Source organism: Myotis nattereri (genome assembly GCF_964212035.1).
Source record: "Myotis nattereri genome assembly, chromosome: 6".
Classification (NCBI taxonomy): domain Eukaryota; kingdom Metazoa; phylum Chordata; class Mammalia; order Chiroptera; family Vespertilionidae; genus Myotis; species Myotis nattereri.
Window position 1 is genome coordinate 9,196,518 of NC_138081.1, and position 70,195 is coordinate 9,266,712.

Here is a 70,195-nt window from a genome sequence, read left to right on the forward strand (position 1 = left end):
CGCCCCCCTCCCCCCGACCCCCTCGCATCTCCTATTCTGGGAAAAGCACGCTGTCATCTTGCAGCCCGCAGGGGGAGGCACTGAAGCTTGCGTCCGCAGCCAGCTGAGCACTGATGCCCACCCACAGTGACGACAGTGTGTCTGGAAGTGGCTTCTTCCACCCCAGTGACCTTGACATGTCTGCAACCCTTGCTGCCAGCTTGCCTACTGAGTCAGACACCCCGAGCCGGACTACCGGCTAAGCCACTTCCGGGTCCCAATCCACAGAAGCTGTGTGCGATGCGAAATGTTTGCTGTTTTAAGGCCTGAGCATTTAGGTAATTTGTGGCACAGCATAGTAACCAATGCCTCGGGGTCTGCCGTGTTCCCCTCAAGATGACAGCCCTAGCTCCCAGCACCGGCTTCTCACCCAACAGCCTCTCAGTCAGGAAGAAAGTGTGGCGGGGAAAAGGGGCTCCCCTCATGTTCCTTCCTCCTTTTACCTCGGAGGAAGCCTTTCTTAGAAGCCTCGAGCTGCTTACCCTTCTCTGCAGCCCCAGTGGGTCAGGGGCCTCTGCCCCTCTCTGGAGCCCCCCTCCCCCCACCTCCCAGCTCCAATGTCTATTTTTTGGTCTTTGTATCTTAATAGCAAACATTCAGTAACAGCAGGGAAGACAGACAACATGAAGGCCCCGTGCCTTCCTGCAGGACAGCTCAGCTGGAGAGCACAGTGAGTGGGGGACTCTACCCTGTGCTGAGAATGCTACAGACACCATGCGGCTGCCATCAGTAAGAAATTTATTTTTAAAACAATCCAAATGCTGGCACCGTCCAGAAAAAATGAACAGGTTTATTTATATTGTGATAAAGTGGAACCACTGCAACTTGTTCCTGAAACAGTTTGACTTGCATTAATGCTTCATGTCCCCACATTTATGTTAAAAAGTTCACACACAAATGAAAATGGAAAAACTGCCAATATCTGATTTCTGTCCCCTATTTTCCACTTGCAATCATATACTCAGGTACCTCTTGACCCCATGGAAAAAAATTTTAATGATCAGAGCTACCAATAACAAGAGAAATATTTTTTTAAAAATTTTAAAATTGATTTCAGAGAGGGAGAGAGAGCAATAGAAACATCAATGATGAAAGAGAACCATTGATTGGCCGTCTCCCATGCTGGGGATCCAGCCTGCAACCTGGGCATATGCCCTGACTGGGAACGGAACCGTGACCTCTTGGTTCCTAGGTTGACGCTCAACCACTGAGCCACACCAGCCCGGTGAGAAAGATACACTTTTTAAAGAATGAAATGTCCCCATCACAGCGGATTCTGGAGCACTGCTCTGCGGACCTGGCGTGCTAGCTGGGTGTCTTTGGCGTAGTTGTCACCCGTTGGGGTGGATAGCACACAGGTTGGGTCGTACCAAAGGCCAACCAGACGGGCCCTGCCTCCTGCAGAGCCCCAACGGCTGCAGACCTGGAAGGCAGACCTGGTTTGAAGTCCTGAGCAGTTTCTCGCACCAGACGCTGGGAGGGAAGCTTGCGGAAAAGTGCAGTGTAATTTCACCCAGCGCCCAGGACCAGGCCCGTGAGGATGAGGTTTCCTCACCCCTCCAGTAGAGGGCGCACTCGCTCGCTCGAGCTACTGCCGGGGCTTGACGCCTGGTTGGTCTGGGCCTGTAGGGAGCCCTGGTAGAGACCCCTGTACTCACCCTTCTCCTTTGGCGGGAGCCCCGAGCCGGAGGCGGCTGGTGTTCCGGCTCATGTCTCGCTGTCCTCTCCGACTCGTCTTCAAGTTACTCACCCTCCATCCGGTTTCCTCAAGTCAGCAGAAGGCAGCCCTGCTCCTCCCAGCCCCCAAGGCGTCGCCTGGGCTCATCCTGCCCAGCCAGACCCGCCAGTCTCAGCAGCAATGGCTTCACTGCCGCCTTCCTCAGCCACCGCCCTGGCTGGGCAGCCGCATCCCCGGGAGGATGCAGCACGGTCCTCCCCCAGCCTCCAGCCGGCCTCATCGCTGGGCTCTCCCACTGCCAACTCGCCCAGCCCCTCCCCAGTGTCCACAAGGCACCCTCTGTTCCACCTCAGCCCCTGGCCCACCTTTCCGGAAGCCTTGCCCTTCTCCGCGTGGATAACAATAGAAACCCCTTGCCAGGCATTTTACAGCCACATCTGCAACCTTTAAACTGCTGCGCAGCTTAGGCATTATGGTCCCTGCTACAGATGAGGAACCTGAGGCCCAGAGCGGTTACACAGGTCGCACTGCCTGTGAATGGCAGGGCTGGGTTCCAACCTGCGTCTGTCTCATCCGTGTACCATGCTACCGCCCCCATCCTGCCCGCCCCCCTCCGCGAGGAGCTGGTGCTCCCTGCCACAGCACCCACCCCCTTCCCCTCGGCTCCTTCAGACCCGCAGCCCGCAGCCTGCCACGCGCTCCCGGGGCTCCAGCCCCGCTGCTCGCCCTCAGCCTTTCTGGCAGGAGTCGCAGCCCACAGCTCGGTGCCTGATCACAGGCCGCCTCGCCTGGCTTTCTGGTTGCTTCACATTTGCCTGTTCTGTTCCCAAGAAACCGGAAGTGTCTGAGTTCAGGATGGCACTTCCACACACTCCTGTCCCCCAGGCCCCGGCGGAGCGGGGTGTGCCATGCTCAGCGGGGCTGACCTGCTTTCCCAGGAAGGAGGCCGGGCGATGCCCAATGCTGACGGGCTCCCCCTCCCCCCAGCAGCAAGCCTGAATCTCTGCATGTACACACACACGCACGCACGCACACATACACGCACGCACACACATGCACACACATGTTCTTTGTTTATACACACATTTAATCCAAAGTCTCCTTCTAGAGGAGGCAGCTCTATACGTGGAGCTACCTACCCAAGTGAGGGAACCCCTTGCTCCCTGAGCCCCGGGCGCTGCCCTCGCTGTGGAAATCCATCGGGTCAGTGAGGCGCAGAGATGCTGGGGGCCCCCGGGACCTGAGGCATGGCTGTCACACCCCCACGGAACGAGAGCTGGACTGGCCACTTGGGGGCGGGGTAGTTGGTGTCTCAGTTCTAATTCTGGTCCTGCCTCTGGAGGGTCTGGGGACCCGCGGGGGGGGGGGGAGGGGGCGTGCTGTGAAAATGTCAGGTTGTGAGGAAGACTCCGCTCTCCAGAGCCACGGGCACGGCTCCAGGGGAGTGAACAGCGCCCCCCACCCCCCCTCGCCCCCCGCACTCCCCCGGGCCCCACTTCCTGGGCTTCAAACCTCTCGGCCCTGGTCCCGATGCCATGTCTGTCCCCCACCTGGTTCATCCTGGGGCCAAATGGTGCATCACCAACTTCTCATCCCAGAGTGGGGAGAGGCAGGTCCAAGCCCAACACTTAGAATGTTCTCGGCTTCAGCGGACTTTTTCCCTGGACGCCTTGGAGACGGCATGAAGGTTTGGGTTTGGTGAGAGTGTGGCAAAGGGTCAGCGGGTCAGCGAAGGGCCGGAGAGAAGAGGTGGTGAGGATGGAGCGGGCCATGGGTGGGCCCGAAGCTCAGCTTGTCTTCCTTCAGGGTTCTGCCCGCAGCCAGGCCTCACAGGGGGACAAACAAGTGAATAGGCACAGGGAGCTTTGTAAGAGGAACAATGAAAACAAGTGAGCAACACACCACGCACCACCGGGGTCTGGCAAAGCAGCCGGGGCAGGAGGGGGGGGGGTCACGGTGGGGGCAGGGGTGGTGGGAGTGTGTCCCCTCCCCCCCCCCAAAGCAGAGCCAGCTGCCCGGCTGCGGTGGGAGGGGCCCGTCCCGGGAGGGAGCCAGCGTTGAATTCCTCGGCTGCCCCAGCCCCGTGGCCTCGCAGCCTCGGGGGGGTGGCCCTCTGATACCATCACGGAAGTTTTGCAACTCAGGGTGCCAAGCCTTCTGGGCCGAGGGCTGAGCGGTGCCCGCCCCGTGGGCCCGGCCCTGCCTGGCAGCTGACAGGCTCCCAGGCGCACCAGCCGAGCAGAGGCCAGGACTCTGCCGGAGATGAAGTAGCCGCGCCATGAAACCAGGGGGCCTGGGCACCTGCTCACACCTGGGCCTCCCTCGCCCGTCCTGGCTCAGCGCAGCGCAGCAGGCCCAGGCGCGCCGCCCCGGGGGCCCCGCCGCCCCGAGAGCCGCCCCATTCCAGGCGCGGGGCCGGCAGGGAAGCTCGGCAGCCGGTTCCCACGGCAGGGCCGCCCCGGCTCGGGCTCGGACAGGCCAGCTGAGGGGTGCCTCCTCCCCACCCGGAGCCCCAGGCTGAGGAGATGGAAGAGCAGGTGTTCAAGGGGGACCCGGACACCCCTCACTCCATCTCCTTCTCGGGCAGCGGCTTCCTCTCCTTCTACCAGGCCGGGGCGGTGGACGCCCTGCGGGACCTGGCCCCCCGGATGCTGGAGACCGCCCATCGCTTCGCCGGGACGTCGGCGGGCGCCGTGATCGCCGCCCTGGTCATCTGCGGCATTGAGATGGGTAAGGCCTCGGTTCTGCTCCCGGAGCTTCGGGGAGGGGGTCCCCCAAGGTATGCTTAGGGGAGAAAAGCCAGGGCTCCCGGGAGACAGGGGGAGGAGGTGGGTCGAGTGGGTTGGCAGTGGCTGTGATGTTTGAGGCTGGAGTCTGCCGGGTGCCAGTCTCTGACCCACGGGAGCTTGGCCCCATCTCTCGCTCCTGCTCTCACCTGTGAGGCCCCGTCTCCCTCAGTTTGAAGCAGGAGGTCCCCCCGACATCCTGGTCTGGGGACTTACAGGGGGCACAGTCAGACGTGGGGGAAGCGTCCCTGCCTGGCACGTGTGAACGGCCCATGTCTGTACCGCCTGGGTGGGGATGGGTGGCCGGGCCACCTTCCAGGTGCGGAGAGGGGGCGCCTGGGGGCTGCGGTGGGTGCAGGCAGGATGGGAGGAACTGGGAAGGAGTGTGGACGCTCCCATTTCACCTTTCGCCGCCAGTCCAGGGCCCAGAGAGAAGGATGGGCCACATCGCTGACCCCAGGGCAGAAGCCCCGTCTGTGCAGGGGGGCACGCTCCCAGCAGCCCTGACAGCAGACCTCCACCGCGCACTGGAGGCCCAGAGTCCATCCACACGGGACCCTGGGCGCAGTGTTTCATGTACTGAGCTCCTGCTCTGTGCCCAGCTCTGCTCAGGCACAAGGGACAGAGTCCCTGTCCTCATGGAACAGAAATTCTAGGGAAGGAGACACATGATAGACAGCCACACAGTAGCCTGGTGTCACCACAGGAAGCTCAAGATCCATGAATGAAATGACGGCAGGAAGAGGTTGGAGAATAAAGTGGGGACTATTTCAGAAAGAGTGATCAGGGAGGCCCTCTTGGAGGAGGCGGCATTCAAGCAGAGACTGAGAGAAGAAGCCATTCGAAGGTCAGGCAGGAAAGAATGTTCTAGGCGAGGAGCAGCCAGGGAGCTGGTGGCGCTGGAGGGTGGGGGAGGAGAGGGGGAGGGGTGGGGGAGGCTGAGAGGCCGGCAGGGACCAGATCTCCTCCAGCCTGAGACAGAGGACAGGCTCTGATCCCTCCCCGAGAGGCGAGGCACAGAGGCTGTGAGGGAGGCGATGTGGGGGCGGCTGAGGGCACACACCTGTGGGTTGGACCCAGCCCTGCCGTTTCACAACGTGGACCTGGGGAAATCACTGCATGCTCTGTGCCTCCGTGTCTGCACCTGTAAAGTGGGGATTCTACCAGTACCAGCTCCCAGGGTGGGAACAGGAAGCATGGCAGGCGGAGGGAGGGGAGGGTGGAGAGAAGCGCCTGGGCAGCTGGATTCAGGATGCACTTGGAAGCTGGAGCCGGTGAGCCTGGCTGAGGGGCCGGTGTGTGAGGAGGAGATGCCCTGGGCTCCATCCAGCGTGCTGGGCAGGAGGTCTTCGTCTCTTTTTAAAGGATAATAAATGCCCTTCACTGAGTACTTCCTCTGGGCAACAATAATTTTTCTTTTGAATATTTCACGTGCAATAAACAAATTCTCTCTCACTGTACAGAATTCAAGCAATGCCAAAGTATATGGAGTAAAAGTATATAGAGTAAAAAAATCCTCCACTGACCTCCACCCTTAGCCCCACACTCGCCACAATCCGCTCTCCCTCCTGTAGCCAGTGCTAAGGGCTCTGCCTGGATCCTTCTAGATCAGTGGTTCCCAGCGTGGGGCACACACCCCAGAGGGGAGCAATTTGATTTTTAAGGGGGGCATTCGAGAATGAGTTATTAACAGTGAATGTTTTACATTTCTTATGGTTCTAGGGGCCTCATATACAACATATATATATATATATATATATATATATATATATATGTATATATATATACATATTTATGCACTTCAGTTTTCTATTATATGTTTTGAAACTTTATTTGTTATGTTTTTCATATCATTTCAGGACATTATTATTTTTTAACAATTTCTTAGTGATTTCTTCCTCAGAACTTCAACTGTCCTTTCGTTCTTTTATTTTTCTCTTTCATGGGTGCCTTGTTCTTTGGAAGCTTGTTTAGACCAAGTGATGGCCTTTTAGGCTTCCTCCATGTGAATAGGAGCTCACTTTTTGAATAATAAGAATTATATGTCACGGGGTGTGGGCATCAGGGTTTAGAGATGCTTAGGGGGGGCCTGGCCAAAGAAAGGTTGGGAACCGCTGCTCTGGATCTTCCTTCACACAGAATCCTGTGCACGAGGCAGCTAGTGCTTCAGTCACACAATGGGCCCTGGACAGGCGTCCAGAGCGGGGCAGGGGGAGCCCCTCTCCCTGACCTGGGCTCACAGAATCCCTGCCTCAGATTTCCTCCCTTTCCGGTGTCTGTGTCGCTCACCTGGGCCACTGCGCCCGCCTCCTCGTGTCGTATCTCCACTTAAAATGACCATCTGAGGGAATCAGAGATGTCTGCATCCTCTGGCACTCAAGGACTTTACAGAATTAACCCAATTCAATCAACCCCATAAACAGTGCCCCAAACCCACCTGGCCAGGCTGTGACGGGCCCGGACAGCAGGGGGAGGAACGGGGCCGGGAGAGGGGCAGCTGGCTGGACCGGGGCTGGCCGCGTGCTGCCCTGACGGGGAGGGCAGTCCAGGGAGGGGTGAGATGCAGGGGGCTCGCGCTTCTCGCTCTCAGCCTGTTCACTCGCTGAGCCACGTCACTCCAGCCCACTTCCCCCCGCTTCCCGCCACGGCGCTTCCTACTACCCAGCACTTCCTTATTTCAGGCGGAGCTCAGGCCTCGGGGTCTCAACTCATTCAGCCCTCACAACAGCCCTCGGAGGGGAAACTATGATCATCTCCATTTACAGGGGGGGAACTGAGTCACAGACAGCTTAGCTAACTCGCCTGCAGGCACAGACAGCGCTCGCTACAGCTGGGGCTTGAACCCCACTTGGCCAGCGTCTCCACGCTCACCTTCTAGCCTGCTCTGCGGATGCTGGTGGTGTCACTAGTGAGGTCAGGGAGGTCTCTCTGAGCAGGTGGGATTTGAACTCAGACCTGGGGTGGGGGGAGATAGTCTCCACTCAAAGGGACCAGTGACGTGTGTAACATCGGTCACCAGTTCGAAGCACACCAGGAGCCGGGACGTGGTCTCCTGACCTCTTTGAGGCTCTCGGCCTCTCCCAGGGTAGATTCCATGAGGACTGTCTCAGGGTGCCTCCCGCCATTCTGTCGTTATAAACAGCACCGCACCGAGCGTCCGTGTTCGTGTCGGCCATGCCCACCTGGAATGTTTCCCTCTGGTATGCATCGCATTAACCTTGCCGGACGTGGCTTAATTACTCTCCCAGGGGGTGGTACCAATTTAACCACTAATTTCCCCACGATGTCATCAGCCCTTGGCGCTGTCAGACTGCAAAGTATTAATTCAATTTAATGAATGTAAATGATGTCTCACTTTATCTAATCTGCATATCCTGGTTACTAGTGAGGCTAAGCATCTCTGTGCTCATTGATCGCTCGTGTTTGCTCTTGTGTGACTTGCCTGCTGGTGACCTTTTCCTGTTTTTTGCTACGGGGTTAGCTTTTTCTCTGTAATTTTAGATGTTCTTTCCACGTCTGCACGTTAACCATTTGTCAGTTACAGACTCTGCGGCCGTCTTATTCCACTCCATGGTTTGTTGTTATTTTGATGATGAGGGCTCTTGTCCTTCAGAAAATTTTAATGAGTCAAATGTACCAGTCGTTTCCTCTTACAACTTGTGTGGTTTTTTTTTAGTATCTTGACTTTGTTATAATGATTTCTCCTCTAGTTTCTTTCAAAGGTTTTTAAGTTTTGCTCTTTCATATTTAGGCTGGAATTTGTGTCGTGGCTAGTTTGAGGTAGAAACCCACATTTTAATGGTTTTGCCAAGTGCTAAGCGAACGAATCGTCCCACCCCATTTATCGGCAGCCCTTTGCGCACCTGTTTGGCATGCTGCCTCCGGCTTATTCCAGCTCCTGGATTCTCAGTCTGCCCCTGAGTCTCTCCCTCTTCCTCTGGCTAACTTGTCTGCCTCTGCACCACCCGCAGTTTCCATCACTGGAGCCTTATATAGCGATCCCTCTCCTCCTCCTCCTCCTCCTCCTCCTCCTCCTCCTCCTCCTCCTCAATTTCTTCTTCAAATACTGACTCTGATATTCTTGACCCTCCTATCTCCCCCTCTCCCCTCATTGAAAAGCTCTGTTGGGATTTTGATCGAAATGACATCTATCTCTCTATTTCTTCTGGCCTTTTTTGCCTTTTAATAAAGGTTGTGTCAGTCTTTTATTAGATGTGTTAGTTTTTGTTGCTATGGGCAATGGGATCTTTTTTTCTATGGCATTTTCTAATCTGATTATTGCTGATATAAAGAATGTTGACTCTTTTGGATATTAATTTTGTTTTGAGCAACCTTGTTGAACTTCTTACTAGCGCTAAAAGTTTGTTGGTAGACTATCTCATAGTTCATGCGTAAACAATCAGACCACCTGCATAGAATCAGAGGTTTGCCTCTTTTTAACAATATTCTTCAGCGCGTGGGTCCCAGGGCCTCCCTCCTCTCACTCCCAGCCTGGGCCCCCCTGTCCTGAGATTGTGTTTTGTTCTGCGGAAGCCAGCAGCACTGGGCTCATCTGGCGATGTGTGCCTCGCTCTGTGATAGGCCGATGTGAGGCCGCATGAAAATGCTGAAGCCAGCACAGTGCCTGGTTTTTTATTAGATGCAGTAAACGTTTGTTGACGGATTCACTCGTCCAAGGCGAGGTGCTCTCCATGACAACCAGGGGATTCAGGATTTCCAATCTGGCAGGAGTGGGGATGGGCATTTGCATAATTTTGAAAAATAAAATTTTTCTTATCAAAGAATGGGGATTTGGTGGACTTAAAACCCCATCCCCACTTAAGTTACTAGGCACTTTCTTCTCTATAAAAACTTCATGGCAAGGCAGTCATTCATATTCATCCAATCATTCATTCATTCATTCATTCAACAAGTGTTTGCTGAGCACATACTAGGTCCTGTAGAGAACATAGAGGTAGCATTCAAAAGGCAACTCTGCCCTTGGCCTCCAGAAGCTTCCATTCTGCTCAGACTCCAAGGCAGCCAGGTGATCATAACACAAGAAAGCTCCCACTGAATGCTCGCAAATGAAAAGGCACAGAAGTGCAGAGGGAGGGAGCAAATGCCTGCAATCATGGAAGGCCCCATGGAAGTGGCATTTGAGCTGGTGCTGGAAAGGTGAGTAGACATCTGACAGGTGGGGACAGGTTGGGCAGGAGCCTAGCCTCTGATGAGGTCAGGAATGACAACAAACACAGTCACACGGGGGCGTGACGCCTCCAGAGGGCGTGAAGAGTGCGGCCCACTGGTGTCAGGGGTCGATGTGGAAAGTCTTGTGATAGAATACTTACTCATTCTATGCCCGGGGTACGACGCGCTCGGCCAGCGGGCTGTGTAAGGCCCGAGAAGTCATTTGGACCGGCCCTGCCAAGGCATTAGGGGTGCGTTAATTAAGTGCAGCAGGCTCATTTTTAAGTTGACAATTGTGTATGGCCCTCAAATGATGTTATAAATATCCAAATGGGCTTGGCAGAAAAATGACTCTGCTACCCTTACTCTGCCATAATTTTTATATTTTCTTCTAGTTGTTAGAAAAAAACAACTTCATTAAGTTAAAGGTCCTTAATCTCAGTTGCACGGTCACATCACCTGGGGAGCTTTAAAATGTTCATTGCCCAGGCTTCTCCCCAAACACGTTGTCAGGATTTCTGGGGCGGAGCCGGGGCACCCAGGGAATTTCGGGGGCAGCCCTGGTTGAGACCCAGGGCCCTTTGGAAAACGAAGAGGCAGGGCCACCTCAGAGGCCACGGTGTGTGCCCAGGCAGCGGAAACAAACAAATCTCACATGCAAACCTGCAACATGCCCGTCACGGACGGTGCTAAAGAAAACTCCGGATCTGATTGTCCCCGGGGAGCGGCTTTTTCCGGGGCGGAGAGAAGTTTCACCGCGGGGGCTGTAGGCTGGATTCGTTCCTATGAAGGCCTCTGGCTGGGCCGTAAATGAGGAAGACTGACCCGGCTAGGGCTGGTCTATCTCTTCCCGTGGCCGATCCCCACACCCAGCCCGCCTTTCAGAGAAGGGTGACGACCCTGGGCCCAAGGCCTCTCCGGGTGTTTTTCTCCCCCACCCTCTGCTTTTTAGTTTTTTAGAACAGCTTTCTGAGATGTACTTCACATAGCAGACAGTTCACCATTGGAAGCATACAATTCAATGGCTTCTAATATGTTCACAGTTGTCCCTCCAACATCAGCATCAATTATAGAACATTTCAATTACCCCCAAAGGAACCCTGTGCCCCTTAGCACTTTCTATCTATCGAGTTGCCTCCTCCGCGCCTTCCCTGTAGAAAGGGCCACACACGCGAGGCCCTTAGCCCTGACCTCTCACTCAGCTTGCTTCCCGGTTCGCCTGGCGGCTCACTCCTTGCTGCGAGTCCTATTCCATTGCGTGGGTAGATCACATTCTGTTTATCACTCTTCAGATGAGAGTCAGGGCCATTATGAATAATGCTGCTATGAACATTTGTGTACATTTTTAAAACTTCATAATAGCTTTTTAATGGGAACATATAAACATGTTGGAAAGCATAACATAATGAACCTGCAAGAACCCATCATCTAACAAACAATGACAGCATTTACCTCCTGGCTTTCACCTGTGCACTCCCCACCCTGCTTGGTTTTCTCTTATGGTTTTTATTTGGAAATATTTCAGCTCCCACGGACGGTGCGGGCAGGCTCACTGGCCTTGTTTAGCGGGAGGGTCAGGCGGGCATCTCGCTTCGGATGAGGACTGAGTCTGAGAGCCGAGAGCCGGGGAGCAGGCTGGCCGACCTCACAGCCAGGACCTGCTGGGTGAGGGGGGACAGAGGGACTGAGCTGACCCTCAGCTGAGCTCATCAGGTGACTCTGTGTAGACCTCTAACTGTCATTATTCTCCTATAGCTCCCACCCTGCCCTCTCAACAGCACCGACCTCGACCTCCTCCGACAAACACCCAAACCACCAAGTAAATCATACAAGGGCAGGGCTGCGGGGTAGGTGGGGATCGGGTGCTTTTCTCCCTGCGCAGATGTGCCCGCTCCCTGTGTCTTTGCACCAGCCCTCCCTCTCCCTCTGTTATGCGCCCCCCCCCCCCCGCCCATTCTCCAAGGCCAACCTCAGACATCACCTCCCCTGAGAGCCTCTCCTGACTCCCAGCAGGCGCTAAATCCTTGACGCCACCCCCCTCCCCGCCCCCCTCGCCACAGAGACCAGAATCCCTGTGAGAAAGAGCCCTGACCAGGAAGCAGGCTCCTGGGAACAAAGGCCCTCCAGTCAGATCCTCAGTGGTCCTGCCGAGTGGGGCTGAGGAAGGAGGGCAGTGGGTTCCACCAAGCTGGTCCTGGGAACCCACTCAGCAGCGAGTGGCCTTGGACCAGCCCGGCGGCCTCAGCCCAGCCCTGTGCAGGGTGAGAGAGGATGCCTCCCCTCCCCGTCCTGGTGCGGCCTAGGAGCCACAGGGGCCCGGGAAGTGCGTTGCAAGCTGCAAGGTGATGCTGTCGCTGCACCGGTGGGCACAGCGGGGCTTCACCACGACAGAGGAGCACTGCTGGCCCATGTGGCCGTGCACCAGCCCCCCACCCCCCAAGGCTGTGTGGTGGCCCCACAGTTAGGACTGGGGCCTCCCATCCTGTCGCTCAAGGGACTCCCGCCATGTCTGCATTCCAGCCAGTCAGAAGGGGGGGGGGGGTGTGCGGAGAGCACGCCTCTCTCAAGGGCAGCCTTGGAGGTGACACACATCTGGTCACCTTACGTCCCATGGATCAGACTTAGTCACATGGCCACGCCTGACTGCAGGGGAGGCTGGGACGGGGATGCAGACTTTGTGTTGGGAGTTCAATTGCTAAGGAAGAAGGAAAGGATGGATATTGGGGGGACACAGTAACCGTAACTGGTGACGTGATGACGATGGACAGAGTCTCCCTCTGCCCGGACCAAACACATGACCCCATATCCCTAAGGCCAAGTCCAGTCTGCTGGCTGGGAGGGCTGAGCTCTGAGCCATCGGTAGGCGCCCCAGTCCTGCAGGGGCCTGGGCAGTGGCCACAGCACCATGGTGTCCCCTCCCAGAGATGGCACCTCCTCCCGAGCAGCCCCCCGTCTCGCCCCCTCGCTCTCTCCGTGGCCTCTAGCGCCCGATGCCGCGCTGCCTGGTTGTTTCAGACTCGCTGCTCGTCTCATCAGCTAGATGGGCTGAGCCACCGGAGATCTTACGGTCCCATGGCTGCCACAACGTGCTCTTCAAATAAGAGTGCTACAAACTCCTGACAGTTGCTGGCCGTCGGCAGGCATGCCACTGAACGTCTTTGCCATTTCTGTGTTGGGGTTTACCTGGCTCTCAGACAGTTTTCTGCTGTTATGGATCTGACTCTAACACTAGAACGTCACAGAAGGAAGGTCAGTGAGTCCAACGCCTTCGTTTTACAAATAATTGTGTTTAGTCTTTGGGAGAGGAAGTGACCAGTTGGAGGCAGAACTCAGGCCAGTGGTTTCCAAACTGTGTTCCAAGGAGCCCCAGGGTTCCGTGGGGCAGGAGGAGCAGGAGCAGGGGAGCGGGGAGAGGACACACACCGAAGGCCTGGAGCCAGCAAGTCCTTTGGGCTGCTGTCCACCTTACACATGAGTTATTGTCTAAAACTTCATTTAAAAAGAAGTGTTGCAGGGATTTTTCATTTGAATATGGAAGCCACAGTTTGAGCCGAATCCCCTCAGCGTGCAGACAAAGGAGTCGAGGGCCAGGTTCCGGCGGACTTACAGAGATCAGACAGACGCCGTCAGCCCATTCTAGGTCCCGGGAGCCGCGGTGGCCAAGGCCGCAGCCTGCCCTCGTGGCGCTGACAGTCTCCTGGGGAAATCAAGCCACAAATAACCAAAGTTCTAGAACAGTGTCAGCATGCACGCGCAAAGGGAACCGGCAGGAGGAGGCGCGCTGGGCGGCGAAGGACGGCCTCCCGGCGGGGCAGGACGGGGACAGCAGGTGCGCTCTGCGAGAAGCGAGCTCCAGGCTGAGACCAGCGGAGGCGGCTGCCCTGGGCACCACCCTGCCTGCCTTGTCGTGGGCGGGAACCGGGCTCTAAAGGACCGGGCCAAGCACCCGGGAGGGCGCCGCAGGACCCAGCCCGACGCCTCCTCTGGGGTGGAGGCGGCCACAGGTGTTTTGTTGGCCTCACACACCTGGTCGGGTGCTGCCTCCCGCAGCTGCTGTCATCCAGGGACGGAGGCTTGCTGGGCCCCGGAGCCACAGCAGCTGGAGTTATTGTCATTGGCAGGCGGTCAGGTGTGCCCGGGCAGTGGGCCCACTGGGACTCAGGAGCCAGCGCTGGGAGGACAAGGCGACCTCTGCCAGAACCGTGGCTCGGGAATTCCTTCCCTCGGTCACCCGTGTGCCTGCCTTTGCCACTCAGTCGAGGAATAAGCCACCCCAGGGCTGATGGAGGAGCAGGTGTGACATCCCTACAGAGTATTGTGCCCGCGATCTCAGGAAGGAGGTGGCTCTGCCACTTGTCAGCGTGGGTCCCCGACCAGCCAGTGACCTGCCGCACCCCTGTTTTTCCCGCCTTCAACCTGGGGTGGGCCCACGCCCCTTGGTCATTACAGTGAGGGACAAAAGGAGCCATGGGTGTTCCTGGCACAGTGCCTGGCAAATGCCAGTCACAAAATAAGTCTGATGAATGAATGTTGAATGAGTGGATGAGTAAGTGAAAAAAAAATCGCCTTGAAATAGAAAAGCATAGGTTAGGGAAAGCAGCATTTTTCATTTAATTAAAGAATGTCCTGTGGAACTTACGAAGCTTATTGAAACAAAGACCAATGGACTCTGACCGGGTCTGATTAATATTTTTAATACTTAATTGTGGGTTTTCATTGGCACAAGGATTTGGTTTTTCTTTTCTTTTCTTTTTCAATTTTCTTGGCCTTTTTTAAAAAATTAGTATTATTTTTAACCCTCACCTGAGGAGGGAGGGTATTTTTCCATTGATTTTTAGAGAGAGTGGAAGGGATGGAGAAGGGGGATGGGGAGAGAAAGAAAGAGAGAGAAACATCAACATGAGAGAGACACAGCCCAGGGCCTGTGTCCATCCCTGTGGGAACAAAAAAGAAATAGTCCCTGCAGTTCATTTATTCATTCTTCTTAAAAAATATATGTTTATTGATTTCAGAGAGGAAGGGAGAGGGAGATAGAAACATCAATGATGAGAGAATCATTGATCATCTGCCTCCTGCAATGCCCGCCCCCCCACCGCCGCCCCCTGACCGGGGATCAAGCCTGCAACCTGGGCATGTGACCAGAATCACACCTGGGACCCTTCAATCCACAGTCTGATGCTCTATCCACTGAGCCAAACCAACCAGGGCTCATTTATTCATTCTTGAATACCGACTAAGAATACCTGCTCAGTTCGACACTGAGCTAGGGGAGAAGGGTGTTCTTGTAACAGGTGCCCCCTGCCCTCAAGGCATGCAGCTGGCCAGAGCCTGAGGTGACTGGTGCCCACTGGAGGGGTCAGAAGAAGCTAACAGCGAGGTGATGGGGAAGGCTTTCAGGAGGAGGCCCAGATCTTAAGCTGGGCTTTAGGGTGAGGGCTGCACAGATGGTTAAAAAAAAAAAAAGTGAGCCCTGGACAGTGTTGCTAAGTGGTTAGAGCATCGGCCTCTGCACCCAAGGGTCTCAGGTTCGATTCCCATCAAGAGCACGTACCTGGGTTGTGGGTTCGTCCCCCGGATATGGTTGGGGTGTGTGCAGCAGGCAACCAATCTATGTGTCTCTCTCACATTGATGTTTCTCTCTCTCTCTCTCTCACATTGATGTATGTTTCTCTCTCTCTCTCTCTCTCTCTCTCTCTCTCTCTCTCCCTCTCCCTCCTCCCCCCCCCCCCATCCCTTCCATTCTCTCTCAATGGAAAAAATATCCTCAAGTGAGGATTAACAACAACAACCCCAAAGCGTGAGTAAGGGCAGAAGAGCAGGATTGTGAACGGTGTGTTTATTGCGAAAGAAGAGGTCGGCCTGGCTTGAGAAGGGGCTCTGGGTCGGAGGTAGAGAAGCATGTGTGTGGAGATGCAGTTTGGATTCTGTTGCTCTAAAGGAGTCCTCCTGTCCCCCGGGGACATCTGAGCCGCAGGAGGCGGCCTGTCCTAAACCCTAGGCCAGCCATGGCGAGCCTATGACACGCGTGTCAGAGGTGACACGCAAACTCATTTTTTTGGTTGATTTTTCTTTGTTAAATGGCATTTAAATATATAAAATAAATATCAAAAATATAAGTCTTTGTTTTACTATGGTTGCAAAGATCAAAAAATTTCTATACGTGACATGGCACCAGAGTTCAGTTAGGGTTTTTCAAAATGCTGACACGCCGAGCTCAGAAGGTTCGCCATCGCTGCCCTAGACAGACCAGCCTGGCCTCACAGTGGGGCCAGAGCTCTGAGGGATGGACAGGGTGTCCTCTCTGGTGGAGCAGAGAACCGCGGTGCAGAGAACCTGGGTCTGGGACCCTCAGGACTTTGGGACCCTCAGGACTTTGAGCCTGGCCCTGCTGTTCCCAGCTGGGTGACCTCGAGCAAGTTACTGGCTGAGTCTCAGTTTCCCCATCTGTAGAGAGGAGAGGACACAGCATACCTCCAAGGCGATCGTGAAGATGAAATAGACAGTGAGGCCTCCGAGCCTGGCCCAGCGCCCAGCACCCAGGAGGAACCGAACGGTGGCAGCTTGTAAGAGCAGGAGCGGCGCGGTGGTTTCATGGGAACCTCAAGACTCATGTAACATAGACGGCGAGAGACGCGGTTAAAAGACCCAGCTGACTGAGGTCTTGGGCAGGTGGAACAGTGAACCACTTCGTCCGCAGAAATGAATTCAGTGACCGTGGTTCTGGAAGAGGGGGCGGGGTTCCTTTGCAGAGGTGTCCTGATTTGGGAAGTCCCAAATGAGGCGGTGCTCTGAGATGGCCTTTGTTCTGTGTAGCAGAGCCTCACCTGGAGGTCCCCACACACACCCCAAAAACAGCTCTTAAGACGGAAGACTGGAGGGTGACTAGCTCAGCTCTGCACCAGCCCCGTGTCCCCTCAGGAATGCAGGGGCGTCTGTGGGGTGGTCGGACGGTGGGACGGGCCACAGCCTGGAAGGGGGTGTGGTTTCCACCTTGAAGCAGAATCTCAAAGGGAATTCTGGGGTCCACCACAGAAGACAGTCAGAGAGAACGGAGCGGGGCAATGCCCCCGAGAACACCGTGAGGGTCCAGAGAACTTTCTGGCCACTTTTCCTCGCTGCCTGTTTCTCAAGGTGGTTCCTGGATCCTTCGGTGGAAGGCGGGGGAGAGCGTGCCTGGATCCCGGGGGTGGGGGAGAGGTTCGCAGGGCAGCGTGAGGGCCCGGGTGGGGGGGGGGCGGGCTGGGGGAGAGCAGCCAAGGCCCCCTGATGGGAATCCAGGTGATGACCCAGTGGGAGGCACTGCTGTTTCCATGACAACATGATAGACAACGATCTGAACTTCTAAAGCCAGATCTTTAGTAAACTCTTAGGGTTAGAAAAAGGTGTGCATGGCAGGTGATGATTAGCCATAAAGAAGTACTAGGGGTTTTAGTTTGTGTTTTCACGTGCTTACTAGGTCACGGTTGTTTTGCTTTTGGCCAAAGCCTACAGTGCATTCAGACAGAGTAGAAAGAGGAGTTTTCTAGACGTTCTAATTCTGGCTCACGCTGACGGACTGTGGGACCGAGGGTATGCCCAGCCATTACTCCTCCAGCCATCCGGCCACCGTCATGGAGCGTAACCTCTATCCTGAGCTGGTCTTCTTGCCCGTAAGTCGAGAGAATTAGCCTCGGCTTGTATTTTCGGTGTGACTGAGGCTCCTAGAGTCTTAGGGGGTTCAGGGCTGAGCATTCAGGGGCTTCCCTCTGGGGTACGGTGGCAACCGGGCAGGTCTGAGACTCTGTCAGCTTCCACCAGAGCAGCCTGTGATGAGCTGTTCAGTGCAGGGGTTTCCACTTGGGATTTTCTTTTGAACAAAGGTTCCCCCCACACACACTGAAGAACCACTGCCCAGGGGGTCTCTGTGGGCCATCCAGCGGCCACACCTCAGCCTGAAGCCATTGTTTTCCATCAAGGCCCCTGCAGGGGGCCGCACCCCGTCACTGGGAAGATAAACTGAGATGATAAGTGTGAAAACCTGCTCCAGCAAACGACTGCTGTTAAGACAATAGTTGTTACCCACAGGGACATGCAGCCTGTAATCCAGGTTACAATAGGGACCAGGCAGGAGCAGCAGACTTCTAGGCCTGAAACGGAGGCGGAGACTCGCAGGGCTTCCCTGGGAACCGGCTCTGCTGCAGCGCTCCCCAGGTTGCTGCTCCCAGCTCCCGCGCCCATCGTGGTCCCTGCTGCTCACAGCGGGAGGCGCCTCACAGTGATTGGCTGAGCCGGAGGTTGTTGCTAGGCTACCCCAGCGCAGTCCCATCCTCCTCCGCAGAGACCTAATTCGGGCACCCCCTGAACGGGATCCCCAGCTATTTTAATTGTCAGCTGACAAGCGCCTGTCTTTCTAGGATTTTCCGCTTAGCGAGAGGCCTGTGGAGGATGGGAAGAGAAGCCGCTTCTGGTCTGAGTCACCTTGAGTAGCTGCTTCTCTGCCTGGACCTCAGTGCCCTCTTTCGATTGTGGGGTTCACTCATTTATTCACTATTCACGTATGTATTCGTGTTTATTAAGTGCCATCATGTTCCGGCACCATATCAGGTGCTAGGGACAAAGGGGTGAGCCAGACAGAGACCATCCTTGCTCTCACGAAGAGGGGAAACTTTAGGCACTTAAGCAGGTAAATAAGATAAACGCACATCTAATCATTCACATCCTTCCCGTCAATGGTTTTTCTACCTCCCCCTTTGCCAACTGGCTCTGTAGGCCCCCCAAGTTGACAGGGAGGAGTGCTGTGGCCATCCGTGCCTATCGTACTTCACACCATCCCTGCCCAAGCCCTGAGGCCGGTGCAGCCGGCAGCTTTTACCCTGCTCTTCTGCACCCACCCAGAGCCTGTGCACACCTGGGGAAGGCGCGGGGCAGGAATCACGGCCCCATTCAGATGGGAAAGCTGAAAGGCAGAAACAGGCCGCGGCTTTTCCATGGCCGCCTGGGGAGCAGCTGGCAGGCTGACATCGAGCGCTTCTGTGTGCGGGACTTTAAACATGCCTGCCTCATAGCAACCCAGTAACGTATCATTAGTCCCATTTCAGAGACGGCACATTGAGGCTGGAAGGAGTTCTGTGACTGCCCAGATAGCATGCGGCAAAGCTGGGGTGTGAACCAAATCTGTCTGGCTTCAGTCTGAGCTCTTTCCAAGACATGGACCTGGTCTTAGAGAAGAGTGACTCAGATTCGGAGCAGCATCCAAATGGCCTCAAAGCCTCCCAGTCCCCGGATCTGGGTTATTTATTTCCCTACTGAAGTTTTTAGGACCGTGGATTCATAAAACATGCGGAATGGGCCACACTTGCCGATGCTAACTCTGCTATCTGGCCATCTGTCTGGGATGATCTTGCTTCCAAGCTTTTATTGGGTCATTAAGTCAGGAAGCCCTTCCTTGCGAGCATCTCCATCATTTGCTCTTCCTCCCTGTCGGCTCTTATTTTCCTTTGTTCACACACTGAACAGTCACTGAGCCACCAAGTGTCGTGGGAGGCCTGGTGGCTGTAGGTGAGTATGGCCCGTCCCTGCCCTTGCGGGGTTCCCAGCTTATAACAAAGGCTGCTCCAGGGCCTTCTATGGGCAGAGCGCCAGGCCGGCCACAGAGGGAGGGAAGGACTGGCCCTCAGAGAATCTCCTTCTTGGCTTGGGAGGCAGTCACCACCCTTAGATAACACAAAGTTGTGAAAGGACGTGGCGAGTGTGGGCCGGGGTGAGAGCAGCCAACCTTGAGTTTCCTGCTGTGCTGCTTGCAAATCCCGCCTGGCTGCGGTCTGTGTGGGACACTGTGTCTCAGAGCCCAGCAGCCTGGCAGGAGCCCTTTAAATGGGAGACGGTGCTGGAAAGGACAGATGCATAGAGAAGCAAACTAAATTTACCCCTCCTCACAGCACCCAGCACTTGCTATGCTTAGCATGTGACTTTCTCCCAACAGAGACTTGTTAACCAGATTAGTTGCTTTTGCCTCAGCTAGGAAGAGAGAGAAGGGGGTTGGGAGGGGGAGAGAGAGAGGCTCTGAAGACAGAGACACACAGACGGACCTGAAGAGAAGCAAGGAGAAGCGGAGATAAAGGCATCCTTGGTACGAATCCCCGGTGAGCAGCAGGAAAGAATATTAAACTAGGCACCTGAGTGGGAGAAATCAGACAATCTCCTGTCCCCTCTCTCCCTGGATATGTGATACTGGCTAGAGCAGGGGTCCTCAAACTACGGCCCGCGGGCCACATGCAAATACAAATATTGTATTTGTTCCCGTTTTGTTTTTTTACTTCAAAATAAGATATGTGCAGTGTGCATAGGAATTTGTTCATAGTTTTTTTTTACACTATAGTCCGGCCCTCCAACGGTCTGAGGGACAGTGAACTGGCCCCCTGTTTAAAAAGTAGGAGGACCCCTGGTAGAGTGTTGCTAGCTTCCAGGTGTAACTGCTATATTGGAGATGTCGATACTGTTTCTATTATCTTGGCCACTGCTCAGCCCCTGTCACCACCACCCCTGAACAGCCGAGTTGCCTCTAAATGGATAATACACAAAAGCCATGATCAAAATAAGCATTATGAGGCCAAATGTACGCAGGCCTTTGACTTAGCACCCCCACCTCTGTCCCCATCCTGAGGAAAATAAGGAAGGACACAGGCAAAGAATTTAGCATGAGATTATTAATTTCAGCATTGTTTATAAAAGCAAGGAAACAAACTAAATATTCAACTCCTCCAGGGGACCCGCCCAATAAATAATCTCATAGCCTTCCAGTAGCTTTCCATGTTGCTTGTAAATGAGGTTCTAAGTGGGTACTTATTGGTGGGAAAGACATGATTTACTAGGTGAAAAAGGCAAGTTACAAAATAATGTAAATAGATTGACCCCATAAAAGTATTTTGTAAGTAAGAATAAATATGAAATATATAGTGTAGGGAGACATAAACCAAATGTGGATCTCTGGGTGGAGGGGTTCCAAGTCGTTTTAATCTTTTCCTTTTGCTTATCTGCATTTAAAGCAATTTCCCACCATGAACATGTATTTCTTGTGCAATAAGCACAAACGTCCTCCCGTCGGTCCCAGCGAGCTCCTCTTGCTGGGCGCCCAAGGAGCGTTTGTGCAAACAGAGCTGGGTGCTCCTGGCTCCCAGGCATTGTGGGAAGGCCACCAACTCCTTGTGGCCACTTCAGGTTGCTCATTAAGAATTCCAAAAGCAGCCTGGCCGGTGGCTCAGTGGTTGGAGCATGGTCAGGTACACTGAAAGGCTGCAGATCCGGTTCCTGATCAGGGCGCATACCCAGGCTGCGGGTTTGATCCCCATTCGGGGCGCATGCAGGAGGCAACAGATCAATGTTTCTCCCTCTCTCCCTCCCTCCCTCTCCCTTCCTCTCTCTCTAAAACCAATAAGAACATATCCTCAAGTGAGGATTAAAAAGCATTTCCAAAAACAGCACATCCTCACCCTGGTTCGACTCCCCATCCCGCTGGTCTTGTAGGAGAGAGCTCAGTGACCCAAAACCTTGGTATCCGAATGCCCAGTTGTTTCATGACCTGCTGGTGGGTTGGCTGCCACCTCCATTCAGGGAAAGGCTGTTTGTATCAGTCGGCACACGGAACGCTAACCTCGCCATCACGGCAGGGCCTCCCCCCTAAAGGGTGACAGCTGAGATGCTCTGCTGCGCAGGCTCGTCCCTACGGCACATACGCAGCTGGGATTCTACACGTTGGTGAGAAAAGGCTGTCGCCATGGCAACCCAGGCTCCCCAGCCTCTGGGATCAGTCCGACACCCAGGGACAGACGGTGGGCGGGAGTCAGAGCAAACACAGCCTGGCGCTCTCACCTCAGGGAGGACACGTAGGGTTTCCCTGATTCGGTTTCTGGATCTGAGGAATGAGGCGGACACTCCTTATCCTTTCCGCCTCCAGGATTAGGGAGGACCTGCCTGGGGCCTGTAAACCACAGGAGGAGGAGCGCATCCCCAGCTTTGGTTTGTCCCCTGATTGCTGCAAATCACTGAAGGTCCCTGTGCCTCAGCTGCTCTATTTATAATGGAGAACAGGTTCACCACCATGTCTCCCCGGAGACGTGGTCGGGCTCTGTTGAGAGTCCCGGAATCTCATCGTGAGACCGGATCTTAGCCCTAATGGTCCACCCAGGAACCCCTTTGATGAGCTAGCTCTCTGGCTGGGGAGCTTCTCCTGCCTCTGCTTGATTACCTCCAGTGGCAGAGAGCTCATGACCACACAACCTCCCAAACAGCCATTGCTGCCTGATAGCTGGTTGTGAGGACGCTCTCCTGTACGGGAGGTTTTACAATTCAATGTTTGTTTAAAGCTTTAGCAGCCCTTTTCAGAGCCATTTCCACTCCTGATTTTCCCAGGGAGCTTCCACCAGGTAGAAAACAGCAGCAATGGGCAGGAAGCAGGTACAGGCCAGACTCTGGGAGCCTGCACCTTAGCTTAGTGGAAGGAGTGTGGGTTCCGGGGGCACTCGAGGTTAAAAGCCCACTTTGTCCACGTGCCACATAGTTGACCCGGGGCAAGTTATATCACCTCTCCGAGCCTCCGCTCCCTGACCAGCGGGATGAGGAGAGAAATACCTGCCTCAGAGCAATGCTGTGCGGCTCCGGCACCATCGCACGTCTTAGCAAGTCTGCAACCCAACTTCCCTGGTGGGATCCTCAGGGCCCGGGAGGCAAGTTATACCTCCCGCTGCCACCCCCTGAGCAGCACACCTGCCCTCCGAGCCAGTCTGGCCCCGGTGCCCGGGCTGTGCTCCTCTTGAAAGGAGGAGAAGGTGTCCCCCTCCTGGGTGCCTGCAGGACAGCCTGGCACAGCCGTCCCCAGGGTTCAGGACCTTCTCCCTTTCGGGCCTATTGGGGGCCAGGAAGGGAAGATGATGCAATAGTTTCAGGACAAAGTTCACCCCTCCCTGTAATTCATCTGCCCCAAGGCCAACACGCCCTCCCTGCACACAGACGCAGCTGGCACTATGCCCGTGTCCCAGGTGTCACTTGGTGAAGGCTTTCCACTGTGTCAGTGGTGTGTGTGTGTGTGTGTGTGTGTGTGTGTTTTGATGGGAATCTCAGGACAAAAAGTCTCTAAGACTCCAAAAGAATGCCGTCTGCTGGGGGACAGCAGGCATGTGAGGGAGCTGGGAAAGCTCCTTGGGGTCGGAAAGTGGTCCCTTGTCTCAGTGAGCAGAGTTGGGGTGCTTGGGTCTCTTCTGCCCTGGGATCTCGGGGGCCTTTCCTCCTGAGCAGATGACAGGGGGGGTCCCCTTCCTGCCTCAGAATTCTAGGTCTTCCCATTGGCTGGCGGCAGGATGAGATGGGAAATCACCCTTGACCTGCCTTGGCCACGGCCGCTGAGCTCCCGCTCCTCTCTGGCTCCTCCACAGATGAGTACCTCCGGGTCCTCAACGTGGGCGTGGCCGAGGTGAAGAAGTCTTTCCTGGGGCCCCTGGCGCCCTCCTGCAGGATGGTGCAGATGATGCGGCAGTTCCTGTACCAGGCCCTGCCTGAGGACTCCTACAAGGCCGCCACCGGGAGGCTGCACGTGAGCCTCACCCGCTTCACCGATGGCGAGAGTGTAGTGGTTTCCGAGTACACGTCCAAAGAGGAGCTCATCGAGGCAAGAGGGCGGGGCGGGGGCGGGGCGGGGGCGGGGCCTGGAGTAGGGCGTGCCTGTGGAGTGGGGGCGGGGCCTGGAGTAGGGCGTGGCTGTGGAGTGGGGGCGTGGCTGTGGAGTAGGGCGGGGCTGTGGAGTGGGGGCGGGGCTAGAGTGCGGCTCAGAAGGGCAGGTTGGAGGGCAGGCTGGTCCTGCTTCCCCAGCCTTCTACCACCTTCCTCGTCTACCTGTGCCAACCAGAGCAAACCACACACAAAGCTGCACTGTTGTAGCCTCATTAACAGAGCTCCTAGCTGGGTTGCTCTTGCTGGGGAGGGCTGGGAGTGGACCCAATTTTCTTTCCTGACAAAGGGGTTGCGCTGCATGACTCTGTCCCACATTTCTATTCCCCTCCCCTCCTCTGACGACAAGGCCCTTGCCACCCATCCTCTCATCCCCACGCTGGCCTGGCCATGATCCTGGGGTGGAGGGTGAATAGGCAATGCACGTGGATACTCCTCCGCCACCTCGTGTCCCTGGGTTTGTTGGCACCAGCTCTTCAAGACTTTCCTCTCCGGCCTCCTACCACCTTCCTCGTCTACCCGGGCCAACCAGCACAGACCACACACCAAGCAGGTCTTCGTGCCTTTGCACCTGCTGTGCCCTCCGCCAGGGATGCCCTTCTCTCATTCTCACTCCCCTTCACCTGCCGTAGAAGACTCCAGTCATGCCTGCTGGAATTCTCCTCCATCTGCCTGCCCCACACCCCCCTGAGCTGGGTGCTCCTCCTTTGGGGCCACAATGCCCCTGCTCACCTCCCCCACAGCACCTGTCACCCTGTACTGTCACCTGCTTGCTTACTCCCCTCTTGCAGCATTCCCAAGGGTGGGTATCTCACCCTCCTTTGATGCCAGGACCTGGCCCAAGCCAGATGCACAGTGATGGTGGTTGAATCCCATTGGATTTATGGAACTTTGGACCCAGAAGGGATCCTGGAGATCACCCTCTGCCTTTAAAGCTGTGACCAAGTTGTCACCAAGGACCCAGCTAGTCAGGGCCAGGACAGGGACTGAACTGGGAGGAAGGCAGGGCCTCCACCTTGGGTTTAAGGAAAGCGTGGCTGGCCATGTCGCGGGGGCTTGCAGGTACCCCCAACCCCCAGGGCCTCAGGCGTCTCAGCCCTGTTCTCCCCCCGCAGGCCCTGTACTGCAGCTGCTTTGTCCCCGTGTACTGCGGCCTCATCCCCCCGACCTACCGCGGTGTGGTGAGTGCTGAAGCGTGGGCAGGGCTGAGACGGGGCCCAGGGGTGCCTCGGCCCCTGAGACCACAGCTGGGACAGCAGGGGGTGGTCTCAGAATTCAGCGGGAAGACCAGGAGTTGGGAAGGTTCTCATGTTTTCCTACTCAGAATCCCCCCATACTAGTAGATGGACTTCTGGGGCCTTAAGAGGAACTTTTTCAACGAGGCTGGGCTTCTCTCTGGATGCACCAACCCGTTCCTGAGCCCAGCAAATCAAGATGCCTCCGACTTTACAGACTTTCCCAGGCTTGACAGGGAGCCTAGGACACAGGCCCTGCACCGTGGGGATCTGGAACCTTGAGTGATGGGGACCTTTGAGGTCATCTAGGCTAGTGACTTGCCAACTTCCACGTGCCCACGAATCGCTCAGGGATCTTGTAAAATAGTGCAAATCCTGCCCCAGTAGGTCTGGGGCAGGGCCCGAGACTGCGCCTGGAACGGGCTTCCGCTGAGCCGGCGCTGCTGGTCCCCAGACCACACTCCGAGTCAGAGGGTCTAGCCCACCCCCTCCTCATCACGGAGAAAATGAGGTCCGGACAAGGTGCAGCTCTAGATGGAGCCCCGCTTGCATGTCGGTGTCGTTCTCAGTGACCCGAGAGGGTCGGCGCCTTTGTTCTCAGCTGAGGAACCGAAACCCCAGAGGGGAAGGGCCTGGAGGGTGGACACGTGGCCGGTCAGGGTGCCTGGCTCGGCAGAGGGGCAGCTTGGACCCGAGTCACCTTGAGCCCATCACCCAGCCCCTGGGCCTCAGTGTAGGGCTTGTCCTCGTGTCCTCCCCGCGTGGGGAGAGGCCCTCTGGCCAGGCACGCATTTCTCACTCTGCCCCACAGCGGTACATCGACGGCGGCTTCACGGGCATGCAGCCCTGCGCCTTCTGGACCGACTCCATCACCATCTCCACCTTCAGCGGCCAGCAGGACATCTGTCCCCGGGACTGCCCGGCCATCTTCCACGACTTCCGCATGTTCAACTGCTCCTTCCAGTTCTCCCTGGAGAACATCGCCAGGATGACCCACGCCTTGTTCCCCCCAGACCTGATGGTGAGAGAGAGGGGCCTGGAGGGGCTGGGGTGGGGGTGGGGGTGCAATGGGGAAGCCAGTGGGGCCCACTCAGTTCCCATGTTTCCTCCTCTCGAATGTTCCCTTAAACTTCCTCCTAGACCTGCGTCCTGGCCTTTTCGCTAATGAGCTATGTGACCTTGAACATGTCCCCTAAGGGCTCCCAGCCTTAATGTCCTCCCCTGTAAATAAGGTGATGTCAGAATCGCTGATGGATGGTAACTGAGCTCTTCCACTCTGATGTGCGATGTCAGGTCAGCAACTGTGGCCCGGGGGCTAGATCCCTCCCCCCCCCCCCCACCTTGTTTTTGTACAGCCTGTGAGCTAAGTGTGGGCTTTCCACCGTTAAAGACTGTAAAATGGGCGGTGAACACACAACACAGTGCACAGATGATGTGTGTAGAGTTGTGCACCTGAAACCTGTATAATTTTGTTAACCAGTGTCACCCCAATACATTCAGTAAAAATAAAACATAAAATAAAACAAATGACTGTAAAAAAAAAAAAGAAGATGAAGGAGAAGATGAAGAAGAAGAAATAATAATAATAATAATAATAATAAGAAGAAGAAGAAGAAGAAGAACGGGAGGAGGAGGAGGAGGAGGAGGAGGAGGAGGAGGAGGAGGAGGGGGAGGAAATGGCAGACTATGTATGGCCTGCAAAGCCCCAAATATTTGCTACCTGGCCCTTTACAGAAAAGACTCTGCGGGCAATATCTCATGTGATCCTTCAGCATCCTCTGTGATAGATGCCATTATTACCCCATTTTACAGATGAAGAAGCTGAGGCTGTGAGAGGTTACACCCACAGAGCCCCACAGCCAGTGAGTGGCAGCACTGGGGTTCGAACCCAGTCTCCAAACTTGGCTTTTCATATGGTCCAAATGCACTTTCCCTGCTTCTGCTACAAACACCTCGGCGTCTCCCACCAGGGGAAGCTGGTGGGCAGCTGCGCAAGGCCTAGCACACTGGTGTCGTGTCGCTATGGACACAGGAACTGCTCCCAGTCCTTGGCAGAGAGTGAGGGAACCGGACAGGCACATTTGAAGAGCCCGTCAAATAAAAGGCGAGAGCAGCTGCTCTGGGGAGGGGACCGCGCTGTCGCTGCTGCTGCAGCTGAGTCTCTTCCCGGTGTGCCCCCCCTTGCAGGTCCTGCACAATTACTACTACCGAGGCTACGAAGATGCCGTTCTGTACTTGAGGCGGCTGAGTAAGTACCACGTGGAGCCCGATGGAGGGAGGCCGGGAGGGTGGGCAAAGACAGGAAGTAGGAGAGCTGAGTAGGGGAGCATCCCCCACGTTGGTGACCTGGAGAGCCAGAAATGGGTGCAGGCCTGACCGCTGCCTCGCCCAGGACAGGCCACTGCGGCCAGAAATGAGGATCTCCGTGCAAAGGCGGCGTTTCGGTTACCTGAGGGGACAGTGTCTGGGGCTTTGCACAGATATATTTCTGGATAGAAAAACTATATGTAGGAAATACATAGCTCGTATCTTCCATTTTCGTGTCATTTCCTTCTCTTTCCAAAAGGGCCGTATTGTTAATGTAGAAACTACATGCGCCAGGCTTATGTTTGCCTGAGGCTCTGAAGGACGCGCGGCTCAGCACAGGCGAGAGAGGCGCCCTGGCCTGTGCTGGGTTGGAGGTCTGGCCCCGCACCTGTGTGTCCTCCGTGATTTGGTAGGAGGAGGACTCCGGTGACATGTATAACACGCTTTAACATGAGGAAGGGCGTGGCAAACGTCTCTGTTAAGTGGAAAGAAAGAAGCTTTTCCATATTTAGAGTTAATTTCCAAGAGAAGGGATTCCTGGCTCAAAGGGCGTTCCCGTGAAAACCGTACGTTTTTCCCATAGTGCCCCAGGGCCTTCCCGATTGTCCTCTGGGCCGTGGGTTGTGCAGAAAACTATTTGATCATCCCTTTGCGTTTCCAAACGTTCACTGTGATCAGCAATGCTGTGTTGTGCTTGTTGTGTGTACAGATTTAAGAAATACTTTGAGAGTGAGATTAAGGTGTTGAATGAGGTTTTCCCCCCCAGAATATAGTCACTTTTCCCCTTCACAGTTGCTTCCTGCTTTCCCAAGCTCCCACCGTCCTGACTCTACGTTCTCCTGCGTCCTCTCTCCCAACAAGGGTGGGGGGTGGGAGAGAATGGGGGCCCCGAGGCACACGGCCTGGGCCAGGGTTCCTTCCCTCCAGCTGCGTGAGCTCAGGGAACCCACCCCCCCTCCCTGAGTCTTGGTTTCCTAATCTGTGAGAAGGGTTTAGGTGCCCATTCCTGACACCCCCCAGCTGCGTGATCTCGAGGAGGTCGATAACCTCCTGGGGCCTCGATTTTCTCATCTGTATAAGGGGCTGATCATGGACCCTCCTCAGAGGTCATCGTGAAGATCAGAGGAGCAAAGCCACAGAGGCCTCAGCACCATTCTCCAAGAGCTGGCGGTTCTTACTGAGGACAGCAGAGTCCCATGTCCCTGCCGGGGTCAATCCAGTCTCTGCCCCCTCGGAGCCCAGAGACAGGCCCCTCCTCTCACCCCTCGGCAGGACAGACTCCTCCTGGCCCTGCCTCCTCTGACAACCCCCCCCCCCCCCGTCCTCATTTACACAGGCGACAGCTATGAACAGTGAGCCCCAAGTATCCAAAAGGTGAACAACATGAGGGGTGTCATGGGGGGTAGAGATGGGGCCTCAGGAATAGGAGGGGCTGGCTGGGGCCTAGGGTCCCTTCTGCTACCAGCTGGGGAGCCCCTCCACACTCCTCAATGATGGTGTAGGCTGGGGACTTGGGGCTTAGGGAGACCCCCTGATTTGGGGCTCAGATCTTGGAGCAGACACCAATTCCCTGCCCCAGGAGACCCCTCTACACCCATTACAGCCTGGCTACCAGGCTACTCCATACCTGCCTCTCCTCTAGAACTTTTCCCTTCTCTTCCATTTTTCAGTAGCACCTTCTCCCACCCTTCCACTTCCGCTTGCGCCTGCGGGAGGAACCCAGCGCCCTCCCCCCACCCCTCCCCCTGAGCTGGTGTGAATGGTGCCCTAAGCACAAGGCTGAAACCCTACATTTCAGCATCCACTCCCGACCCGGGCAGTATATGGAGGGTGGCGGGCTTTCCCAGGGGCCCTGGAACCACCCCCAGTAGGAAAGACGCTAAAGGAGACGCTGCTGTCTCCTGCTGGCCACCCGCCAGGGTTGCTTCCGCTTCCGTCTGCCAGTGCGGCTTTCTCAGCGCAGGGTTCAGCACCCCCACCCAAAGCCCCTGGGGTTTAGACGGGCTGGATCCGCCTCCTTCACAGGGAGCTCGGGAGGGACCCACCCAGCCTGAGTAAGTGAGGTTTAATCCCCACCCGCCATCGGGAACGGAAAAGGCGAGTCCACTCCAGCCTCCCGCCCCACTGGAGGGTGGTCAGCGCCACAGGAAGCTGCACCCACAGGTGTCACACACACCCCCCTCCTAAGGGCTCACCTCCACCTCACTATTCCTGCTGCCAACAAGTCTCCCTCCATCTGCCTCCCTGCAGCAGCCTCCTGCTTGCCGTGTGCTTGAGGACACACACACACACACACACACACACACACACACGTGAAACAGCTCCCCCTCAGAATGGCGAGCAATCTATCACACCCAGTCTCCTCGTGCCCCTCAGTGATTCCTCCCACCTCCCCTCACCCACCCCAACTTCTGATCTACTTTCTGTCATTACAGATCAATTGCATTTTCTAGAGTTTTTGATAAATGGAATCTTGTACTGTGAAACCTTATTTTTGGCTGCATTCTCTCCCTCAGCGTAACTATTTAAAGATTCACCCATGTCATTGCGTGATATAAATAGTTCATTCCTTTTTACATTCCATTCCTTTGTATGACTACACCACCGATCATTTAGCCATTCACCTGTTAATGGACATTTAAGTTGTATGCACCTCAGGCTATTATGAATAAAGCTGCTATAAATACTCATATATATGTCCTGGTATGGACATATGCTCTTACTTCGCTGATCATACCCAGGAGTGGAATGATTAGATCACATGGGAGATGTGTTATATATATAATTATGATAATTACGTTATATAATATAATTATATATAATTTGCATATATAAAATTGTGATAAGAACACATAGCATAAATGTACCATCTCAGCCACTTGTAAGTGGACAGCTCAGTAGTGCTAAGCATGTTGACTTTGTTGTGCAGCTAACCTCCAGAAATTTTTATCTTGCAAAACTGAAACTATACCCACTGGCGCCAAATTCCCCATTTCTCCCTCCCCCAGGCCCTGGCAACCACCGCTCCTCTTCCTGTTTCTACGGGTTTGATTACTTTACGCCCCTCACATCAGGGAAGCACACAGTATTTGCCTTTTAGTTCACTTACAATGTTCTCAAGGTTTATCTATGTTGTAGCGTGTGACAGGACTGTCTTCATTTCTGAGGCTGAGTAATATTCCAACGTGTGTATATACCTCATTTTCTTTAGCCATTTGTTCATCAGTGGACATATGGCTGCTTCTACCTCTTGGCTATTGTAAATAATGCTGCAATGGATGGGTGTGCAAATATCTCTTGGAGATTCGACGTTCAATTCGTTTGGACATGTGCAGATTGAGGCATATTCCCAGAATGCGGATTTAGCTTTTTGGGAGACCACCCCACGATCCTCCAAAGTGGCTGTATCATTCTCCATCCCCTCCGGCTGTGAGGAGAGCTCCAGTCCCCCCCCCCCCCCTCCCGTGTTCACCGACACTGGTGTGGCAGGTCTTTTCCATCTGAGCTGTCCTGAGAGGCGTGCAGCGGCGTCTCACTGGCTCGAAGTTGCCTCTTCCTAGTGGCTGATGACGCTGAGCATCTTTTCATTGGCTTATTAGTCCTGCAAAGAGCTTCTTTGGACGTGTCTGTTCAACTCTTTTGCCCATTTCCCCCTACACCTTTCATAAGCTTTGTTTTTAGAACAGTTTTAGATTTACAGAAAAATATAAAAACAGTACAGCGTTTCCGCACATCCCGCACCCAGGCTTCCCTTTGTTAGGTGATACAGTGTGCTAGCAACCAAGGCCACACTCTGCTCAGGCTTCCTGAGTTGCTGCCTGGGGACCTCACTCTGACCCAGGACGCCACCCAGGAGAGCACGCCGCGTGCCGTTGTCAGGCCCCTCAGACTCTCCCTGTTTTTAGTGACTGGCAGGGTTTAGTCCTGGCCAGAGACGTTGTAGACTGCCCCTCAGTTGGGGTCCGTCTGGTGTTTGCCCCATGAGTAGACGGGGACATGGGTTGGAGGAAGCAAGACCCAAGAGGCAAAGTGCCGCCTCAGCACATCCACCAAGGGCGCCTGCGCCCACCTGACGGTCACGGATGCTGTGACCGTGGTCACCCGGCTGCAGCGGTGCCGGTCAGGTTCTCCTGGTGAAGTCACCCTTTCTCCTCTTCCCACCCTGTGCTTTCCGGGAGGAAGTCTATGCATAGCGCACACGGAAAAGGCGAGGAACCCTCCTCCATGTCCTTAAGGTCAGGACGCCCCCATAGAGCATGTGGGCTGCTTCTGCGTGGACGACGGGTCTCATCTGCATCACTTAGGCAGCCGTCTTGCTTGTTTTGTGTGAACTCCTGGGCACTTATCTGATTCTCTGGGTTATTATTCAACTCTAAGTTTTTACTCCAACTGTCCCAGCTTTGGCCAGTGGGGGCTCTTTCAGTTGGCTCATTGCCCATCTGAAACACGGAGTTGTTTGTTTCTCATTTAAGAGCTTTAACGAATTCTAGATAAACGCCCTTTGTCAGGAATACTATTTGTAAATGTTTTCTCCTGGGCTGCGTGCGGGTCCTCTTCCCAGCGGCTTTGGAATCTTCCCAGTTTTGCCTGTTTTAGGAAACTTGCCCTGGGCCCCTCTGCTTGTCTGCCTCAATCCCGGCGCCTCCTCTCACCTGCCTTCCGTCCCTAGGAGTCTCCGGCACAGCCACCACCACAGCCCCAGCCCCGGTGGGCTCCCAATACCTATGAACCTCTAACCCTCCCACCTGGATGGGCTCCCAATACATATGAACCTCTAACCCTCCCACCTGGATGGGCTCCCAATACATATGAACCTCTAACCCTCGTCTCTAGAATCCAAATCCACACGCACACTGCCCACTGGTCTCTCCTTGGGCATCTCCAAGGCCCCCAAATTCAGCATGTCCCCAAACAAGCTCCTAACCTGAGCTCTCCTCCGTCCCACTCCCGCCCCGGCAAACCCCCCCACCCACGGCCTATTCTCAGTAGACAGCACCAGCATCCATCTGATTGTACAAGTCACCTATCCCCCCGCAGCCCCCATCAGTCCCTCACCGATCCTCACCCACTTACCTCCCAAACAGAACTTCTACTTCCTTCACCTTCTTCCAGGCGCAAGCCCCACACAGCTCCGCAGCCACCCGACAGGTTTCCCCGGCCCCCTGTGCCCTTGTCAGTGAGCCTCCACACCCAGCCACAGCGACCTTGTCAAAGCCAGAGTCAGGGGGGCGCCTCCCTGCCTAGAAGGCTTCACAGTCCCCATGAAAATTAAGAGTCCTCAGTGATGCCTACCAGCCCTTGAGCGACCTGGTCCCTGCTCCTCAGACCCCCCCCCCCCCCCCCGCACATCCCCCCGCCGCCCCCCGCGCTCCAGGCTCCAGCCACACTACCTTTCAGGACCCCACGTCTGGTGCTCCTTCGGGCCTGTGACCTTTGTGCATGCTGCTCCCTCTGCCTGACCTCTCCTCCCCATCCTGCCTGACCTCTCCTCCCCATCCTGCCTGACCATCCCCTGGACCACTCACGCGGCCTTCAGATCTCAGCTTAAATGCCCCTCCCTCGGGGAAGCCTCCCAGTTAAGTCCTCCCTGCGTCCCTCTCTGCTAGTGCCAGGTTCCTCCCCTGCCTAACACTCGTCTTGATTAAAACTTGAGATTATTTGGGCGGTCAGGGCCTGCCCCCGCCCTGGGCTGTAAGCTCCGGGGGGAGAAACCATCACACCTGTTTCTGTCTCCGTCGCCTCCTCAGTGCCAGGCACAGTGCCTGCCGCACAGAGATGCTCAATAAATATCCACTGAATACGTGGATTAATCTACAAATACTCAATGTCAATCCAAGTAAGTAAAGAAAGGCCACCAGTGAGAAATAATCCTGTTTATGACAGTAACTTGGAAACGCGTTTTTTGCAAGCACCATGCTGATGTCGGAGGTTAGAAATGCCCCCTGTGACTCATGCTTGTTTTTCCTAGACGCTGCTTACCTTAATTCTCCCTCCAAGCGGGTGATTTTCCCCCGGGTGGAAGTGTACTGCCAGATAGAACTCGCCCTTGGCAACGCGTGCCCGGAACACAGTGAGCCAAGCCTCCAATCAGAGCAGGCCAGTCTGGAAGAATCCACGCAACTTCCCACACAGTGCGATCGCGAAGAGCAAGAAAGTGGTGGCCGCGGCCCACTTGTGTCCCCACCTGTACAGACGCCTGCATCCACACACGCGTGGCCTGTGGAGTCACCCGCGTCACCACCTGCCTCTTCATCTGAGCAGTCTCCTGCATCGACCCTGGGCTCTTCATCGTCGCGTTCTCCAGCTGACTTGCCACCTGTATCACTCCCAGCTGTGCCCTCGACGCCCAGCGCCTCACCTGGCCTGTCACCTGTGTCACCACAGCAGCAGGTACAGCTGACTGGATCACCACCCGAGTCCCCACCCTCCCAGCCACCTCCGGGGCCTTCAGCTGCAGGGGCACCTCACACGTTGCTTCGATGTTCTTCGACGTCGCCTGCTCAGCCAGCTGCGGAGGAGCCGGGCTCAGCACAGCCCCAAGGTAGGGACCCTCTGGCTTCTCACGGCTTCTCGGGGTCTCCTCTTGTCTGCAGCCCTTCAGCTGGACAACATGGTGGCCCAAACCATTGCTTCCGAGGGCAGGCAGCCACACGAGGGCAGTGTACCTGATAGTTGTTTGTTTCTGTAGCCCAGTGAGTCTCCAAGTGAGGTTTCCAACCAGCAGCAAGGGGAATTTGCAGGCCCCACCACAGACCTGCTAAGTCGCAGACTCGGGGGGGTGGGGCCAGCTGTCCTTCCTACAAGCCCTCCAGGTGGCTCTCCTGCCCGCTTACCTCTGGGACTGCTGTCCTGGTAAGTGCTATTGAGTCCAGGACGGTGCTCCTCAAAGGGCGGCCTGTGGACCCTGCCGGTCCCCTAACTATCTGTCACTAGTTCACGATGAAATGGGCACGGGAACTGAGAGAAGCATTTAGAAATGTGCAGCGGGGTCGGGTGGGGAACCTTTTTTCTGCCAACGGCCACTTGGGTATTTATCACAGCATTCGCAGGCCATTCAAAATTATAACTTAAAAATTAGCCTGCCATGTTTGGTCAAACATTTAATTAATGCCCCGGCAGGGCCAGACCCACTGATTTCTCGGCCGTGAAAGGCCCTCGGTGGACGTTCCCCACCCCCGGTGGCAATAAGATAGAGCCATGGCGAGGAAGGGTTTCCCTCCTCCATTTGATTGCATTCCACCGAAGCACGAGTCCATGGGGTCGTAAATAAGATTTTAAAAAACGGGCTCTTTGCTGCAGATTGTTTGAGAAGCACCTTCTTGGGGCTGCAAAGAGGAGCAGTTCTCACGTCCTCACCTCAGGGAGTCTCCCCTCCGGCAGAGGGAGTGGCGGAAAACCAACTCAAAGATACAAGATATGTGATTCGGCTCTAAACCTGGTGCGGGTGCTTATGGAGGATGTGATCACTGCTCTCGGGGGAGGAAGGAAGGCCTCTGGGAGATGACAGGCGGGTTGACAAGGCGGGATATTGACCATCCTGGTCTGTGGGATGGGATTGGACGGAATGAAAAGAGCAGGTCAGGTTTTGTTTATTCGAGAAGCTCAGGTGCAAAGCAGGAAAGTGCAGAGTACATTCAGGATGAAGAGGATACCACCTTGGATGGTCAGGGTGGGGCAAGGGACAGGGCCCAGATGATGGGAGGAAGGGTCCTTACAGCCCAGCAGCCAAACTTCCATATTATTAGGGTAAACAGTAGCACAGATTAGCAATGAGAAAAAAATCCAAGGATAGTAAAAGTCAGAAAATTGGTCCAAGTGTTTCACATGCTCTCTATTTCTTGTGAAATAAAATGCATGTATTTTTATATCACACCGGTGCCTAAAGGTAGCCATCCTCAGGTGCCTGAGCCATCCTGAGCTTCCTCACGCCCCCTGGGGGTGGACAGAGATGCAGACAGCCCAGTGGTTCTCAGCTGGGGGCGATTACCCCCTGGAGACGTTGGCCATGCCTGGAGGCCAGATGCTGCTGAGCACCCTACAGTGCACAGCACCGCCCTCAACTCAGTCTACTGAGGCGGGACCCCTGTGTAGGGCCCGGCCGAGCTGCTGTGGCATCCCAAGCCAGCTGTGGGGGGTGGGCAGGGAGGAACCCCCTAGGCTCAGCACTGTCAGTCCTGCAGTGAGGGCCATGTGGCAGGGGGTGGGGTGCTACAAGAAGCCCTGGGAAAATCCCCCAACAAAGGAACTGCAAGTAGATTTGCGATATCCACCAGGCCCCCAAATGAAAGCACTTCAGGTAGGGGAATCTAAATAGAGTCCATGTTATTTTTAGTTACATAATTATTATTAATCTTCATATTTTATATAGCCCCAGACCCTGAAAACATGCAATGCACTTACTTAAGAGCATAGTCATAAAACTATTAATATTTTTTATTTAAAAAAATGAGAAAAGCAGTCCACGGAGCCGGTGATGGAAGGTCGGGGCCCCTGTGGGTTTTTCTGGCACTTTCCCTCGCACGGCTGCTCTGTGTGAGGGACGTTATGATGCTGCATGGAGGGTCAGCCTCAGTCCTTCCACTGTATCACGGTCAAGGCCGCAATAAGATTTTGGTCCCGCAGACGAGAATTTGAGAACCGACAGTTCGCTGTTCTTTCTGAACACTCTCGCTTACTTCCGATTGTAATATCAAAAAAGACTAAACATTTCCGATGTCACGCTGTTAACCACTGGGAGGCACTACCGAGCACCTCGTCAATTTCCAGGTTCACACTGACAAAAAACGAGGAAGACACAACTGCCCAGGTAGTTCAGGACAAAAGAGGAAAACTTTGGCAAAAAGTAAAATAGCCCTGGCCGGTGTGGCTCAGTGGATAGAGCATCGGCCTGGAGACTGAAGGGTCCTGGGTTCGATTCCGGTCAAGGGCACATGCCCGAGCTGTGGGCTCCATCCCCAGTGGGGGGTGTGCAGAAGGCAGCTGATCAATGATTCTCTCTGATCAGTGATATTTCTCTCTCTCCCTTCCTCTCGGAAATCAATATATAATTTTAAAAAGGGTAAAATAGAAATGGAGACAGACTTGTTTTGTTTTTCATGTTTTAAGATTTAGGGCCCCCTTATCTACTTTGGGGGTTAGAGAGGGGTTTGGTCTTTCCTCGGTCCTATCATTTCGCCGTGTCTTTCTTAAAAACAGGGGAGGGAGGGGACAGGCAGGCCTGCCCTGAATGAGGTAATGTGGATGAAAACGCTTTGTAACCGACACAATGCTGTACAGACAGCGGCTTTTGCGTGATGGGAAGGTCCCCCGCCTTTGCGCTGTTTATGAAATGGCCGGCCTTCTATCGGCTGAGCCGCATGCCGGTGACGTGATGGGTGGCAAAAAAAATTAAACAAACAAACAAATAAACACAAAGACTAAGCACCTCCCCCGCGCCGTCTGACCCCCGCCTCCTGCGTTTCTCCTTTCGGCTGCAGTTCCTCCGGCCGCTTCGAGTCCCCGGAGCACCGCGCCCCCCGCGGCCGCGCAGGAGGCCAGCAGCGCCCCGGACCCGGACGCCGCGTGAGTCTCCCTCCGCCGGGACCGCGTTCTCGCCGGGGGTGCGGGACAGCCAAGGGGCACTTCCGCCTCGCCCCCCGCCCCGGGGACCCTGGGATCCCGTTCCAGTCCGGGTGGTTACAGCCCACCGCCCTCTTCTGTCGTCTTCAGGGGGGACCCTGCGCGGGGAAAGGGGCCTTTCACGCCGACAGCGCCCTTCTCCTCAGCCCCCTGCTCCGCGCCCTGGGCAGCACCTTCAGCTCAGCTCGAGAGAGCAAGCAGCGCGCTGCACCCCAGCCCCAGCGGCCGCTGCGCGATGAGCTGAGGGCCTCCCTTCACCCAGTTCGTTGCTGCCAGCACGATAAGAGGCTAACACTCCTGAGTTGTGGGTGGTCCCCAGAAAAACCTTCCTCATGGTACACGTCGGCGGGCGGGGTCGCGTCACACGTGCTCCGTGATTATCTTTGCAGCCGTTCCGAGGGGGTCTGGGGACCTCTATGATTTTAAGCTCCCGGGCTCCCCCACTGGCTGGAAAGCAGTGGGCGAGCCAGTGCAAGGCGCCAGCAGGAGGTCAGCGGGTGGACGGGGCACCTCCCCCCCCAGCCTCACCCCCCCTGCCGCTGGGCAGCTCTGGTGGTGGCTGGGCTTCTCTCTGGCCACAGCTGCAGGGGTTGGGAGAGCAGGGCCCCGTACTTTTCATGCTGCCCCTCCATATCACGTCATAGCAAATACATTAAAACAAAGTCGATTCCTTCTCCCAGTATAATGTCAATATAAAACTTTTTGAATGAGTTTGCATAAATTTTTCAAAATATATTTTTACTAGAGGCCTGATGCACAAAATTCGTGCAAGAGTCGGCATTCCTTCCCCCAGCTGCCGGCACCGGCTTCCCTCTGGCACCTGGGACCTGGACTTCCCTCCAACCCCCCGGCTTCATCCAGAAACACCTCTGGAATGACATCTGGTCTAATTAGCATATTACCCTTTTATTATTATAGATTGATTTCAAAGCGGAAAGGAGAGGGAGAGAGAGACAGAAACATCAATGATGAGAGAGAATCATTGATTGGCTGCCTCCTGCACGCCCCCTACTGGGGATGGAACCCACAACCCGAGCATGTGCCCTTGACCAGAATTGAACCTGGGACCCTTCAGTCTGCAGGCTGACACTCTATCCACTGAGCCAAACTGGCCAGGGCAGAGTTTGCATACATTTAATAATTTTGTGCTTGGGCATAAAGTATGCATTTTGTTCATATAATTTATACTTTATTGCATTGACATATAACCATATAAAAGTTAGAGTTTCTGTTGACTAGTTGGCATGTTCCTCAGACAAATAAATATTCATTGATTACAAAATAAAGGCCGCGGGGAACTCCGACGCTCCCGGGCCCAGAGCCACGCTCTGGTGTGTCTGACACCTCCTCAGCTGGAGCAGGGCCCTGACGGGGGGACACGGGACGGTCACTAACAAACCACTACCGCCTCTCTCTGCCCAGGGTGAGCCCTCCCGGAGACTCCAACTGGGTGAACAAGGCGTTCAAGAAGAACAAACCAAAGACAAGCGGCACCAGAAAAGGCTTCCCGAGACATCCGCGACCCAAAAAGACAGGCAGCAAAGTGCAGTGAGCATGGCTAACGTTCTTACATCCACGGGCAGGAGCGGTGTGGGCATGGGCTGCAGGCAGATTACCGGGTGGGGTTAGGAGCTGGGCTTTGGGATAGGACGCGCCCGACATGAGATCTGCGATCAGCCACGGGCTCACTCAGTGAGCGTTTAGTGACGTTGCTTCGCAGGGAGCAAGGTGTGCAGCAGCAGCCAACAACTAGCAGAGGCCAAGGTTCTATAACTCCCGGAGGCGGGCCAGCACCTGTCAGCTCCTGGGTAGAACTGCACTAGAAAACAAACTAGACAGGTCGATGCCCACGTGACCCTCAACACGTAGAGCACCTGACGGTTCCCACCCTACAGCGAAAAGCCCTCGCCAGCCCAGGCCGGCTGCTTATAGCTTTTTGACTATATTATATTGTCATTGATTTCACTGACCGACACTGACGGAGCACCCAGTAAGCGCCCAGCACGCTTCCAGGCTCCGGGGAAATCGAAGGTGAATTAAACTCAATCCCAACTTCCAAGAGTTTCTCTTGAACTTTGAACTTCAGGCCAAAGACAAGAATAAAACCTACTTATCTGACGAACTATGAGCCCCATAGAAACCAAGCCTTTTTTTTTTTTTTACCAAGCTTCTGTTTTAGTCACATGGAGCCATACATACACACTGGCAAATCCAGAACACCAACCTCAAACACAAACCAAGCTTTTATCACCTGTAATTACTTTGCTGGATTATCAAAGTATTCTCTGAAGGAACAGACCTGCGCTGCTATTTAATTTTCTTCAAGCGTTTATTGCTCAGAGGAAAAATCCCTAAATCATTCTAAGGGACATCCTTCCAGGGTGCTCCTGTCCGGGGAGGGGTCCCTGGGTAGGCAGAGGGATGGGGGCGGGTAGGTACCTGGGGGGTGGTGGGAAGTGGTATGGTGGAAAGGAGGTTCTCAGAACGGCCACGGGAACCAGGGCAGACCCCCAGGCACCTTCGGGAGGGGCAGGGAGGCTTCAGGACCCAGCAAGCAGTTGGCGGCCCCTGGTGGTCACTGGGTCAGTGCAGCCTGGGATTATTCTCACTCTGCGCCTTGGTATCCAACTCCAAGACTTCCCTGACCTTGAGTGTCTACATCTCTGTCCCTAGCAGCTCAGGCCAGGAGCATGGGGGCAGGTCTGCCGGGGGCGTGGGAGTGCCATCTGGGAGCCAGCCCCGACTCAGGCCCTTGATTCCCGGGCCGGGCCTCTCCCCACACGTCAGAGCAGTGGGAACTCTGCAGTTCAGCCAGAGCTGCTTGGTGACAAACTCCTAGGAATCCAGGTGCTTTAGGAAGAAGCGGGCTGGGGTCAGACAGACAAAACAACGTTCATAAGCTGTGGGAGATGCTGGTCTGTGGTCACACGTGCTGTTCTGTCCGCAATGCTCCTTTCCAGATCAGGTTATGAAACTGCCTGGAGGCAATTCACCAATTGAGCTGAAGTAACTCCACACAGATTCACTGCTCTGAGCTTCAAAGACCAGGGTAGGGTGCAGAAAAGAGAAGCTCAAAAATGCTAGGCCTAGAGAAGAAGGCGTGATCTGCTCATTGTCTCCCAAACTACAATCACAGGGACACTGTCTCATCCACGGGCTAGTCCTATGTAAACTCCTGATCTCCAGCTGATATTCTTCCCACCAAAAACAAGAGAAGCTACAATGAAAGCTACAGTGTAGGTGTTCCATACATACTATGATGCAGTTGTATTAGTCAGTTATTGCTGCTATGATAATGCTGCATAACAAACAACCCACCCCAGATCTCAACGCATTACAAAGCAAACGTTCATTTTTCTCTTTCTGGGCCTATGGGTTGGATGGAATAGCTCTACTTGGGCCACAGGCTGGGGTCAAGCCTGCTCCCTGGCCCTTTCGTCCCAGGACCAGCAGTTTTTGCCCCAACTGTCCTTCTCTGAGCATGGCCAGATATATGTGTCAGCATAGTTTTCCTCTGCTCACCTTGTCTGTCATCTCACTCGGGTTGTGTAACTGGCCTCCAACTGGAAAGAGGATAAATTGAGAGACTGCCTGCAGGCTGCAAGTGGAACGGGAAGAGGTCCATCTTGCTACTTGCTACTCAGATTTCCCTAATTGCTACCACGTCTGTCAGACTCCCCCAATTTTCCACACTGGAGAGCCACTCCTTTGAGTCATTATGGAATTTCCACCTGTTCGAATGTGAGCGTAGAAATTACAGCTAAAATTTATATAGCAGTTATTAGGCTCTAAGCACTGAGGCGCCGAGAGGTTAAGGAACATCCTCAGAGTCACACAGTTGGATGGTGGCAGAGGCAGGATCCAAATCCAGGGGTCTATCACCAGGCGTTGGCCACCCACGGTAGCCACCAGAGCTGGAGTCAGAGTCGGAAGTCGCAGGGTCTAGTCCTGTTTCTCTGTTTGGGCAGGGAGAGGCCTGGAGGTGCACAGAAGACGTGGCGGGGCGGGGTGCCGTGCTAAGGAGGTTGGGCTTTGCCTGTGGTGCTGAGGAGTCATCACAGGGTTTAAACACTAGAATAACACAGTCAGACTGGAAAGTATCCAGGAATATGCACATTCACATCCAGCATTTCTCCAAGGGGCTCAGCAGGTCCCTTCCTGCAGTGTCCCAGAGAGGGCAAGTGACTTGCCCAGGGTCACACAGCAGGTAGAGGAGCGTTGGGAACTCAGGTCTTCCCATCCCCCATTTTTGTCTCCTTTCTCTTCACACCCAGGCCTGCTCCCTGCCCACCCGACTTCTCTGCGCTCTCCGCTTCCAAGACTGTGTGGTTCACCTACAGGCCTCACCCCAGCGGGACCCAGGAATGCAGCAGCCCCGAGGTGTGGCACTCCCCAGGGTGTCCCTGGGGGCCAGACACGGCTGCCCTGTCCCGGGATGCTGTGGTGACTCCTGAGTACCCTCAACCCCGCTTCCTTCCTGCCCCTCCCCGCCCCCCGCCCGCTGGCCTCTTCCTGGTCACAGTCAAGGCCAACACTAGCCCATGCACTGCTTGTGCACTAAGAAAACAGCACCCCTTCCCTGAGAACTTGACTGCCAGCTGTGGAAGGTTGTCATATGCGCTGCTTTTGTTAGAACAATTGCCTGCTAACTGCCGAAATCTGTATGAGTGACACACAGAGCGACAGAGCTGTGTAAATAGCATGGGAAGCCGTACGATAACATGTGCCATACGGCTCGCGCGGGGCCTCCGCCTGTGTGGGCAGTGTACCCTTGGCCAGCGCGCGGGGCCTCCGCCTGTGTGGGCAGTGTACCCTTGGCCAGCGTGCGGGGCCTCCGCCTGTGTGGGCAGTGTATCCTTGGCCAGCGCGCGGGGCCTCCACCTGTGTGGGCAGTGTACCCTTGGCCAGTGTGCGGGGCCTCCGCCTGTGTGGGCAGTGTACCCTTGGCCAGCGTGCAGGGCCTCCGCCTGTGTGGGCAGTGTACCCTTGGCCAGCGCGCGGGGCCTCCACCTGTGTGGGCAGTGTACCCTTGGCCAGCGCGCGGGGCCTCCGCCTGTGTGGGCAGTGTACCCTTGGCCAGCGCGCGGGGCCTCCACCTGTGTGGGCAGTGTACCCTTGGCCAGCGCGCGGGGCCTCCACCTGTGTGGGCAGTGTATCCTTGGCCAGCGCGCGGGGCCTCCGCCTGTGTGGGCAGTGTACCCTTGGCCAGCGTGCGGGGCCTCCGCCTGTGTGGGCAGTGTACCCTTGGCCAGTGTGCGGGGCCTCCGCCTGTGTGGGCAGTGTACCCTTGGCCAGCGTGCGGAGCCTCCGCCTGTGTGGGCAGTGTACCCTTGGCCAGTGTGCGGGGCCTCCGCCTCTTCCCCTTCCCGAAAACCCACATATTACCGGACTTTGGTAAACCCAGTAATGCTTCAAACACTCTTAGTAATGAAGTGAACTTCTTACTGGCTTTTGGTGTAAATGGAGAGCTCCGATTTGGACGCGTCAGGTGGCCATGGTGGGGCCTGGCACGTGCCCAGGATGCCCCAGGGTACGCAGCTGTGAGAATGTTCTCCCTGGGAGTCGCGGAGGGAAGTCCGAGGCGAGGGACTTAGCAGTGATGAGTCTGTGTCCTTTCTCCAGGAAGCTGTGAGCCGAGAGCGAGAACTCGAGCTGGAACGGGAGAGAACCTGACGAGCCCAGCCAAGCCTTCTCCCCACTGTCCTCAGACGCTGTCCTCTCGCCCTTGGCCTTTGGGGGACCAGGGTGACACCCACTATCAAGCCTGTTGGTGTAGAGGGTCCTGCTTCCCCGGGCGAGCACATTCCTGTCTTCACATCCTCTCAGCTTCCACTCCCCTGCTCTGGACAGACGGGCGGACAAAGACGGGAATTGGGGAGCATGCAGCGCAGCCCTCCTGCTGGCGGGCCCGGGGGCCTTGCTCCCCCCCAGCCCCAGCCCCAGCCCCAGCCTGGGCCAGATGGGTCCCAGCCGCGGGATCTATTCCATGGGGCAAAACTCTGGAGGGTCCGGCAGGGCTGAGCCATGGACACGCTCCCGTTTCCTGTGGGGTCAAGAGACCAAGTTCTTGAGTTTTGTTTTCCGTTCACGAAAGGCTCCACGTGGACTGGCCGCCGCCTCTGGAGCCGCTGATGGAGCTGAGGCAGCGGCAGCCTCCCCGGCTCCGGCTCCGGGAACTGGGGGGCAGCGAGCGGGACTGGCGGCTCTGGCCTCCCTGGGTCCGTGTGGCTGTAGAGGAAATGAGGCCAGACGTCCCTCCCCTCCCCCAGCCTGAGTGAGGGCAGACTCCGCTGTTCACACTGAAACGAAGTGAAATGTGCCACAAGAAAGACATCTCCAGCCTCAGTTTCCCCAGCCTGTCCCGGGAAAGGAGCCCCTCCAGCCCCACCGGCCCAGTGAGGGCGCCCAGGCTGTCCAAGGCCTCAGATGCATTTGCCTAACAAGCCCTCAAACCCCAAACCCAGGGGCGGGGTGGGAGGCGGCCCTGAACGGAGCAGATTTAGCCACGGAGGGAGGGGGCCATATGGGAGGGGGCCCTGGTGGAGCCTGCTCGTAAGGAGACCACTCGGGGAACACGAGTCTTCGCAAGCCCCTCAGAAGCTGCTGCCCGGAAGACCCGGATGTGCCTGGGAGAGGCCTGAGCAGAGTCAAGTCTCGGGTGTACTTGGACCCCTGCCTGCCTGGTTCTGTGGCCCAGGGAGCGCCTGGTTCCGGGAGCCCGGGCCTCCGCTGCAGGCCTCTCCTTGTGCAGATGGCTGTGCCCGGAGGCCTGAGCCATGGGGAGGGGGAGGGTCAGTTTGCCCAGCTCAGGAGTGCGTGTCCCCTGGTGTGCAGGGGAGAAGTGCACAGGGTAGTGCCTGCTGTCTAGCTCAGAGCCCGGATTCAGAGCCCAGCTGCTCTCACGCTGTAGTTATAAGTATCAGTAAGTCCCCTTATATATTTTCCTTCATTTTGCTTAATTTCCTTTTCCCCCTTTTGAGGTAATCAGGAGAATTGTTCTTGCATTAGTTTCAGGGCTCCCAGATAAGATACTGGAAGCTTTGTTAAATTTGTGTTTCAGGTTAATAATGAGTATTTATTTAGTATAAGTATGTCCCCAGTATTGCAATTATTATTATTTTTTTGTATATCTGAAATTCAAATTTAACAGGGCCACCGTATTTTTATTTGCTAAATTTCGTAACCCTAAGTAGCTCCTTTCTCCTTGTTATGCTCTTAAAAACAAAACAACAAAAAACACACGAATGGATTGTTTTTTGAAGCCAGTCACCTGCTTTGAAACGGGGAGGCCGCACTGGGGCCAAGGCCAGAACACACTGGTTTTCCAAACAAGCGAATCTGAATGACAGTGGCGGTGCGGCCCTCTGTGACCAGCTAACACCCCCAAATCACCCGTTCTCTGCTGACCCCGTTGTCTCAGACTCACCCGCTTAGCCTCCTGGCTGCTCAGGGTGAGAAATGAGCTTCATTATGTCCTGATGTTACTTGCCCGCCTTTCAAAGCAGCAGGGTCGCGTGCACTGCAAGGCACTTGCAAACCTCCGTGGTCTGAATCGAGGGAGGCCCCCCTCATACGGTGCCCCCCACCCTGTATTCCCAATGGCTCGAAAGTCCCATAACCACTGAGGTCCATTAGCATCCTGAGGGCAGGATTGTGTCTTTCACATCAGCCCTGGCACGTGGTTAGTGCTCGATAAATGCTGGTTTGATATAGGAGTTAATGGGTTAAAGGTCCGTGAGGCCCGTGAGGACCGCTGGATTAGACAGTAAGGGGGGCATTATAACAGGGTTCTGTGATCTTGAACGAGGCACCGCCCACTCTGAGCCTTAGCTTCCTCGTCTGGGGGGTGAGGATACTAGCGCTGCCCTCTCCTCCCTCCACAGAGCTTTCCCATGAGCATCCGGGCTCGGGGAACGGAAATGTGGTTTGAAAAGAACACAAGCCACCACACAGCAGGGTCGCCTCCCCCGGGAGCCACGGCAGAACTCCCATGTGATCGGAGTGGGGAAAGGAGGCCTGGGATGCCTTCCGGTGGAGACCACATTTCCAGACCCAAACCAGGCACTGGCTTCTGCCAAGCCTATCCTGGTTCTGAGCGACAGTTTGGGCGTCAGGATTTAAGGACGGATAAAACAGGTGATTGAGAATGAGGCCGGGCCCACATTTTGCTGGACGTAACAAGGAACGGTTACCCTAAGAGCCGCAGAGGTGCAGGATGCCAGGTCTGGAGGGCAAGTGTCTGTCTCCAAGGTCGTCAGCCTGTGGGCAGCCTCTCCCGCCCAAGGCCCAGCCCAGAGCACCTTTGTCACTGCCTCAGCAAGGTGGCACCCAAGGAGAGGACACCGGGAAAGCGTCCAGACAGGGTCCCCGGCTGGACGAGGAGGCCGACCCCGCAGCCTTGTAGGCACATGACCGGCCTGAATGTGGCTGTGGGCCCCTGTCTTGTCTCCACTGTGAACGACACACCTGAGACCTCTGTGCAAATTGTTTATTTGTCCAAATAACACAGTACAAAAATGAGACAGATGCCAGCATCGGGAGCTCATACCAAACATGCATGCAGCTTAAAAAGCATCATTCCGAATGAGAAACCACAAACAGAGGGTTCCTGACCCCCATTTAAAACTGGTTCCCATCCTTCACATTTGGCGCTGTGTTCCTACACACCACCTAAGATAAACCCATAAATAGCTCATCCCCCCCCCCCACCACCACCACCACACACACACCCTTCTTAGCAGCAATAACACTCAATGACTTTCAGAATGTGATTAGTTGCGATTCCTAAACTTTGCCTCAGGTTTGAGGTCAGTCCCATCTGAACACCCAAGGCCTCTCTGCCTGGGGCTTCCCCTCCCCAGCCTCACCCCATGGTGCTCATTGACAAGACTGAGTTTGCCAGCCAGGTGTCAGCAGCCCTCCCCTGTGGCCAGGCTGTGGTCCTAGCCCTGCGGGCGTGCATGTAGGTGATGGCAGTGGAAATGGTTCCCTGGGGCCAAGCTGTTGAAACTGTTCAGTTGGGTAGACGGCAGAGCCCCTGACGGCCCACACTTCACCTTTGGAGACCCTGCATGAGCTGGGAAATTGTCGTCAGAAATCTACAAATGCGCAGCGCCCAGAGGTGACTAGCACTTCCTGGGCCAGGTGCCCCTGAGCAGCGCAATGTGCAGCCCATGGTGAGCCAGCTGGAACCCTCCCCATTTCCTGAAAACTACGGCATTGTGGCTATAAGAACACTGTCTGACAATGACACAGTGGACAAGGGCCTATGCCATCTTCAGAACCTTCACACTCACTCCTCACTCGCTCTCGGCAAACGCCCATGCGAGGCTGCGAGGCACCGGCTTCCTTTCTCTGCCCATAGAATTACAGGACGCAGGGCTGCAAGGTCTGAGACAGCGAGCCCCAGTGCGTAGGTCTTCCCTCTCTGGCCTGCAGAGTTCCTGGGCGGCGTCTACAAGTCCCTGTGGACCCTGTCAACTGAATAAATGATGTGTCTCACATAGAGGCACACCTGTTCAAATGCATGTGGATGTTCTGGCAAGAGGTTCAATGTACTCAGACTAAGGATTTAAGGACTCATTTAAAACTAGCACCTGAAAAAATGTCAGCAGGTCTTCCCTGTGGTTCAATAAAATACATGCTGGTAAAAAAAAAAAAAAAAAAAATAAGATTAAGGACTTGGTAACTCTTAAATGAAAATGAAAACCAGGAGACACTCAAGGGCACAAGTCAGCACCAGGGCTGTCCCAGAATGTAGAGTTTGGTCCAGTGCTTGTCGAGGTGGCTCCCCCACTTCCTCCCCACCCCACAGCGTAGAGACAGAACCCCTGGCTGTACAATTCCAGCTGAGGAGCAAGGCCTCCAGGGATGCCTGACAAGCTGCCTGGATCTGGAGTTCTCCAACTTTCTGTTCATTCATTCATTCATTTGGCAAGTGCCTCCAGCTCGGGGGGGGGGGGGGGCTATGTTTAGCCGCAGCGTAAAAGCACTCACCACCCCTCTTTAGACAGATTTCGGAACACAGAACCCGAAGGGACACAGTGGGTCCCCTCCACCCAGAATCCAAGGTCTGCGGGGCCAGGGACATGCAGGGTCTTGCAGCAAGTTTGACGCAGGTCAGCAGTCGAAGCCCGGCGTCTCCCAAGTCCCAGTCCGGTGCTATTTCTCCCAACAGGGTGTGTCCGCCTCTCGCTCTGTGGGAGAATGCGTCGTGCATTCTCGTCTCATGGCCACGACGATGTGAGGACACGGAAGGCTGTCCTCTGCAGTCGTGTCTGGGAAGCAGCGGATTGGGACAATCATGGAGCATCTTCGGGGTCTCCTGGCAAAGCCACCAATTGCTTGGCTAGTTCAAGGGCACTTGAGTGCAAGGCACAGCTTTCAGTCTGGACTCTGGATGTCAAGACTTGTGACGTTCTGAGGAGAAAAGGAACATAGGTGTTAGCCAGAGCCCAAGGCGTCTGATAACAATAGGCGTCTCCTTCGCTCATCACCACACCACACCAGCTCCCCCTCCGGGTCTCTGCTCACACAGTGCCTTCTGCCCACAGTGCCCTCCTGGAAAACCAATGCCTGCCACCTCCTGGAAGTCTCCCAGAGCCAACTTGCTTTCTTGACCTCAGTTACCAGTAATTTGGCATGTAATTGATATTTAACTCTGTCAGCAGGGATCAGTCTGTCTTTTCCACTAGCAGAACCTTCCACAGGCCCTCACAGCATCTTGCACACTATCTACTGGTTGAATGAGTAGGTGGATGAATGAATGAGTGAAGGAATGATAAAACCAGAGGAAGGAATTAGGGCTACTGAGGATGTCAGAACTGATGTTTCCAATATCTTCCACAAAGAACTCAGATCGCTCTATAAACTATGACCTACAGGGCAAGTGACCTGTAATGCCCCATTCTCGGGAGAAGACGGTAAGGCTGAGAAAGGAGAGGTGTGAGGTCACAAGAAGTTCTCACCGGGAGAACAAGCCACTGTTGGGCAGAGCATTTGAATAACAAGCAGCAAATATGTGTAGCTTGTAAGACTGAGCACATGGCTTCCAAGGGTAGTTCATTCCAGGAGAGGAAGACAGAGTGTTTGAGTGATGGTGACGACATTGCAATGATGCTCCTGTTTCCCGGGGGGGCCATTAGGATGTAGAAGTTCTGGTTCTGTGTGTCCAACACCAACAAACAGAACATTTCTTTCCTTTAAAGCAGCGGTTCTCAACCTGTGGGTCGCGACCCCTTTGAGGGGTCAAACGACCCTTTCACAGGGGTCGCCTAAGAGCATCGGAAAACACATATCTAATTACATATTGTTTTTGTGATTAATCACTATGCTTTAATTATGTTCAATTTATAACAATGCAAATACATCCTGCATATCAGATATTTACATGACGATTCATAACAGTAGCAACATTACAGTTATGAAGCAGCAACGAAAATAATTTTATGGTCGGGGGTCACCACAACATGAGGGACTGTATTAAAGGGTCGCGGCATTAGGAAGGCTGAGAAGCACTGCCCTAAAGTCACACCCTCGTTCAGTAGCTTCTGCTCTGCAGATCTGGGCCCAGTGTTTGTAAGCAGGTTATTTTAAGTGGATTTGAAGGGAGTGGGGGAAGCTGTTTACCTGAGTCTTCCAGAGTACATGTGAAAGCTCAGATTTTTAAAAACATCCGTGGTGAGTGTTATTTCTAAATGGGAATCTCAGAGTCTTGGGGGAGGGGGAAGCATGAGGCAATCAGAAGAGTGAGCGTGGGGCAGGGGAGGGTCTTAGTCAAGGACCCAGGCCTGTGCAGGAGCACCCCCGGGTGCTCACTCCTCCAGCCCTTGTTTGATATGCAGCCTTACTCTGCTTCGTTACTTCAGTTTTATGGCAGTCTCCGATTGGGAAGCCACGCAGCAGAACCCATGGAACGATAAGAGGGTAGCTAAGACAGCAGCCAGTCCCATACCCCATGCTGGTATCAAAAAGCATGGAAGTGGCCCGGCCGGTGTGGCTCAGCAGGTTGCGTGCTGTCCCAGGCACCAAGTCGCCGTTTGATCCCCAGGCAGGGCACGTGTCCGGGCTGCTGGCTCGGTCTCCAGTAGGGGACGTGCAGGAGGCAGCTGATCATGGATGTTTCTCACTGATGTTTCTATCTCTCTCTCCCTTCCTCTCTCTCTAAAGTCAATAAAAACATATTTAAAGCCCTAGCCCAGCCGTGGGCAAACTACGGCCCGCGGGCCAGATCCGGCCAGTTTGAAATGAATAAAACTAAAAAAAAAAAAAGACCGTACCCTTTTATGTAATGATGTTTACTTTGAATTTATATTAGTTCACACAAACACTCCATCCATGCTTTTGTTCCGGCCCTCCGGTCCAGTTTAAGAACCCATTGTGGTCCTCCAGTCAAAAAGTTTGCCCACCCCTGCCCTAGCCAGTTTGGCTCAGTGGATAGGGCACTGGCCTTCGGACTGAAGGTCTCGGGTTCGATTCCAGTCAAGGGCACCTTCCCCGGGTTTCGGGCATGATCCCCAGTAGGAGGCAGCCAATCAATGATTCTTTCTCATCATGGATGCTTCTATCTCTCTCTCCCTCTCACTTCCTCTCTGAAATCAATAAAAATATATCTAAAAATATATTTTAAAAAAAGATGAATTCCTTTAACAAAAAGTATGGAAACGCACACAGTTGAGACCAGAGCCAAATGAAGGCGATGTTAATTATCAAGTAAAGCCAGTGAGGGTTTGGGGAGAGAAAAAGGTCACTGGTGTAGAACTGCCTCAGAAGGCCTCATCGAGGGGGTGGCACTTCCGCTGGACCCCAAAAGTCCTGAACTAGGCAGAGAGGGAGGGGACCGTGAGTAGATCCCGTCGTGACCCTGACCTTGTCAACCTTTTCGTCACTCGCGCCACACCGCGTGTCTCACCTGCGGGGCCTCCGTGTGTGGGAGCTGGGGGTAGCGCAGGCCCATCAGGCTGAGGGTGGCGTGCCCGTTCCTGCCAGCGTACTTGTTGGCCAAGTCGAAGGCAAACTGGTAGGGCCTCTCCGTGAGGCCCCTGCAGGGCTCAGGGGAGCAGGCGCCCCGTCTGTGCAGGGTGGCCGCCAGCTTTCTGAGCGATGAGTCTGGGAGCTGGTAGAAAAACTTCTTAAGGCTGGGGTGTCGCCTGATCTGGAAGCAGAAGTGAAGGCAGCCATCAGTGTTGTTGGCAGGCGACCCTCCCACCCACCGCCTCTCCCTCAACTCCATGCAGCCCGGCCGGCCTCATTGTCCCTGGGATAAGCTCCCGGTTCCATTCCTCCCCGCGCCGCTCAGAATCTGTTCTGCAAGGTCCCGCTGCAAACAGCAGGACAACCTGGGGGCGAGGGGCAGGTGTTTGGAGCGGGACAGCTGGGTTTAACCCTGGGGTGGGCAAACTTTTTGACTGGAGGGCCACAATGGGTTCTTAAACTGGACCGGAGGGCCGGAACAAAAGCATGGATGGAGTGTTTGTGTGAACTAATATAGATTCAAAGTAAACATCATTACATAAAAGGGTACGGTCTTTTTTTTCAATAGTTTTATTCATTTCAAACGGGCCGGATCCGGGTCCAGCCCGCTGGGCCGTAGTTTGCCCATGGCTGGTTTAACCACACCTACGCTGTGAGCTCTCGGAGCCTCTGCTTGGTCTGTAGGAACGGGAGGAGGATGCCCCGCCCTGATTATCCGGGGGAGGGGTTGATGAGGTGGTTTATGTAAAATGTTGTGTCAGCCTAGATGTTGATGAATTTTAGTTCCCACCCTACGCCTCCTCCTCTTACTACCTAAATGTCTTAGGTTGGGTCGTCGCCCCCAGCCCCCCAAGCCTTAGGGCGAGCAGAGACAGGTCTGGGGTACAGCTCATTTCCCCAGGGGAAATGATCCTGGGGAAACCCTGATGGGAAATGAGGAGCTGGGGCCGGATGGTAGAGCAGCCACACAGTCCCCTCAGGCACTCAGGAAACCAGCCCCGGAGCCAGGGACTGGGGTGTGTACCCACCAGCTCCCATCAGCCATTGGTGGAGGACAGCTCCTGGGAGGTGGCAGGTGTTCATTCTAACCTACCACGTGGGTGGCAAAGTGGCTCTGGGGCCAGTCCTCAGGCAAAGGATGCGGGCGCTTTGGGCCGGGCTACACGATGAGGTCAGGTACCTACAGCGTCCGCCACACGACTCACTCATCTGCGACCTGCGCTCCCACCAGTGACCCTTCAGGAGCGATCTGTGTGTCTCTCTGAGGAGACGGAGGTTTCCTGGCCAGGGAACCGTCCAGAGAGGCTGTCTAGCAGGGGAGGGACATCTAAAAGCCTGAACGAGCTGGAGGTCACATAGGTGCTGAGGGTGTGCCAGGACCTCCCCCAGCCAAGTCCATCCGGACTCGGAAGGAGGCTCCCGGGAGGTGGGACTTGAGCTGAGCTTCAGGGAGGACTCGGATGCGGTGGTCGGGCTGGCAGGGAGCCACAGGAGCTTTATATTATTTTGAACTAACCTGTATCTCATCTGCTAGCTGTGCGGCACTTTCTATCTATATGCACTAAACTTTGCTAAGTAGGTATTTATCCCCCAGTTTGCAAAAGAGGAAAGTGAGGCTCAGAGAGGCTAAGGGACACGCCCAAGGTCACCCAGACACAGAGATGGGGGTTGCTGAGGCCCCGGGGTTGGCCTCGGGGGGGACTGAGTGCTCTTACCTGCTCCCCCAAACGGCCGTCCACTCCTGGGAGGAGCGCCACCAGCTGCTGGATGACCAGCTCCTCTGGAAGATAAAGGAGAGTGGGCACGTGGTGCTGTCACACGTGGCTCACACACGACTGTGTCTAACACACAGCACAGGCTGGTCGTGAAGGGCAGAGGGGTGTCTTCCCCGAGCTAGCGCTGAGCCTGAGAGCTGGGCCTGGTTGCTTTACAGAAATAGAAGGGACTTTGGGCGGCCACGCTTCCCCCGCAGCCATTTGACAAATACGAAAGCTGAGCCCTCGATGTCCCCACCCAGGCTTCAGAGCAGCAGGGTCAGGAATGGAGCTGGGACCAGAAAGGGGGAGGGGGACGTCCTGGCTATGGATGGAGCAGCCAGGCTGTAAGCAGCGGTGTGCGGGGGCTGCTCAGACCAAGGGCTCATTGCAAATGGTCGGGGAGGCTGTGGGCCCTGGTTATCAACTGCTAGCAGTTGAAATTGGCCACAGTGGGGATATTTGTACCACAGAAATCTGCAAAGGCTGCAGCTCCGGCTTCCCTGCGTGACACCACCCCTGCCCTCCGCCCAGCCTGCTTGCCAGCACACCTCTCCTTAGGGGACCCAGAGCAAGCTAGGAATTAATGAAATCTTCGAGCAAACCCATGGTGTGGGGTGGGTGGGGTGGGTGGAGTGGGTGGGGTGAAGTTACATCCCTTAGAATAGGCTGTGTTCTCTGCCTGAAGAAGGCTCTGTCTCCAACTCAGCCCCGGCAGCCCCAGCTGAAAGGCTCCCCTCCCCTCCCTGCCTTCTAGTCTCCTGGACATTTGCCAGCTACCCTCCGGTTCCCTACTCGGGCTCAGCCTGGTAAGTCCACGGGGCACCGTCCCAGGTGAGAGCAGGTGGTACTAACTAGATTCACACGCTCCGTCCGGCGGAGGTCTCCCTTCTGGCTCGTGGCTTCTGGCCTCGGAGGGTGATTCTGAGGATCCGACTCGTCCCCCTTCTGTGGGCGAAGACTCCCGGAACTCAGGACCCTCCGGATCTGGGGCAAAGGAGCTGGTGTGAATGTGTTTGCACCAAGTCCTCAAGCGTGTCACTGCGCCCCGGGGCTGACAGCAGTGTCCACAGGCACTGGCAGGAGTGGGGCCTCTGTTCCCGGGTAAGCCCCGCCCCATGGGCTCACATCAGAGGAGTTCACGGGACTCTACCTGCCCCCTCCCAAAATCTTTCTTTCTCACACCAATCCCTTGGCCTCCTCTCTGCCCAGGAGGAAAACAAGCAGGCCTGCCAACAGGTCCACCAGGCGAGCTCACTCTCCCTGTAACCCTGCAGTCCCTTAGCCTGTGGGAACCTCACTTTCTCCATCTGTCCGATGGGAGTAGCAAGACGTCCTCGCAGGTTGTGAGCTGGTTAAATGAGATACTATGTGTGTGCGTGGCAGCGGTCAGGGGATCACTGGGCACCAGAGGTCCTCACTGGGAGCAGCGAAAGACAGCCCGGCCTGTGCTCCTCCCTCGGCCCTCGGCCTGTGCTCCTCCATTAGCGGGTGCACTCACCTAACGCACAGAGGCCCTGCTCTCCTTCCACCTTTGCTTTCAAATGCTGGAGCGTGTCGGGGGATGCGGGAGTGTGGGGAGTGGTGGGTCCTGCCAGCAGCCCGCCACTCTCCTTCCCCACGGCCCTCCCGCACCTCCCCGCTCTGTTCAGAGCAGAGAGCAAAACTCAAGACTGAACCAGAGGCCATGCAGCTGGCCAGCCCCTGCCCTGGAGGAAGCCAGGGGTCAGAGGCTGCCTCTGCTACCATGACAACAGCAGGCCCACTCACCAATGCTGCTGGAGATGGAGGGCCGATGGGCCCCCCCACACAGGGGCAGATAGGTGGGCCTCCTGGGCCGCCGGGACTCAGGGCTGGCGGCACCTGCAGCCCCCGCTCTCTTGGGCTCCTTGGAGCCATGCTTCTTATGGGAAAAGGCTTTGCGGAAGCTCGACTTCTTCTCTTGGGATTTCTTCCTGCAGGGTGGGGCCGGGTTTCCCGAGGCCACCTCTGGCTCCTGGACTTGGAGCTGCTGCAGGTGAGACGAGAGAGATTGAGTCAGGGCCTGGACTTGGAGGAAATTGCAAGTGAGCTGGGGAAAGACCAGCACCCCCTGGAACGAAGGGAGACCCATGCGGACCAGAGGGTGTGTGCGGCCCAGAGGGAAGAGCCGCTGATGCTCAGGGGGGGAGAGGGAGCCTGCAGGACGGGGAAGGAGGGGCCGGAGCAGGGCTCTGGCAGGATGTAGAGCTGGGGAGGGCAGGGAAGTGATGGTGCCAGGCAGGGACCCGGGTCCATAGTGAGGGTCAGGGCCTAGGCGGGGAACGTCCTCCTCACCTTCTCCCCCTCCTGGTCCTCTGCATCTTGGAGTAGGGCAAGGATCTTCTGGATAAATTCTTCTAAAAAAGGACAAAGAAAGTGCAGAAGAAAGTGTGGGTCAGTCTTCATTTCCTAAGGCCCCGGGTGGGCGGTTCTCCGGTCTCCCAGGTGCGAAGGAGCTTGCATTTGCGCTGTCCCAGTCCTGACCCGAGGGACTCACAGATCCCTCAGGCGGGGCCGAGGGCAGAGGCAGCTTCAAGGGGACACAGTCATGACCAGGGAGGACCTAGGGGTGCCCCCCCCCATTAGGTGAGAGGAAAACAGGAAAACGGCACTGGGCCCCTCTCCATTCCCCTTCCAGGCACATTTTTGTGAAAAGCAGACAAGGCAGAGGGGGTGGGAGCAGGCCTTTACGAGTATCCTCAGCACCCAGAGCTGACAGGGGTTCTGATTCCAAGCTCACCCTCCCCAGTCCCCCCCCCCCCCCCACAACCTCCCATGAAACAGTAATGATCGTGAGGGCATCTGCCATTTGCTGAGCTTCTCTCCTGTGGCCCTTCCCCCTGCCCATGACAGCTAACAAATGACAGCTAACGTTTATCAGCTGCGAAGGGGCACTGCTCTCAATGCTGCATGGGCATCCGCTCCTTTAGTGCGCCCAACAGCTCTGTGCGGCCGGCACTATTATTGTCCCCATTACACTGATGAGGAAACTGAGGCCAGAGAAGAAGCAACGTGTCCAAGTTGATGCGGCTGGAAGAGGTCAGAGCCCAAACTCAAACCCAGGCCCTAAATCACACCGTCTTCCCAGCCCGTGCCGTGAGCCAGTGCCTCCCTCGAAGCGCCTATGGCCGCCCCCCAAGGAGGGCGTTAAGCAGCGGAGGCCCAGACGGGGGGTGACCGCGGTGTGGCTGGGCGCCTGCCGCTCTCAGAGGTCAGGACAAGTGTCTGCCTCTCTGGTTCAGTGTCTCTTCTGCAAGTGGAGGGGTCAGGCCAGGCGTTCTGAAGGGACCCGGGGGGTGGGGGGGGGAGGGGTACTGACTGCACTCCGAGGCTTTGTCCGGCTGCAAGTCCTCTCCGGGCGCCCGGCTTCCTGTGTGGATGGGAAGCTCGAAGGGACTTGGACCCCCACAATCTGTGGACGAGGCCTCTTGGACTTCAGGTTCTTCCAAGTCTGAGAAGCAAAATGAAATGGTGAGTGTGTTTTGTTAGTGCGAGGCGTTACCTACTGCACAGATGCTCCAGGGCCTCCACCGTTCGCTCTGTGGCCAGATCACCGTGGAGTGAGCCGGGGAGTGAGCCAGGGTGGAGGTGAGCTGCTGGGCAGGGCCTTGCACGTGGACACCTGGCTTCCTGGGCTTACTCCCTCGCCTCCCTCCCCTAGCGACCTCACCCCTCCACCAGCCTGGCTTGATCCACTAGTTGGAGAGTACGTGCGTAGAATGAGTCAGCACTCCGGGCCAGAATCCCCTGCAGGAAAACCCAGTCTTTGGTTCAAAGCATTGCCCCTCCCTTTAAAATAGGCTGCTCCCGCTGACACCCAGGAGGTCCTTCACCCTCTGGCTCTGGCTCCATCATTGATGGGCCATGACCTTGGCCACTGTTTTGCCTCCCTAATGATCAGTCCCCTCATCTGTAAAATGGAGGTAATAAAAGGCTGAGGGCTCATTGATCTAGGTCCGCAGCGGGCAGGTGTCCTAGTTTACAGGCGAGGAGAGGGAGGCACGGAGATGGAGGACGACACAGGAAGCACAGCCCAGAACCCAGGCCTCCCGCCTCCCAGTCTCCTCCGTCCTGCACAGCTCCCCGCTGCCAGGTGTGGAGGCTGGGGTGCAGAGATGAGGGCGATGGGGGTCCCTGAATACAATTGCCAGTGGGGGCTTCACGGGTGGCCTCGGCGGGGAGGTCTGCTGTGTGGAGGTGGCCCGCTGGCACCCCTCCCCTCCCCACGGCCCTCCCCATGTTGCTCAGAGAAGAGCAAAGGTCACAACGGGGCCGGCTGCTCTTCACGGCCAGCTCCGGCCCTGGGGAAGCGTCCAGAGCTGGAGGCAGCTGCAGTGTTGCTATGGTAACCGTGAGCCGGCTCACCAACGCTGCTGGAGATGGAGGCCCGGTGACCCCCGACGCACATGTACAGGAAGCTGGGCTTCTTGGACGGCCGGGACTCCGGGCTGGGAGCATCCGCAGCCCCCGCTCTCCTGGGCTCCTCGGAGCCCTGCTTCTTATGAGAAGAGGCTCTCCTGAGGCTGGACTTTCTCTCCTGGGATTTCTTCCTGACGACGGCTGGGGCCGGGTTTTGTGGGGCCACTTCTCGCTGAGAGCCTTGAAGTTGTAGGGGGCATGGGAAAAACTGGGCCAGGTCCCTGACCTTGAGGAGAGAGGAGAGCTCCCTGAGAAGCAACTCAATGGCAGCCATGTGCTAGGGGGTGTCCCCAGGCAAGGGGGTGACAGAGTCCAGAGCAGGGGGCTGGGAGGCCTAGAGGGCAGGCAGGGCAGGTAGAAGGAGGAGAAGGGGGAGGAGAGAGCAAGGGAGAGGGGGAGTGGGAGGATGAGGAAGAGGGGGAGGAAGAGGGGAAGGAGGGGGGAGGGGGGAGGGGGAGGAGGGGGGAGGAGGAGGAGGAAGAAGCATGAAGCCCCTGGGGACCCCCACCTCTCCTTGGCTCCTCACCTCTTCATCCCACTCATCTCCCACGTCTCGGAGCAGCTGCACTATCATCTGAATGATAGTGTCCTCTGGAAGAGAGTGGATTCCGGTGAATCTTTCTAGATGCACAGAGCGCGCTTCCTAATGACTGTGCTGGACTCTGAGACCAGCATGGGCCTCCTGTGTTGAATGGGATGCCCTAGAGCATCTCCTGAGGCCTCAGACATGGCGGGAAGCACCAGATCCCAGGGCTGCTCCTCTGAGAGGCTGGGAGGTCCACGGGGGAAGGGCACTGGGCCAAGGCATGAGATTTCATGCAAGACATTGCAGGTCAGTCCTTCAGACGTTCACCTGGTGCCCTGCTGTTTCCTCAGAACGCACAGATCTGAGAATATCTGCCTCGGGTTGAGCAAGCTGTGTGATCTTGGGTACATTTCCTAATCTCTCTGGGCCTTCCTCTCTTTCCTGTGAAATGTGGATCGTAATCCCTGCTCTGCTTCCCTCCGAAGGCTGTCAGGCCATCAAATGACGGGCTGCGCCTGGAAATACTTTTCAAGGCTAACGCTGACCTTCCAACCTGCAAAATGCCGTCGGAGAAATGGCTGAAAGGGTGCCGGCCTGGCCTCGGGTGGGGTTGGAGGACGGAGGGACTCCCGCCACAAGACAGACAGCCGGCCGATTGATGCATAACCACGCTACCCAGTCTTTGCAGAGAAGCCACAAACAACATCAGCCCCGGCCACTCTGCAAGGACAGCGAGCCCACGGCGGCCCCTGCTAGCTGCCAGCTGGTCCCAGGACATCCGCAGACTCTTCCCCCCCCCTTAGCCCCCCCAACCCCTCCCCTCTCTTCGCTCTCAGTTAGAAACCCTGCTTGGCTTTCACTCCCCGACTCTGTCTACCTGCTGACTCCCTCTCAGGTGAGAAACAGCATGTAAAATAAACACCTGGCACAATGACCAGCTGGATGCCTTTTACTCATCCCTTGGTGGGCCGAGAGCTCCTGTTTCATAGCTTTAAAAACATTCCCATTCTGTACAGGCAAGTAGATTAATGGGGCAGCACTGATTTTACTAGGGCCAATGCCAGGCGTGTGGGTGTGTATGAGATGGTCCTTATTTCCTGGGGACCTGGGCTCGAGTATTTAAGGATGATGCATTATTTTACTTAAAATGGTTCAGCAACGAAAGTACACACACACACACACACACACACACACACACTCACACACTCACACACTCACAAAGCAAATATGGCCAACTATATACATAAATATATACATAGATTCTATCTTCCTCTCTTCTAAATTCCTTTTATAAGTTTAAAGAGAATAGCAAAGAGTCCCAGGCTCATTAGCACATAATTCCTGTGACGCCCTTCGTGGAACCCTAAAGAGCAACGAAGGCCTAAGCTGTCCCCCCCACCCCCCCCCCCACCCCGGGCAGTCCCCAGCTGCGGCCAGAGGACAGTAGATTCTCACTCACTGTCAAGCTGGTCAAGCTTCTGGGGCTCCTCCTCCGGCCGGCGGCCCGTGGCTTGGGAAGAAGGCTCCGAGGCCCCAGCCACCCGGCCCTCGATGAGCACGGACTGGTGGGGACCAGGGTCCACCCCAACTGGAATGAAGGCAGAAGCAAGTGAGGGTGTGTGTGGGTGGGTGGGGGTGGGGGGCGGCATGTCAGTGCCATTCTCCTGACTTGGTTAATGGACACAAGGAAACAGCTCAGCATTCGCCGCAGGAGGGCGCTGCTGCAGCCCGCTCTGGGCCTCACCAGAGAACCAGGAACCCAACGAGGCTTCCATTCCAAGAGGCCGCCTCAACCCAGACCTTTTTCCCCCGCCCCCAACCCATCCTGGGCCTCCCTGCGTCTCTTCTCCCCAGGAAGCATGGGGACTTTGAGCAGAGCCCTCCCCTCCAGGTGCCCAGGGGGGGGGGGGGGGGCTCAACTCCAGGAGCCGGAGTCAGGAAAGGAAGGCACCTCGAACCCGCTCCCTCATTTTACAAATGAGGAGTCAAAGGCTCCAGAGGGGGCAGCAACCTGCTCAAGATGACACAGCAAGTCTGTTACTGCTGGTGCCACGTCAGACCCAGCCCCCAGCACTGGCCCTGCCACTTCCCCGACACCCCCAGTGCTCAGCCGAGGACTAGTGCGGAGGGCGGGCGTCCACCCTCGCCTCCCTCCCGGCCTCCCGTTCCTCCCTGGCCCATGCTCCTCGAACAAGAGCCCTTCACAGGAACAGCGATCATTATGGGGCACTTTCCCGGGCCAGCGCTGGGCTGCGGCCACCCCGTGACACAGCAACTGTCATCATCTCCACTTTATGGATGGAAAAGATCAAGGCTCAACCACACAGCTGGTTGGCGGTGGAGCTGGTCTGAGGGAGCTCCCAGGGGTGGGGCTCCTGGCAGCTGTCCCACCTTCCGCCCGTCCCCTCTGTTGAGCGGTTGGAGGAGCCGCTTAGAGCACCCTAGTCCTGGGGTGGGCAATGGGGTTACCATAGAAACGGGTAGGTCTGCTCACCTCTGGGTCCTGGGCCCTGGCTGGCCTCCTGGGAGCGCCAGGCAGCAGCTGTGTCCTGGCCTCCGGCTTCCTGGCCTGGGGGCCCCTTGGCGTCCCCATCCCCGTGCTTCCTGTGGCCATGCTTCTTGCGGCCGGCCTTCTTGTCGTGGGCTTTCTTCCTGGGCTCCGAGGCGTCTGCGGGTGGGGGCAGGCCCCCCTTCGCCCTGGCCCTCCTGGCGGCCTTGGCCTCGGCCTCCTCGGGGCCTGTCCTCAGGAAGAAGTTCAGCATCATCTTCAGCCACCCCTGCTGGCTGCGACCCTGGGCCTTGTCCTTCTTGTCCCGCGGAGGCCTCTGCTCGCTGGTGAGCAACTCCCTGGCCGCCTCCAGGCTGAGGGCCTCGGGGCCCGGAGCCTCCGGAGACCCTGGGCCGCTGAGGTGCCGGCTGCCATCGCGGGCCCTCCCCGCAGGCACCCGTCTGGGGGGCGTGGCGGGCAGGGAGAGGTACTGGCCTTCCCGGGACTCCGGGTCCCTCCTGGGCTTCTGCGACCTGTCCCAGGACCGGGCTCTTCTCTGTGAGAGAGGCTTCCTCGGGCCCTGCGGAAGCTCCATGATGCTGCAACCAAGACCAACAGCTCCTAGGAGAGGCCGCCTGCCGCCCAGGGCCACCCCCCCACTAACGCCAGCGGCCTCAGCTCCCAAAGCTCGTCCCACTTTCATTCCTCAACAACCCTGAGAGGAAGCGGTGTCCTGGCCCCACTTTCCAGAGGAGGAAGTGAGGCCCAGGAGGTCGTGCCCCAGATCTCACCGCGCCCCCCACACGCCCCCCGCCCGCCCCCGGACAGCTCAGTGCTCTCATCTGAACTGGGCCAACACCTGCCTATCCACCCCAGAGGCCGTTAGGAATATTTCACCGGACAGCTCAGTAAATGGCAGCTGCGTTCTTCCAGTTGCTCAAGACAGAAACGTGAAGTCGCCCCGTCTCCGCGTCTCGCTCAGTCCCCACATCCACCCACCAGCACAGCCCGCGGCTGCCCTTTCAACCACGGCCCGGCCTCACCCCACCGAGCCTCCTCGCCGCCTCCGCTGCTCAGCTGGACCATTCCTCGCTGCTCGCCTGCTCCCGCTGTCCTCTCCGCCCCACGCAGCCTGGCTGCTCAGGGGGACCTGCTTCCAGCCAGTCCCCCCGAGACACAGCACCCCCTCACTGCAGGGAACCCAGCCGCTCCTGTAAACGTGTTTATCGCCTTGGCGGAGAGTGGTTTCAGAGCAAAGTCCAGTCTGCTCGGGAACACCCAAGTGACCTGCTGGTCACGGGACCTCGGCTCAGAGGTGACACATACCCACGCACCAGGGAGGGCACAGCTGACGCGAGCTACTGCGGAGCCGGAGTGGAGTCTGCGTGTCCCCCGAGCTGCCGCCGCCTCTGGTGGATTACCTGAGCGTACAATGGCCTCCTCTATAGGCCATCCCTCACCTACTCACCCGCTGGGGGCTCTGTCACTGCTCGGGCGCCGGGCACTGTTTCCCAGACCCCTTTGGCCCTGCCCTCTCCACCCTGGATGCCACACAATAGAATTTAACCAATAGCCGCCACTGTGTGTGTGGCACACGCGTGTGGGCCGGAGCCAGCACCCACAGACGCTCACTGCTGTAGACTGAGCGTCTGTGCCCCCAGATTCATTGTTGATCCTAAGACCCCAGGTGATGGTATTAGGAGGCGGGGCCTCTGGGCGGTGATTCGGCCACAAGAGCACAGCCCTCATGAACCAGGTTAGTGTCCCTATAAAGGACACCGGGGGCCCCCTTGCCGCTCCCGTCACAGAGGGCAGGTGACTGTCTATGAACCAGGAAACCTCCGCCAAACACCGAACCTGCCAGCACCTCACTCAACCTTCCCGCCTCCAGAACCGTGAGAAAGAAGTTCCTGTGCTCTGTGCTACAGCAGCCCGAACGGGCTCAGACACTCGTGTGTCATAGAAACACGCACACACACCGCAAACCTACAGGGACTCGGAGCCCCTTGCATTTTCCCCGACCCAAGTGCAAGGAGTAATTTTCTGAGCATCTGTGTGCCGTCTGCCCTCCTAAACTCCAAGTCCCAGAGAGGACGGAGCTGCGTGGTTCCCGCAGCGCCCACACTGCCTGGAGGCCCTTGGGGTTTGGGGAATGAATGAATGATACTCAGACAGGCACAGGCATGGCCAGCGCCCACACTGCCTGCAGACCCTTGGGGTTTAGGGAATGAATGAATGATACTCAGACAGGCACAGGCATGGCCAGCGCCCCGGGTGCGGCCGCAAGGCATCCAGAAAGCCTCTCATCTACACATCTCAGTCCCCCTGGCCATGCCTGTCAATCAGACTGGCTGCGAGGGGAACGGAGCTCCGAAGGGCTAAGAGACTTGCCCAAGCCCACCCCCTCCCCGCCCCCTCGCTGGGAATCAGAGAGAATGGGGGCTTGGATCCATGTTTCTGGATTCTAACTTCTCTCTCCTATGCCAAGGGGCCCCCAGCAAATGCAGATGCGCCCACACGGCCTGAGAGGTGAGCAGCGGTGCCGTTTCACACTGACGGAGATAACCACATCTGCCCACACCCACCGTGACCCACACACACTTATGCACCAGAGGCAGAGATGGTCACCTCCGGGCGGGGCGCACAGACTCTGGGCAGGAAGCCGGTCAGTGGGCTAGAGGGTCAAGGGCTGCACCCTGAACTTTACTTCTTAGCACAGGCAGCCCATGGGCACTCCAAGCCCCTCGATGAAAGCCACTCTCATCCGAGCTCAAAGCCTTCAGCCTGGGCTCCCTCGATAGTGCTGGTCCATCACAGGTCACACCCCCCACAGGGGAAGGAGGGGGGCCTGCTGGGGAGACACTCAACCTCCCCTGGCCTGAGTCTCCTGGGGGACAAGGTGGTCTCCTCTCCCCTCAGGACCCGCCCTGCTCCCAGGTGTTAGATGGTCCCCCTCCAATCCCAGTCAGGGCAGCAGAAGATGTCCCTGTTCTTGGACCAACTTCCAAAAACCTTAACATCTAACCCTTAGTCCAACCACAGGTGATAGCATCACCTCCCACTGATGGGGAGCTTCCCTTTACTCCACGTCTTCACGTAAAGTCAGTGGAGTGCGGAGCACCGTCTATTCTGCAAATGAGGAACTGAGGCCCAAGAAAGGGAAGCTCCTTGGCTGGGTTCAGAGCTCATCGGGCCCAGTTAGTTCAGAGCTCTTCGCAGGCACTGGATGGAGATCGCATCACCGAGCCCTGCGCTCTCTCAGAGATGAAGAAACTGGGGCCCAGGGAGCCCCAGCAAGTAGAGGCAATATTGGACCTGGCCTCAGGGTCTGCCTTCTGGGCTTATACTCCTCTCAGAACCCCAAGAAACCCACCCACCGCTCCAGCCCCTAAGGAGAGAGTATCATTCAACCAACCTTGGGCCACGAAGTCACTCCTGTCCCTCCGACCAGAGGGCTCTGGTGGGACTGCTGAGAAGCACCGCCCGTCTGCCGGAAGTTGTATCCAATGGGGGACGGTAGGCCCAGCTTCCCGGGGAGAGGATGCTGCTGCTGGGGCTGCTGCTGCCGCCGCCCCCAAACTCCCGAGTGTCTCAGAGATGCTCGGGCACAGTCATATATAGCTGAGCTCACGGCCCCGGGCCAGGGGCCGCCCACTACGCCGCCCTGTCCCGTCCCGTCCAGTCCCGGGTGGCTTCCCGCTCAGTGGAGATAGGAGGCTTACCTCAGCCACCCTGGAAAACAGTTTTGCCTGACAACTTCCTCATTACACTCAAACCCAACCAGAAACCAGCGCTCAGAACACAGCCCTGCCTGGCCAGAGGCCAATCCTCGGAGTGAAAAACAAGCGCTTATAGGAAGCACAGGTCACGGGGAAGCAGGAGGCCGCGGCTCTATCACCTCCACACCCCTCGGAAGCACCCCAAAGAAAGAAGGATCTGAGAGAAAGGCCCCTGGATGGAACACATACATTCTTTGACCTGGAGACGGAATTCAGAAGAAGGAGTTGATAAGGGGCAAGTTTCCCAAATCCACTCTCCCTAAAAATCAATGGAAAAAATATCCTCTGGCGAGGACTAACCAAAAAGCCCTGCCTCCTCTTGTTTATATGATAAAGATACATATCGATGTATTACATTCGAAAGAAAAGAAGAGTATGTACCGAGAGCCAGGCTCTTTCTAAGTCCCGTCATGGCTCTTGGGCTAATCCATCCTGAGTGTGGTGGCCGCTGGGCGCCCTCTCTCACCGGGCAGAGGGGCCGCCTGGCCCTGCCCGCCGTGCCCGTCACAGACCAAGCCGGGCAGGGATCTGTGGAGACACGCGTGGCCTGTGGCCAGGGCCGGCTGCGTGATGCGTGCAGCCTGGGGCCAAACAAAACGAAGGGCCCTTTTCAGAAGGTGTGAAGGCTTTCAAGGCAGCAGCAGAGCACGGAACCAGCCGCAGGTCCTGCTGAGCGCTCCCGCGCAGCTTGTACAGGTCCCCGGGCCGCCAGGGCGCGGACCGATGGTTCCCAACCAGGTCGGTGGGAAGGGCCACAGAAGGGCGAGAGAACGATTGAAAAAAAGGCTTTTTAAAAATTTAACTTGCCCTGACCGGTTTGGCTCAGTGGATAGAGCGTCGGCTTGCGGACTCAAGGGTCCCGGGTTCGATTCTGGTCAGGGGCGTGTACCTTGGTTGCGGGCACATCCCCAGTGGGGAGTGTGCAGGAGGCAGCTGATCGGTGTTTCTCTCTCCTCAATGTTTCTAGCTCTCTGTCCCTCTCCCTTCCTCTCTGTAAAAAACCAATAAAATATATTAAAAAAAAAATTTAACTTAAGCATGACATACGAAAGCGCACAAGTCGTAAGCACACCGCCTGGTGGATTCCCACAAAGGGAATACATAAGCCCGCGTCCCTGGCGCCCGTGGGCCACAGACCCAGCGCTCCTCGCAGCCCCGCTCTCCTGGCTTCTGAGCGCGGGGGTTATTGTTCCCGGTTCGGGTTGTATACAGATGGCAATCAGGCTGTTTTCTTCCATGTCTGCCCCCCCCCCACTATATTTCATGTTTATGAGATCCGTGTGGCCTGTTGTTGTAAATTCTCAGATGACAATATCAACTGTAGGAGGGGATGTGGGGCACAGAAGGCCCCCCGCTAGTGGGCGTGCAGGGGGCGCAGACACGCTGGAAGATGGAGTGACAACATCTGCTGAGGCTGAGCAGACACCCACCCACCAGCCAGCGTTTCACTCCTGGAGACGCACACAGACCGAAACGCATGCGCACGCCCCCAAAACAACGTTTATGGGCGCAGCCGATCAGCACTGTTTATCATAGCCCCACACCCAGACACTGAAACTACTCAAATGGCCAGTAACGACACGTTGAGCAAACGGTGGTATGTTCACAAAACGGGGAAGTTTTTTCCCTCAGGGTCTGTATGTTTGTTTAGAAAGACTGTTCACCCTCTTGGGTGCCCTGGGTGCGCAACATGGGGACACAGAGGATAACTTGAGTGGAAATGAAGGCGTCAGTTTAAGAGAAGGCCCCGTCTCAGGCGCCACGGTGGGCACTGGTCAGTGACATATCTGAGAGAGGGAGAGTTTTCCCAGAGACACTCGCCCCCTCTGAGGCTGGAGCCCATTTCCCAGAAGTCTGCCTGCGTTCTAGCAAGATCATTTGCATTATGGAAATCAGCACACCTCTTCGGTGACTCCCGGGAGCAAAGAGCAAGTAGGAGAGACCTCCTTCCCAGGGCACACCCTCTGCTTGGAATCCACCAATCAAGGTCCAAGCCCGACGCTGTGTGCAGGCTTCCCACCCGCTGGCCGCCTGGAGAGCTGTCTGGCCAGAAGGGCGTCTCGGACATTCTGGTTCCCGTGCCCGATGACTGAATTTAGGTCTCGCGCCCAAAGTGCTCAATGAATCTCAATTCCCGTCCACACTCCCCTGTCTCAGCGACTCTTCCCCGCCCCCCCCCCCCCCCCCCCCCCGTGGCTCCCAGCAGCTCCCCGTCCCTCAGGAGTCCCCGGGTCCCCATGGCAAGTGGGCCACTCTGTGACCGTCCTGAGAGCTGGCAGCTTTGACATTGGCCAGAGCTGACTGTCCCCAGCGCCTCCCTGCAGCGGGCACACTAGTTATAGTGTGACAACAACAGTCATTTGCGAAGTGTTTATGCCAGGCCCTGTCCTGCGAGCTTTTACATGCATTGTTACTCTCATAATAATGTTTATAAAGTAGATATTGTTTTATTCCTCAGATTTGGAAAGTGATGTTCAAAAAGGTAAAATAAAATGCTTAAGCGGCACTGCCAAATGGCAGATGAAGACCTGTCAGTCAGTCTCCACGGCACGTCATTGACCACGCACTCCATTGTTCATCTGGGCCTCAGCTTTCCCAGCTGTACAATGGGAATAAATGATACCGGCCTGGCAGGGCTGCTAGGAAACTTCTAGGAGGCAAGTCTCATGAACACCATCCTCAGGCACATATTAGGCATGCGGGCAGTGGCAGCATCAGGTTTAGAGGAGCCCACACTTAGGTCTCACCTGAGGGGCTGGGGCCCACAAAACTTGGTCCAAGCCACACAGTGTTGCAGGAGTAAGACCAGCTGGACTAATCCCTGCCCTCCTCTTTCCTGTGCCCCAAGGAGGACACTGGTCTGCTCACCCTGCCGGGCTTGGGCCAGGCTCTCACACTGTCTGAGTAGAGACAGCACTTGGTCAGCAATGGCTGAAGCCGGGGTGTCTCACATTGGCTCTATTGACATTTTAGACCAGATAATTATTCATTACTAGAGGCCCAGTGCATGAAATTCGTGCACAAGTGTGTGTGTGTGGGGGGGTGTTTCTCAGCCTGGCTTGTGACCTCTCCCAGTCTGGGACCCCTTAGGGGATGCCCACAGGGAGCGGGCCTAAGCAGTCAGTCAGACATCCGTAACACTGCTGCGGAGGTGGGAGAGGCTCCTGCCACTGCTGTTGCACTCGCCAGCCGTGAGCCCAGCTCAGGGCTTCTGGCTGAGTGGCACTCCCCCTATGGGAGCACACTGACCACCAGGGGGCGGCTCCTGCATTGAGCATCTGACCCCTGGTGGTTAGTGCACATCATAGCGACCGGTCGTTCAGCCATTTGGTTGATTTGCATATTAGCCTTTTATTATATAGGATGTGGCCTGGCCTGTGTAGTTTAGGATGTTTAGCATCATCCCTGGTCTCTGTCCACCAGACGCCAGTAGTGAAAACCAAAAATGTCTGCAGACATTGCCAAATGTTCCCTGGAGGGTGGCCTCCTCCCCAGCTGAGAACTTATGTAATAACGACGTGTAATGGTCTCCGCCTATAGGAGGCCCTGAGGGCAGGTAGCTCCAAGTTGGGGGAAGCAGCCCGATGAGGCCAAGAAGAACCAGTCTTGTGCTGATGCTCATCTCCGCATGAGCACAGATGGCTGCCCAGTTCCCTGTCACCATCACAACCCTGTTCAAAGGCAGCAAGAGGGGCAAAGTGCTGGAGTCCTGAGTGGCTTTACCTTTCATCTGAAGAGTTTCCCCAGACATTTCTCAGCAGATCTGTCCTGTCGTATTGGTTAAAACTGGTTACAGGTCACCACTAGCTGCAAGGGAGGCTGGAAAATGATTTGGCGGCCAGGGAGAAGGGGGTTAGAAGGAGTGCATCCTCCCTGCCATGCAGTGTGGGCAGTCCTCATACTGTGGAAATCGTGTTTCTGTTTTCCTCACTAGACCATGAGGACCTGCAGGACAGGGACCTCTGTATCCGTAGCCCAGTGCTCAGCACTCAGAAGGTGCTCAATAAATTCTCACTGAATGACTGAATAAATAAATGATTGAATGAAGAGGAAGTGAATCAATCAATATTTAACTTCCCCCTCCTTGCTTATACCACCAAGAGCCCTTATATAGGCAATTATTTATTCCTAGGCAAACTAAGCTTGAGTTATCTACAAATAACCCTATAATGCAAACCATAATGCAAACATCTCCCAGTTCCTCCAACAACTCTGGTACCTCTGGCCATTAGACATGCTGTTCTCTTTGCCTAGAACATTCTTTCTTATTGTTAATCCCCCCCGAGACTATTTTTCCATTGATTTTTAGAGAACATGAAAGGGAGGGGCAGAGGCAGAGAGAGAAACATTGATGTGAGAGAGACACATAGATTGGTTGCCTCCTGCACATGCCCCAGGGGTCAGGGCCCGGGATTGAGCTTGCAGCCAAGGTACGTGCCCTTGACTGGAATCGAACTCATGACCCTTCAGTTCACAGGCCAACACTCTATCCATTGAGCCAAACCGGCTAGAACATCCTTCCTGCCCCAGAACATTCTTCCTGCCACCTCCAACCTCCCTCACTCATTTGCACATGCCAGCTCCTTCTCACTCTCCAGGTCTCTGCTTCGACGTCACCGCCTCAGAGCAGCTGTCCCTGATCACCCAGTGTGGCTCAGAGGCCTCTGCTTGTCCTCCTGATCCCCCATCCTAGCACTTGTCACTCTGGGTTGTGACTCTCTCCCTCGCAGGACATTAAACTCCCAGGGGAACCAGAAGATCACGCTCTTCACTAGCAGGTTCTCCATAACCATTTGTTGATTGGATCACTCATACCAGGGGTGAAAGGCAACGCTTTTATGTAAGGGGACAGAGGTAACATTTGCAGCTCTGTGGGCCATAGGGCCTCTGTTGCCACTACTTAATTCTGTGGTTGGAGTGAGAACACAGCCATAGATCACGTGTAAACAAATGAGCGAGGCGGTGTTCCCACAAAACTCTACTGATGGGCACTGAGTTTGAATTTCATATACATTTCACACGTCATGAAATGTTATTCTTTAAATAACATTTGGTTACCACAGCGTCAGAGTCACGTGCTTTGGGTGTTTTGGGCCCCTCTCCGGGTATAGTGGAATCACCTAGAGCATGAATGTAACAGTATTTCTTAAAATCAAGGGTAAATTAAACTGGAAAGTACACTAAGTGATGTAGCAGCCTCCACAGAGAGTGTTTGAAGAAACTGAGGTTAAGGAACTGTTACTGTCAGGGAACCCTGTCAACAGGCTTAACCAGAACTGACCATTCCTGTAGGCAACCCTGATGGCAGGTTTTAAAACTAGGCAGAGAAGAACATGTCTTTTTCATAATAAAAATATTACTTATCTTAAGTAATATCCAAAATGTCATTTAGAGGATGAAAGTAGCCATGGGAAACTGGAGCGAAATGACCCAAGCTGGTTGCCTGCAGGGAGCGGGCGTGAGGGTTGTTTTTGTGTTAACGGGGTTTCATGTGTTACTCTGATGCCTGGAACATTAGTGAGGTGTGGGGAACAGTCCTCCATGCCTTGCCGGGCGTGGAGCGTGGGGCCTGGCACAGCCACTCTGGACAACAGCCAGGCAGTATTAGTCAAAACTGGTGTCCGTATTCCCACTCCCGGCAATTCCACTTCTCGAAATTCTCACACAGCCCCTTAAGGGCAGGAGCTGAGGGTGTCCACTGCAGTGTTGGTACCAGGGAGTTGAAAGATCCTGGGAGAAGGACAGATAAAGTGTAGCAGATGTACATGCACACCCTGGAGAATTATTCACATACTAGAGGCCCGGTGCATGAAAATTCATGCACTGGAGCGGCAGGGGGGGGGGGGGGCGGGCCCTCAGCCCGGCCTGCCCCCTCTCACAGCCCGGGAGCCCTTAGGGGTGGGAGGTGACCCAGCGATCAGGGGAAGGTAACACCCCATCACACCTCTGCTGCTGCCACTGCCAGCAGTGCAAGCCTCAGCCGGCCCTGGTTACCTGAGCCTCAGTCAGTGGGGGGTGCAGGAGGACCCAAGGCCCCTGGCGGGGCTGAGGGGACTGGGCACCACCATCTTATGGCTGTGGGCACTGCCATCTTGTGAGGGCATGACAGTCAATTAGCATATTCCCTTTTTATTATATAGGATTAAGGGCAACCAATTGGATTAGCCCAGCAATATGGAAGTATCCTTAAAATGTAGTTTTCAAAATAAATTTTCAAAAATATAGCATTCAGTGAAAAAAAGTAACAGAATAAGATATAACAAATAGTGTGTAAATTAAAAATACCAAGAAGCAAAACAACAATGCAGGTCTGAAAGAACACATACAAAAAGATACACATTCAACACATGAGCCGGGTTACTTTGGGAGAGAAAGACACACATGGAATTAACATACATAACACATACTAGAGGGGCCTTGCATAAGCAGATGACATTGTACCATGAACTACACCTGAGATCCCACAAAACCCCCAAACAAACTAATAAAGGCAGAGAATGAGAATAAAGCTCTTAAATTTGCAAATATCATACACAATAGTAAGATATCAGAGCTATTCCAATTGAAAACAGCAATAAAATATAAAGCCATTTTTTCATAGTTAACATTGTTCTCAGAATTTCTGGCCATTGCAATAAAACATGAAATAGAAATAAACGTTATGAATAAAAGGTAAGTTATAGGCAGATGGAGAGATAGAGATAGAGATGATAGAGATAGAGATAGAGATAGAGATAGAGATAGAGATAGAGATAGAGATGATAGCGATAGAGAGATATAATCAGTTTCCAATTTGGCCAACTTCTGACCATTGAGCTACTTTTTATTTTTTAAACTATGTTTTTATTGATTGAGAGACAGAGAGAGAGAGAGAGAGAGAGAGAGAGAGAGAGAGAGAGAGAGAAACATAGATCAGTTGCCTCCTGTACTTACCTTGACCAGGAACCAAACCCGAAACCTGGGTGTGTGCCCTGACCGGGAATCAAACCATCAATTTTTTGGTGCATGGGATCCACCCAACTGAACCACACCAGCCAGGGCTAGAGCTATTCTTTTAAAATTAAATATCTTATCAGGTTTCAGCCAGGACAAACAGTAAATATCCCTCGCAATACTGAACAACCCCATGGACCCGAAAGGCATATCCAAAAAGGGTTCAAGAGATACTACCCTTCTAATATCCAGAGCCACTCCTGAAGATAACCAAGAGAAAGAAAGACTTGGCATTCCTCTAAGGCCTGGCCATGGACCCTTGCTGAAAATGGAAGGGAACCCTCATTCTGTCCAGTCATATTTTGGGGTCTCCATCCTCATGACTAACAAGCCAAAATCTCTGAACACAAAATAAGACCAACAAGAAGGTGACAGCTATCCCTGGGAGAGAAAAGACCAGTAGCCCACGGGTCTGCATTGGGAAAGTGAGACATTATCTTCCTCTCTCGACTGGGCGCTCCGGGCAGAGCTTGGGGCGAGCTGGTTCTGGTCTGAGTGCTCACCCTTCATGGCTTCTGCCCCTTTTTCCAAGATCCACGCTGCAGGCTCCAAAGCAAGTGGGGTTTAAAGTAGAGAGCGCAGCTCTGGTATCTATCAGAACCAACTTAACAAGGTTTCCATTCATTTTCATTTTAGTTTCCCCTGAGCTGTGTAAGAGAATCATTAGTAGCAGTTTACCAGAAAATTCCTCAGTGTCCTGTCAACACTGGCAG

The 70,195-nt window shown here is 55.5% G+C and overlaps 2 protein-coding genes across 2 annotated transcripts; one reads left to right on the forward strand and one right to left on the reverse strand.

Moving 5' to 3' along the window:
* Nucleotides 1-4,242: 4,242 nt before the first annotated feature.
* On the forward strand, nt 4,243-46,322 carry PNPLA1 (patatin like domain 1, omega-hydroxyceramide transacylase; the record flags this gene model as incomplete). The annotated part of the gene is made up of 11 exons (XM_081094632.1): nt 4,243-4,447; nt 23,079-23,311; nt 24,486-24,551; nt 25,417-25,626; nt 26,793-26,853; nt 32,881-33,453; nt 33,506-33,573; nt 36,367-36,473; nt 37,953-38,078; nt 40,805-40,910; nt 42,153-46,322. The coding sequence occupies 11 exons, from the start codon at nt 4,243-4,245 to the stop codon at nt 42,201-42,203; spliced, it is 1,806 nt and encodes a 601-aa protein (XP_080950758.1). The 3' UTR covers nt 42,204-46,322.
* A 591-nt stretch (nt 46,323-46,913) lies between these two features.
* BNIP5 (BCL2 interacting protein 5) lies at nt 46,914-59,796 on the reverse strand (the record flags this gene model as incomplete). Its single annotated transcript, XM_081094668.1, has 12 exons — nt 46,914-46,949; nt 49,441-49,683; nt 51,218-51,282; nt 52,112-52,243; nt 53,027-53,267; nt 53,573-53,634; nt 54,597-54,728; nt 55,643-55,922; nt 56,223-56,287; nt 57,682-57,810; nt 58,717-59,309; nt 59,759-59,796. 12 exons carry the CDS (start codon nt 59,794-59,796, stop codon nt 46,914-46,916), a joined length of 2,016 nt encoding a protein of 671 aa, XP_080950794.1.
* Nucleotides 59,797-70,195: the final 10,399 nt, after the last annotated feature.